The following is a 64,790-nucleotide window of genomic DNA, read 5'->3' as shown; positions in this document are numbered from 1 at the left end:
ATATTTGTTGGGATTATATATGTGTTTCAGATTAGTTGATGAATATACAATAATTTGGTGACTGCAAACACTGTCAGAACAATGCAATGACTGAAAAGTAAAATACACCAATACTGTAAGGTAGGTATCCCCAACCTTTTATATCTATGAGCCACATTGAAATGTAAAAAGAGTAGGGGAGCAACACAAGCCTGGAAATAATTCCAGGGGGTGCTAAAAAGGGCTGTTATTGGCTATTTGCTAGCCTCTACGTGGACTGGCAGTCTACAGAAAGGCCTGTTTGGCAGCTCGCATAGTTTTTATGCTATAAAAACTTGCCTCCAAGTCAATAATTCAAAAATAAGCACCTGCTTTCAGGCCAAGAACAGCCAAGGGGTTGGTGAGCAACATCAGCTAATAATTGGAGAACACTGCTGAAAACGATTTCTAGTACACTGGATTTTTTGTGATCATTGGTGTTATTTTATTCAAAGCAATTAGGCTGTTTCCAGCAAATATGGCACATCCTTGATTTCCTGGGTATTAACAGTTACTCTTACTTGTGGGTAATGCTGAAGTCCTAAGATTTGAGCCATCAAAATAGCCCGGGTGGAGGCAGAATCTCCAATAATACCAGCTAGATGTGACTCTCTGTTGCAGTGATAATTTGGGGTGAGCTCCTGTCTCCCTGATAACATCCAGAACATTCCTTGTGTTGTGCGTCTCATGGCCGTGCAGGTGTCAAATATCTGCCAACCCAAAGTTATATTGGGGAGAAGCTCAGGGTTTTTGTTGATCTCTTGCACAGCGAACATCAGGGCATGCATACCTTGGTAATACTCACTTCCAAATCTGAGGCAAGGAGAAAAAGATTATATGAAATTTCTCATGTACAGTAATAAAAAGTAGCAATAGTATTTGGACAAAGCTGTAGTGGGCACGTCGCTAGATGTTGATGCTGAGAGACCACATTCCTGATTATTTAAGTAGTTTGTACACAATTTGCCACTGGTCCACACCACGTACAGACTGATTTGACTTTGTTTGTTTTGTAGAAAAAAATACATATTTCCTCCCGCATTTAGGACGCTATTCCAGAGATCGATATACGGACACAATCCTTGTATTTTAATGATGGATTTATTGAAGCACACACTTTTCAATAACACATCAAGATGGATTACATGCCCTACAATATTGTCTTAAAGAGATGAGCTTATAATCTTCAGGACAGAATCAATGTATATATTGGATTCGGTGGACTACTTATTAAGACACAACCACTTTCTGTTTGATGGACGATACTACCTGCAAAGATGTGGGACGGCAATGGGAGCCAAATTTGCACCATCATATGCCAACCTCTTTATGGGGTAGTTTGAAAAAAAACGCATCTTTGCAGATAGTGCCCCCCATAAAAATGTGTATTGGAAGTCCATAAGTAGGAACACACTTTTACACAGAAACAGCAGCCATCCTGAGCCATTGTTGAGAAGTGTACCGATAGGGCAGTTTGTGAGATTAAGAAGAAATTGTTCAACTTGGGATACATTCCAAGAAAAAACTATGGAACTGTGGGATAGATTATTAGTCAGAGGCTATGGGTCTGAGAATATTAAACAAGCATACGATAAAGCAGTCCTAACAGATAGAACAGAATTACTTACTACATCACAGAAATAGAGAAAATAATTTATAAACATTGGTCTATACTATATATGGATTCAATTCTATCTACTATGGATACAGCCAAACCTAGAGGCTTGAATAGAGAGTGGGATATTGAACATTATATTAGATAATAAAGCTGATAAATCTTTATGTAATGGGAATATATGAGATAATAACATAAACAGTTCATTAGAGTGAAAAATAATTATAGAAAAGAATAAGTAATAAATACTAAAGAATGAATGCAAACACAATGAGCAATATTAACATAGTTTATTTATCAAAAGTTTACCTTTAAGAATGAATTCATACAAATTTATACAGAATATAATAGAGTGATGCTAAGGACAAAAAAAGAAAAAGTACATAAATAAAAGGAGAAAAAAATCTAAGTATTTCCTTACTTGATTACAATATAAGATAAAATAAAATTCATGAATAGAGAATAATGATCTCGTTATAGTTGAGATGAACCACAGAGAAGTTCCTTTAATTGATTCAAGTTAAAACAATACATTTAAAAGAATACAAAAAAGAATATGGAATATAAATAATATAGACAGAATAAAACTCCTCATAGTGAATTAACACATTGCTTTTAAAAAGCTAATGTTATTTTAATTCATGAGAATAAATTCATGTTTTTAATGAGAGAATGCAATTTATATAATTTCTGTACATCACATTGTAACATTGTAACACTGCTATTGGGACTCTTTTAAATGTAACACCTATATTTAACCCTTTCCCTGCCAGCCGTTTTGTCCTAGATGCCAAGCAGTTTTTAGACATTTTGTACTCTTTCACTTTTAGGGTCTTTCCTGGGGCGGTCTTTTAGTTTACCCAGTAAAACAATATATTGTTTCAAAATATGCAAGAATTTTAGTGTAAAAAAATATAGGCTTCTAAGGGGCTGATTCACTATGGGTCGAATATCGAGGGTTAATTAACCCTCAATATTCGACTAGGAATTGAAATCCTTCGACTTCGAATATCGAAGTAGAAGGATTTAGCGCAAATTCTGCGGTCGTACGATCGAAGGATTATTCCTTCGATCGAACGATTTGAAGGATTTTAATCCAACGATCGAAGGAATATCCTTCGATCAAAAAAAGTTAGGCAAGCATTGGGGACCTTCCCCATAGGCTAACATTGACTTCGGTAGCTTTTATCTGCCGAACTAGGGGGTCAAAGTTTTTTTTAAAGAGACAGTACTTAGACTAATGAATGGTCGAATAGTCGAACGATTTTTACTACGAATCTTTCTACTCTTTCTACTCCAAAGCACCAAGCTGCAAAACTTTCCTAAGTTTGGAAATTTTAGGGACATTTTCAAAAATCACCTCAAAACTTCCACTCTGCCGCATCGTATGTCCCACATACTATTGAGTATCAAGATAAATCTCCCCAAATATGAAAGCCTAGGGTCCTCTGAACAGTTTTATACACAATATGTATAGGTGTACCCAAGCACGTGGCATTTAGGGGCCCCAAAATGATGACCCCCATATGGTCTGTTATTTCAGGTACTGCAAAATCAACACATTTACATCGTTTTGGGGGGCAAAGGTAGAAAAAAGTGAGTTCACCCCAGAAAACCATATATTTTCGGAAAGTACACATTCCCCCAAATCCAAATTGGGTATGCATGTCTTTCTACTCCAAAGCACAAAGCCGCAAACCATTCCTAAATTTGGTGATTTTGGTGACATTTTCAAAAATCACCTCAAATTTTCCACCCTCTAGCATCGTATTACCCACATACTTTTAGGTATCAAGAGAAATCACCTCAAATATGAAAGCCTAGGGTCCTCTGAACAGTTTGATGCTCAATATGTATAGGTGTACCCAAGCACGTGGCATATAGGGGCCCCAAAACAAAGACCCACAAATGGTCTGTCATTTCAGGTACTGCAAAATCAACACATTTACATCGTTTTGGGGGGGAGCAAAGGTAGAAAAAAGTCAGTTCACCCCATAAAACCATATATTTTCGGAAAGTGCACATTCCCGCAAATCCAAATTGGTTATGCATGTCTTTGTACTCCAAAGTACCAAGTCGCAAGCCTTTCCTAAATTTGGGGATAAAAGCAACGGTTTTTACATTTCTGAAAATCGCCTAAAAATATTGCAATTGGCCGCATTTATCTCACCCAATTTCTTACATACAAATGTAAAACACCATAAATACTGATGCCAAGGGTCTACTGAACAGTTTGATGCCTGATATGCATTGATATACCAAGGCAGCTGGCATGAGCGGACCCCAAATAAAAATAGTGCCGATTCGCCTTCTGTGAACATAGACCCTTGACTTCATATTATGTGCCTCAAGACCCTCCTAACAGCAAAGACCCCCCAAAACCATATATTTTTGGAAAGTACACATTCTGCCGATTCCAACAAAGATAAAGAAGTCTTTCTACATGAAACTAGCAAACTGCAAAGCTTTTCTAAACGTAGAGTTTTTTACAACATTTCTGATAATGCCGCATTTATCACACACAATGTTTTACATACAAAAAAGAATCACTCTAATAGGGGTAAATTTATCAAAGAGTGAAGTTCTGCCACTAGAGTGAAATTCTGCAGCTCACAATTAATTTCTATGGGATTTTGAAAGGCGTATTTATCAATGGGTGAAAGTGAAAGTTCACCCTTTGATAAATACGCCTTTAAAAATCCCATAGAAATGAATAGAAAGTGGTGGAATTTCACTCTAGTGGCGGAACTTCACTATTAACTTCATTCTTTGATAAAAATACCCATAAATATGGACGTCACAGGTCTAATGAATAGTTTGATGCCCAATATGCATAGATTTAACAAAGTATGTGGTATGTACGGACCCCAAATGAAAAATGTGCCTATGAATTTTCACCCTAGCCAACTAAGCTGCAGAAAAGAGAACCCTAACTGTGCGTTATGTGCCGTAAGACCCCCAAACTGTAAAAAGACCCCCAGAAAACCATATATTTTTGGAAAGCACATATTGTGGAGGATCAAACTAAGTAAAATCTATCTTACTATACCAAAGCAACAAACAGCAAATCTATACTAAAGGTACAAGGAACAATAATGCAGGGATAAAATTGCACCACAAAAATAGCGTAAATCAATGCAATAACAAAATAATTGTTCCGACAGCGTAATTAGTGGACAAAATCGATTATCCAATAGTCGTGCTGACAAAATAACACGTTTTTAGGCAAAAACCCCAAAAAGATAACAGTACAATGAATAATTAAAAAAAAAAACCAAACACCTGTTTGTGTATACATACAAAAGGGACCAAGTGTGCTAAAATGAAAAATACCAATCTTTACTAAAATGTGTGTGTAAGGGGCCGATTCACTAAGGGTCGAATATCGAGGGTTAATTAACCCTCGATATTCGACTAGGAATTGAAATCCTTCGACTTCGAATATCGAAGTCGAAGGATTTAGCGTAGATAGTTAGATCGAACGATCGAAGGATTATTCCTTCGCTCGAACGATTAAATCCTTTGAATCGAATGATCCGAAGGATTTAAATCCTTCGATCAAAAAAAGTTAGCCAAGCCTATGGGGACCTTCCCCATAGGCTAACATTGACTTCGGTAGCTTTTAGATGCAGAACTAGGGGGTCGAAGTATTTTTTAAAGAGACAGTACTTCGACTATCGAATGGTCGAATAGTCAAACGATTTTTACTTCGAATCCTTCAATTCGAAGTCGAAGGTCGAAGTAGCCCATTCGATGGTTGAAGTAGCTAAAAAAAATATTAAATTCTAAGTTTTTCAACTTCGAATCCTTCACTCGAAGTTAGTGAATCGGCCCCTAAGTGTATAAATGATGTACTGTAAGTATGTGTAAGTGCAGGTAAGTGTGTAAAAAAAAGTGCATTTACCATTTTTGGAGCAGGAGGATCGCTGTCATCGCTGGAGGAGTCCTGGCAGTGTGTCTGCAGAGTTGTTGCGCAGCAGGAAGTGCGTGGGCGGCTCTGCAGGCAGGAAGCAGGTGTAGTAGCAGACGCTCCATGCGATGCGTCTGCTACTTTGAAGTCAGATCTGCAACAATCGAGTTGCAGATCTGACTTGACAGCCCCCACTCTCTGCGGAGGCGGCAAAAGCAGCCGAAGCAGAGAGAAAGCTCAGCTGCTAAAGAACGTACCATGTATGTTCTTGGCAGCTTGAGCATTCGCCTGCCAGCACGTACGTCATACGTGCTTGGCAGGCAACGGGTTAAATAACGGTCTTTTAATGGATTCACAACATAAATATTTTTGCTCATAAAGCCACTGTACACAGAGTATATTATATAAGAAATGTGTTTAAGACACTGCACCAAATTCTGTAACACATTTTTGATATAATTTGTAACACCTGTAGAGGTAACAATAATGAGCACTTTCTACGTTACTTAAACTTTGAATCATGTGACAGGAAGCAGAGGAAGTGCCGGTTACACGGCAAGAAACACGTAAGTCAGCTATAGTACAGCCTACACACACTTCACTTTCCACAGTGTGAGCTTCAATAAAGCCGTCATTAAAATACAAGGATTGTGTCCGTATATGGATCTCTGGACTAGCGCCCTATACACGGGAGGAAATCTGTGCATAAAGATTGTACCGACATGAAGTAGCCGGCGTCTCGCAGGGGCAGCAGCGGAGAAGACACAACCAGTCGGGTGAGCTCTGATGTGGTCTGCATCATCTTTTGTATTTATTCTATGTAGAAAAAGAGCAAATACAATGCACTGAAAAGAGGTAACAAGGCAAAAACATGACTTACGTGTGACACTGCAGGTCGGAGGGATTGGTGGTGAATAGGGGTTGGATATAATTCCTGTTCACGTGAATGAGAAAGGTTCCCCCAATAATAATATCTCCTGGTTGACTCAGAAAACCACTCATGTTGCCACTGGATAGACTGCAGCCTTTCCCAGATTCCCAGCAAGAACCCACAACAATGGCTACAGAATAAAGGAGAACAGTCACAGGGTGGAGGCCACGAATAGTTGTGTGACACCTTTGTCTTTTGGTGTTCATCTCTAACAAGTCTGACTATGGCACATGCACAGGATAGAGATCTTCTCAAGGAACCTACAGTGAATGTAACACACTCATGGACACAAAATTACAAGACCCTTGTCTATAAGTGCACCACACGCTCAATGTGCACACCCTTAATTTCTATCCATGCTGTACACTACACTACTTTTATACTGTATATGTACCATAGGATTGATACATGGACTTCTGGGAACACAGACATTAATTATGTTGTGTATGTTAATTATACTTTGATATGTTTCCAGGAATGGCAGCTAAATTACATTTTCCAATCTTTCCCCCTCACTTTGCTTGAATCTCACAAGGGGCCCCTCCTCTGTACAGCAGTGATGTGATTAGTTCCTTACAAACCATCTGAACTCAGAACCTCCACAAGAGATTATTTATAAAAAGATTCATTATTATTGTCCTTTATTTATATAGTGACACTATATGGTGCAATGATTTACAGAGAGTGGTCATCATTCATAAATAATTACTGGCTGTATGTTTGTAATCATCTGCTAATTAAACATACTGAAATCATATAAATATAGTGAAAAAGGTAATGGATAGTCCTATGTTCCTGGCCTTTGCTGAAGAGGAGGGAGGCTATATCCAAAGTAATGCTCAAACACTTCTCGGTGCACAACCAGTGCCTCAATATGTCTTCAGAATCCAGGGTACAGAAGCCAACATTGGGGTGCACTCGCCGGTTCCACCAAGTGTTCATTGCTGTTCACTGTGTGGATTGAAGCTGTCATAGTGCTCCATGTGGTTCCTCAAGGGAAGGACCATAGGGAAAATGCCTAAACACATGTACCCTGTAATAATATGTCTTTTAACCATAATCATTTTTTATATGTTGTGTACAAATGTTGTGTATATATTAAAACAGTCTTAACCTGATTTGGCCATCGACAGGCGGGTCAAAATTCAGATGATCTGATGGTTTGGCCCCAAGGCTAGAAAAATGGGGGCCTGGAAAGAGCTGTCTGGGTTTTTAAACCTACCCATTAGACAGCTGATTTTCATCCAGACAGTCAATCAGGATGTTCCCATAGACTACCAAATATACTGTTATCTAAGTCAGAAGGGTCTAAGTTAGCACGTTTTATCAGGCCTTGTATGACCAACTTTAGAATGAAGATCTCATAAAAAAGAACTCTTGAAAGAGAATGAAAAATGAAATCACTGGGGAGGTGGCAAATGTTAGGCACCCACCAGAGATTATAATCATTTATCTGATAACTTTGGCCAGTGCTCCTATTAGCAGAAACTGCTATGCCTCAGGGTACTACTGAGCAAACACAACAGAGAGACCATCTTTTTGCTTCTTCCTTCTTCACACCCGATGTGCCTGTACTGAGATTTAAACAAACAGATGCCTTCACTCTACTGAGCATGCTGTAACGATCTGTTACCTGGGATCCCGGAGGAGGACTGCTGGTCCTAGGCGGACAGATGGCAACTGGAACTCCTCTATGGCTCCGGTCTTCACTGCGGCGGAGTCAGCAAAGGAGCCAAGCGTGTTAGCTAAAAGCGAAGTATCCAGGGATCAGGCAAGGCGTAGTCAATTACAGGCAGTGGTCAGTTTCAGGAAGCAGAGAAGCGAAGTACCAAGGGATAAGGCAAAAGCGTCGTCAAGTTCAAGCAGTGGTCGGTCCGGGCAGCGAAGGTACAAGGTCGAATTAACAGGCCAAGGGTCCAATAAACAGGAAAGCAGGCAAACGGGACTTGAGCAGGAACTGTGGAAACAGAAGCCAGCTTTGGCAATGTGAGAAGGAAGAGGAAGGTATTTAAGGGGACAGGAACCAATCAGGAGCAGGCTGAGGAAGACAGACAGATCAGGGACCAATAGGAAGCCAGGCACCCAAATTAGAGGTCATAGCTCCTAAGTGTTTTGGTGGGAGCGTCCATTTTGGCATGCACCGGTGTTTATGCGCCGGCGCCTAAGTTGACGCGCTCCATCGTTTATGCACTGGCGCGCTGCCAGTGTTACAGTACCCCCCCCTTCAGGAGACCCCTCCGGGGGCTCCCAGGGCTTGTCGGGAAACCTCCTATGGAAGGTCCTCAATAATCGGGGGGCATGGGTATTGGCAGCACTCACCCACGATCTCTCCTCAGGACCAAAGCCTCTCCAGTGGACCAGGTACTGGACTCCTCTTCTGGACCTACGAGAGTCAATAATATCTTGTACCTCAAATTCCTGATGGCCATTCAGGAAAACAGGAGGAGGAGGTGATTCCAGAGAAGAAAATGCGTTCTGGACAACAGGTTTGAGCAATGAAACGGGGAAAGAGCTGGAAATGTTCATGTTGGGAGGAAGGTCCAACCTCACAGACACCGGATTAATGATTTCCTTGACTTTAAAAGGACCGATGAAGTGAGGACCCAGCTTAGGACAGGACTGCTTGAGCTTGATATTCCTAGAAGAGAGCCAGACAGAGTCCCCTACCTTGAACCCGGGAGCAGGGCGACGATGTTTATTGGCAGCCACCTTCTGGCGTGAAGAAGCCTTGGCAAGGGCGGAATGAGCATCTGTCCAGATCTTCTGAAAGTTCCAAAACAAGGAGTCAGCTGCAGGAACGTCCACTTTGACAGCAGTTGGAGGAAGAGCTGAGGGAGAGAGACCATAGACACAGAAAAAGGGAGAGCAGTTTAAAGAGCTATGTTTGAGATTATTATGTGCAAACTCAGCCCAAGGAAGAAGATCAGACCAGTTATCCTGATTTTGTGAGATGAAACATCGGAGAAACTGCTCCAAAGATTGGTTTGTCCTTTCAGTCTGCCCATTACTCTGAGGATGGTAAGCCGTGGAAAAGTTCAGATGAATGTTCAGAAGTTGACAAAAAGCCCTCCAGAATCTTGAAACAAACTGAACGCCACGATCAGAGACAATGGAGGAAGGAATGCCATGCAGACGAAAAACCTCTTTGACAAAAAGCTGAGCGAGAGTGGAGGCTGTGGGCAACTTCTTGAGGGGAACAAAGTGCGCCATCTTCGAGAATCTATCCACGACGACCCAAATGGTAGTCATCCCCGAAGACTTGGGTAAATCCACCACAAAGTCCATTGCAATGTCCACCCAGGGTTGGGAGGGAGTGGGTAAAGGTTGAAGAAGGCCACAAGGAAGGGAACGAGGAGTCTTCTGTTGAGCACAGGTGACACAGGAAGACACAAACAAAGAGACATCTCGTTTCAAGGAGGGCCACCAAAAGTACCTGGATAACAAATCGAAGGTCTTGTTGACACCAGGATGCCTAGCCAACTTGGATGAATGAGCCCAGGACAGGACTTGAGGGACAGAGGAGGCAGGCACAAAGGTCTTCCCAGGAGGACATTCTGGAGGAGAGACAGAAACAGGAGCCACAATGAATTCAGGAGGAATAATTGGAGTAGGAGAGAGAACAGGGGCTTCATCTGATGAAAATGATCTGGACAGGGCATCAGCCTTGGAGTTTTTTGAACCAGGGCGAAAAGAAATGATGAAATTAAATCTGGAGAAAAAGAGAGCCCAACGCGCTTGGCGGGGATTCAGTCTCTTGGCAGAAGAGATGTATTCAAGATTTTTATGATCCGTAAGAATGGTGATAGGTTCAGCCGAACCCTCCAGTAGATGACGCCATTCCTCTAGGGCCAATTTAACTGCCAAAAGTTCTCTGTTGCCCACGTCATAGTTTCTCTCAGCAGAGGAAAATTTCCGTGAAAAGAAGGCACAGGGATGTAACGGGCCATGAAAGTCAGACCGTTGTGAGAGGGTGGCCCCAACTCCGGAATCAGAAGCATCCACCTCCAAAACAAAAGGACGAGATACATCTGGATGAATCAAAACAGGAGCAGAAGAAAAGGCTTGTTTCAGATCATCAAAAGCTCTCTGTGCTTCAGGGGTCCAGACAAACCTTGTACCCTTCCTAGTAAGGGCGGTGATGGGAAGGACAATGCCGGAAAAATTTCTAATGAACTTCCTATAGAAGTTGGCGAAGCCCAGGAACCGTTGGACCACTTTCAGATTAGAAGGAGGGACCCATTTCTGGACCGCAGAGACTTTTTCTGGATCCATCTCAAAACCAGAGGCAGAAATGATGTAACCAAGAAAGGAAATCTTAGGCTGATGAAATTCGCATTTGTCAATCTTGGCAAACAAATTATTCTCTCTGAGGCGCTGAAGAACCTGTCTCAGATGAGAAACATGAAGGGATTCACAAGGGGAGAAAATCAAAATGTCATCCGATAGATTACAACAAAGGAGTAGAGGAGGTCTCGGAAAATATTGTTCATGGAGTCTTGAAAGACAGCGGGGGCGTTGCAGAGGCCGAAAGGCATGACCAGGTACTCATAATGGCCGTCACGTGTGTTGAAGGCTGTCTTCCACTCATCTCCTTGCCTTATACGGATAAGATTGTAGGCTCCCCTGAGGTCTAACTTAGGAAATATTTTGGCGCCCTTGAGCTTATCAAAAAGTTCAGGAATGAGAGGGAGAGGATATCTGTTTTTGATAGTTATCTTGTTGAGACCACGATAATCAATGCATGGCCGAAGAACCCCATCCTTCTTCTGAACGAAGAAAAATCCGGCACCAGCAGGTGAATTAGACTTCCTGATGAACCCCCTAGATAAATTGTCCTGGATGTAGTCCTTCATAGCCTGAGTTTCAGGTATGGATAAAGGGTAAGTTCTTCCCCTAGGAGGGACGGTTCCAGGGATCAGGTCAATGGGACAGTCATAGGGTCTATGGGGGGGAAGGACTTCAGCGCTTTTCTTCTCAAAGACATCAGAAAAGTCTCTATAACAGGCAGCAAGAGACTCGAGGGTGGATAAGGAACAAACGGAGACTGGAGAAGAAGAAGAAGAAGAGCAAACAACTGGAAGAACAGCAGGAATTCCAAGCAGACAATTCTCCAGCAGACCAGTCAATAGCAGGGTTATGCAGTTGCAGCCAGGGCAACCCTAGGATGACCGGAGTGGAAGGGCAGGAGATGGCCAAAAACGAAATCTTCTCTTTATGGAAAGAACCAACTTGAAAGTGCAGAGGAGAAGTGGAGTGAGTAATCAGTCCAGGAGAGACGGGATGTCCATTAATTGCTTGAGCCGCCAGAGGCACAAGGGGCAAGGAAGAGGCTCGGGCAAAAGAGAGGTCAATGAAGTTCCCGGCAGCACCGGAGTCGATGAAAGCCTGGTAAGGAATGGTTTTGGAGGAGTGCTTAATAAGACAGGGAACCAATAGGCGAGAGTAGTTTCTTGGTGGAGAAGAAGCGGCAGTGCCCAGGACGGTCTCCACCGGCCGACCTAGGCTTTGAAGTTTCCCTGCGGCCGAGGTTGAGGCTTGTTAGGACAAGTTTTGAGAAAATGACCCTTCAGGCCACAGTAAAGGCACAGACCTGCCGTATGACGACGAGACCTCTCCTCGGGGGTAAGTCCAGTAGCCCCCAGCTACATAGGTTCCTCCGGCACAGGAAGAGAATTAGCCAGAGAAGCTGGAATGTTGGAGTCGAGGAGCAGTCTGTGAGCACGTGATTTGGCCGAAAGCCTCTCCTTCAGTCGAACATCAATTCGGATGACCAAAGAAACCAGGTCTTCAAACTGCGGAGGAAGATCCCGGGCAGCCAACTCGTCTTTTAGGGACTCATTGAGACCGTTCCAAAAAGCTGCCACAAGGGCCTCGTTATTCCAGGATACCTCCTGGAAATCTATGGCGTACTCGGCTGCGGAGAGTGACCCATGGGAGATCTTTAAGAGACGAGTCAAGGCATTCTCCTTCCTACCAGGAGCATCAAAAATCTCACGGAAAGTGGATAGGAAGGCCGTGGAATTGTGAACCAGAGGATCGTCCCGTTCCCAGAGAGGAGAAGCCCAGGCCAGGGCCTTTCCATAAAGCAAAGTCAAGACATAGGCCACTTTGGACTTCTCATTAGGAAACTGTGAAAGCTTGAAGTGGATCTTACACTGATTCAAAAAACCTCGACAGGTCTCGGGGTCCCCGGAGTAACGAAGGGGTGCAGAAATCTTGGGTCTCCAGCAAAAACTCTCCCCACTGGGTAAATGAGCCGAGACCAGAACTGGAGCAGGCGGTTCCACAGAAACAGGAGGCAATGGGGTCTGGGAGGCCTGCAGGACATCTAGGCGACTGGACAGATGCTGAATACTCTGAGCGAGATGCAACTGTTGGGTCTCAGAATCTTCCAGACGCTTCATGAGAGCCTCCAAAACAGTCTCCAGAGAGGAAGGTCGACCAGCGGCTTGGGAGGGATCCATTTTAAATGGCCCAAGCTAACTGTAACGATCTGTTACCTGGGATCCCGGAGGAGGACTGCTGGTCCTAGGCGGACAGATGGCAACTGGAACTCCTCTATGGCTCCGGTCTTCACCGACGCCCTTTTGGGGCCCCGGACTTTCTGCGGCGGAGTCAGCAAAGGAGCCAAGCGTGTTAACCAAAAGCGAAGTATCCAGGGATCAGGCAAGGCGTAGTCAATTACAGGCAGTGGTCAGTTTCAGGAAGCAGAGAAGCAAAGTACCAAGGGATAAGGCAAAAGCGTCGCCAAGTTCAAGCAGTGGTCGGTCCGGGCAGCGAAGGTACAAGGTCGAATTAACAGGCCAAGGGTCCAATAAACAGGAAAGCAGGCAAACGGGACTTGAGCAGGAACTGTGGAAACAGAAGCCAGCTTGGGCAATGTGAGAAGGAAGAGGAAGGTATTTAAGGGGACAGGAACCAATCAGGAGCAGGCTGAGGAAGACAGATCAGGGACCAATAGGAAGCCAGGCGCCCAAATTAGAGGTCATAGCTCCTAAGTGTTTTGGTGGGAGCGTCCATTTTGGCATGCACCGGTGTTTATGCGCCGGCGCCTAAGTTGACAGGAGAACCGGAATCATAAATGTTAGCAAGCACTCCGAAGTACACTCGTTGGGTAAAAACTACAAGTTTATTTCAGTAGATTACAAACATCTTAATCCTGACGCGTCGTTTTACCCAACGAGTGCACGCGTCAGGATTAAGATGTTTGTAATCTACTGCTTGCTAACATTTATGATTTTGATTGCACACCACCCAAAGCTACGGGTTCGGGGCGATGCACCCGGGCCACTCATCTACCTTGGTGAGTGCGGCTTTTTCTAAATGTTTACATATTGTATGATGATAGTGCGAACCCAGGAGCGTGGGACCTGGGGTATATACACCCAGGTCATCGGCTGAAAAGGGTGAGCAGGGCAGTTGAAGGCATTTAGTTGCTTCTAAAAAACATATAGAATTATTATCAGAAGAGTGGGACTGTGTTACCCCTAAAAAAACTTTAAATATACTAAATAACTTATAAAAACCAGAGGTTGAGCTTAAACTTTTTTTCCTTTTTAACAGGAGAACTGGCCCAAATATTTAGCACCCAACAGTTACTTTACCTTCTGCTTTTCTTTTAAAGGGTAGAAATTTCTTCTCCACACAGCCCTCCTGTTGCTTAATTAGTGTCTGTGATGCAGTGTATGATGTTATTGACTGGGTAGTTTAATGCTTACATTGTGCCCCAGTAGGAGCAGAGGGATTCATACTAGGACTTTGGCACCATAAGCCTCATTTTTTTTTCCTTTCCCAGGGTAGATTTCAGAGGACACAAACAAAGTTTGTCAAAGAGTGAATACATATCACCAGAAAGGTCTACTTAATCATTGTCACACACACCTAGGGGCCGATTCACTAACTTCGAATGAAGGATTCGAAGTTAAAAAACGTTGAATTTCAAAGTTTTTTTTGGGCTACTTCTACCATCGAATGGGCTACTTCGACCTTAGACTACGGCTACGACTTCGAATCGAAGGATTCAAAGTAAAAATCTTTCGACTATTCGACCATTCGATAGTCAAAGTACTGTCTCTTTAAAAAAAACTTTGACCCCCTAGTTCGCCATCTAAAAGCTACCGAAGTCAATGTTAGCCTATGGGGAAGGTTCCCATAGGCTTGGCTAACTTTTTTTGATCGAAGGATATTCCTTCGATCGTTGGATTTAAATCCTTCGAATTGTTCGATTCGAAGGATTTAATCGTTTGATCGAAGGAATTATCCTTCGATCGTTCAATCGAACTATCTGCGCTAAATCCTTCAACTTCGATATTCGAAGTCGAAGGATTTTAATTCCTAGTCGAATATCGAGGGTTAATTAACCCTCAATATTCGACCCTTAGTGATTCGGCCCCCTAGTCAAACCCTAGCTCTCATTTAATAAGTATTGGTCATTACACCTTCCATTTGCGTACGAATATCTCAGCTTATTTGTGTTACACCTCAACAGGTTTTTATATTGGGTTTACAGATCACATTCACAGGCAAGTCTTGTCCAGAAACAGCAATTCACTTTTGGCAGAATATAGTTATTTATTATTATTTTTATAGGGTAATCAGAATATATATATATATATATATATATATATATATATATATATATATATATATATATATATATATATATATATATATATATATATATATATATATATATATATATATATATATATATATATATATATATATATATATATATATATATATATATATATATAGTCATATTATTAACCGGCACTCACCATCAATCAGTCAAGTCCCGGGTGCTCCTCGAAAGAGAGCATATAGATATAGTTAGGAGCACTCACGGGTGTTTGTACTACTCCAATAAAACCTCTATTTCACGACACCCGTGAGTGCTCCTAACTATATATATATATATCTACAAAAACAAAAAATGCAGCTCATCCATGTGTTGCAATTAAAATCAGTCTGGTGCATGGGTGTGTGGCTTTTATCATATACTGAACTAAACAAATTAACCCAGCACTATCATTATACAACTTTAAGGAACAATTGGATTAAAGAGAATTTATCTGAATTTGGCAAAAAGAGATTATATATATATATACAATTCCAACGTTTGTGATGCACTAATCCCAGTGTATATCGAAGTCAAGGGTGCTGATCCCAATAGCAGTGAGTAATTCCGCTTTTTAACTATATTGGTCCAACTGGATCGCACTCCATGTTTAAAACATAGCCTTTATTAGCTTGTTAAAATGTATCATAGCGTTATTCACAACACAGTAGCAGCGTCATTTGTATCAAGACACTTATCTGTTAAAAGTCCAACACAGACGCTAAATCCATCCACACTCACGCGACGTTTCGGGACGCATCCGTTCCCTTTCTCAAGCGTATGTATCGTGTAGTAGCGTGTAGGACTCCATTGCACACACTTTCTGCTTCCTCGTCAGACGGAGCATACGTGGTGAGTAACTGTGATGACGCGTCCTTACCTAGAGGACGGATCTGCACGTCAGTGGCCACATATCTCCACCCTCCCGTTACTATCTAGAGTCCATAGTTACCAAGGGAGTAAAATATGTTAGTAAGAGCAAATTACATGGGCGTTTTTCATTATATCAAATGATGGCAGTTGTTTAAGTAGATTGTACCGTTAATATAAGCAAGAAATTACAAAATTATATACAAAGAAATTATATGCCAAAAAATTCAAAACTACTTTTAAAGAAAAATTTAGCAAAAATTAAGAAAAAATTTAGAAAAAATTTAGAGAAATCAAAAAATGTAAACTAATAGCATCAGTTACCAGAAGTGTTTCTGCTTACCAAAAATCAATATTTTACAAAAATAAATGCAAATCAAAATCGCAGTTTAGACCCCTTGGACTGAGAGTCCCTAACCTATCAATCCATTTAACTTCTGCTCTTTTTAATGCTAAGATACGATCTCCTCCTCGCGAGGCAATTAATGAAGCCCATGATGACATTAAATTTACGATGACAGCTGATCTCCAGGCAGTCACTTTTTTAGATGTCCTGGTTACACGAACCCTGACAGGGTTTGACACTCGGATCTATACAAAACCTACAGATCGAAATCAACTTCTCTCATATGATAGCTTCCATCCTCCCTCAGTTAAGAGATCGATCCCTATTAGTCAATTTACCAGAGTGAGTAGAATTACAAATAATCCAGTGGTCTTGGAACAAGACTTGGAATCAATGTCTAGGAAACTTATAGATAGGGGATACCCGAATCAGTTAATACAGAAAAATCAACAGGCAGCTCAGGAAGGGACTCTTGGATGTACATCAAGGGACCGGAGTACTATAGGTAACAGATTGGCTTATGTATCTCAATATAATTCGGCCAGTTCAAAATTTAAATGTATACTTGATAAACATTGGCACTTACTAAGAGAGGCATATCCCTCAATTTCAGAATTCCAACAAGGTCCTATGATGTCCTATCGCAGAGGAGTAACCATAGGGAGCAGATTAGTGAATGCAGATATACGGAAACCATTAAAGAAGGCAATGTTCTGGGGTCCTAAGAGAGATGTAAGGGTTGTGCCCAGTGTCGATTCGTACTGGTGGGTCCCGATTTTGATCATCCACATAGGGATCAGAAGTATCAAATTAGGGGTTATAATATGTGCGACACCAATTTTGTTGTATATATGCTGGTGTGCCCATGTGGGTTGGTCTATGTTGGAGAAACCACCCAGAAGGTGAAGGATAGGTTTTCCCAGCATAGATCAACTATACATGTAGGCAATAGGTCATTGCCAGTCTCTAGACATTGTTTAGAACAAGGACATACATCTGATGAGCTGAAATTCAGAGTTATCCAACACGTCCCACCCCTGAAGAGAGGAGGAGATCGTGTCTTAGCATTAAAAAGAGCAGAAGTTAAATGGATTGATAGGTTAGGGACTCTCAGTCCAAGGGGTCTAAACCGCGATTTTGATTTGCATTTATTTTTGTAAAATATTGATTTTTGGTAAGCAGAAACACTTCTGGTAACTGATGCTTATCAACATTATTTAGTTTACATTTTTTGATTTCTCTAAATTTTTTCTAAATTTTTTCTTAATTTTTGCTAAATTTTTCTTTAAAAGTAGTTTTGAATTTTTTGGCATATAATTTCTTTGTATATAATTTTGTAATTTCTTGCTTATATTAACGGTACAATCTACTTAAACAACTGCCATCATTTGATATAGTGAAAAACGCCCATGTAATTTGCTCTTACTAACATATTTTTCTCCCTTGGTAACTATGGACTCTAGATAGTAACGGGAGGGTGGAGATATGTGGCCACTGACGTGCAGATCCGTCCTCTAGGTAAGGACGCGTCATCACAGTTACTCACCACGTATGCTCCGTCTGACGAGGAAGCAGAAAGTGTGTGCAATGGAGTCCTATACGCTACTACACGATACATACACTTGAGAAAGGGAACGGATGCGTCCCGAAACGTCGCGTGAGTGTGGATGGATTTAGCGTCTGTGTTGGACTTTTAACAGATAAGTGTCTTGATACAAATGACGCTGCTACTGTGTTGTGAATAACGCTATGATACATTTTAACAAGCTAATAAAGGCTATGTTTTAAACATGGAGTGCGATCCAGTTGGACCAATATATATATATATATATATATATATATATATATATATATATATATATATATATATATATATATATATATATATATATATATATATATATATATATATATATATGCAAATATTGGTTGCACTGCACGCAGTAATTATGTATTGTTTTCTTCATTATTTCTTGATCAAGGATATCTGTATAAAAACCCATAGAAAAACAATTCACATACATATATATAAAATTAAATGTATTTATTTAATCTATAGTTTCTAAAAAGCCATCTTTAGGCTTTATATACTGGCTTCTTTTGAACTCAAGTATTATGAATATTGTGATTTCCACCATCCATCCTGCCTTGGCCACCTTAGATAGTGATCTTGTAGTCATTTGTTCTACAAAACTCCATCAGTTACTTTTGGTTAAAGTGCAATACCCTACTGAAGAAAAGCTCTCTTAGAGATTATTGTCACGTGAGAAACATTGTAGCTTGGACAGAAAATGTCCCCAATCAGATTGAAGGAACTATAAGGCACTCTCTTTCTCCTCCTGGTCAGGGTTTTCACACAGACATGTCGCCACAACTTTTCGTGCCAGTCACCTTTATATAGTCTTTATATAGACTTTTTCCAGTCTTAATTACTGTTCTACCAATTTGTTTGCTTTTTATAAACCTTGACCATACTTTTTGTGGTGATAAGATCAGCCACATCACACACAGAAATGATTGAATAAATACACAAAACTCAATGACCCAGTAGGACATCCTTACTCCTGTCCACTTTCTTAACCTACTGCCAGGTTTGGTTGATTTAAAGGCAATGACAACAATGATGGTTTTGGCCAGAACACAGAGAGCAAAAACTATACCAAATGCCACCTGGCGCAGAAGACAGGTTGTGGGTAACGAATGAACCCTAAAGATCAAAGGAAACAGAAGAACAGGGAAAGCAGTAGAAGACAACTAATGGCATAATTGTTGCTCGGACAACTGGTGTTCTTTTATATTGAATAAAAAGTCCCAGAATAACAGGTGGAAGAAGATAATTTTCTTCATAGGAAAGGAACTCTAACTAATTCTTAGTAAGCATCTGTCCTGCTGGAAATTTGGCCATGCGTCCCAGGAACATGGATGACATTCCACAGCATCTAAAAAGTGAACTAATTTAGTTTAAGGAATGTGATAGAGGTTTTCTAGGTTTTCTCCATGGGGACATCGGGCACAATCGTAGCAGCAAGAAGGTTTTCCTGAAACAATAGCCTTCCCAAATCCTGAAGGACAACTTGGATAGAGGAACCTAATAATAACTTATATTAAATAATAACGCTTTTCATTTTAACTTTCAACAATGGACTATTGAGAGCATCCTGAGCAGCTGTATCACTGTCTGGGCTGGGAACTGAACGGTCATGGAGTGCAAGACCCTACAGAGGACAGTGAAGACAGCAGAGAAGATCATAGGTGTCTCTCTTTCTTCCATCACGGACATTTACACCACTCACTGCATCCATAAAGCCACCAGCATTGTGGCTGATCCAACACACCCCTCACACTCACTGTTCACACTCCTGCCATCTGGAAAAATGTACCAAAGCATTAGGGCAATTCCAGGTGGGCACTGATGTTGAGGATCAGCCCTGGTTCACCTTTGGGATTCCAAGCCATCCATTAGGTGTTGAGTTGAGATGACTGCTCTTTTCTGCCCTACGTGCACCTTAGGCATGAAACACTTATGGATCCCAATTTTGAGGCCAGGAAGGGGTTGTAATGTGAGGGCTCCAATCATGCAGTGTCCTATTTGCCCAAAACAGACAACTCCAGTCCTTGCAGCCAAATTTCCTACTCACCAGATTTTTCAGATGCGTATCAAAGAGGGAACTTGCTTCCCACATGGATTCTTAGCAGCAATCTATCAATGTTTTAAAACTGAGGTGAATGGGGACCTGCCCTGAAAATTTTTGGGTCCTGACGCAAAAGGTCCTACCATATCATAAGGTTGCTTTAAAGGACTGTGTGCTAACTGAGCATAACTGAACTGTACAAAAAGAACTGCATCAATAGTTTATGAGTTATATAAAAAAACATTCTTGAATGTCCATGGGGTAAATTCAGTAGAGGGTGAATTTTCACCAGCGAAGGCTCCGACACACTTTGCTCCACTTCGCCAGGTGCAAATTCAATACCACTACACCAATTCACTAAAATGTGAAGTTTCGTCTCTTCTCTCTGATGAAGGTTCACTAATGTTAATTGGTCAGTATGAGCAATTCATAGTGAACTTTTGCTAATGTTTATTTCTGCGAAACTTCGTTTGTGCTCTTACGTGTAGGTCAATTTGAATAGGGCGGGTACATATGGGTCATATATATGTCTCTATCAGAGATGTTGGTGCAAATGCTTGAAGTGGCCACTTATTATTACACATGCTAAAAGTAAAGGTTGTGGGAGCACTCTAAATAAAAATGTACTAAAATACAATGGAAGTGCTACTGATCTGGCCAAATTAACTACAAACATAGAAAAAAAGAACAAAAATGTATCAATGCACATTCCCTGGTCCCCTGCTGGAACCAATGCTGGACTCTAGGTTATCTCTCCCCTTTGAAAGCTAATGGTGGGGGAGGACTAAGCCCTATGATTGAAACCAATGCCCAGGTGAGGAGACCTTTTATTTCAGGTAATGCTCTTATGCCGGGAGGCTTCAGCATTTGATATTATGACCATAGGTAAATAGTTGGGGACCGCCATATGGGTTTTACCTTGACGTGGTATGGTGGCTTATCAATCTTATGATCATAATTTTGTAACTAAAAAAACCCCTGTCTTTGTAAATACATGTATCTGCATAGATTACTGATATGACAGGGGACCAGGGAATGTGCATTGATCAATTGTTCTTCTTCTTATTACACATGTCCAAGGAAGCAAAATTAAGACAAAAGAGATCCTCTAATTCCCTAGACATGAGCCCACCCTAAAACAAATGTGGCATGCCCCTCAAATGGTAAAAAAAAATGTTAAAAAAATCTTAAATAGTTAGGACTTTTGAAGGCAATCTCGCTTTAAAATATGAAAAAAACCCTGAATTTTTTAGAACTTTTATGACTTTCCAGCATACAGGAAATGATGTCACTGACATAAGATTGAGGAGGATGTAGTTTCATCTTATCAGTTCGCCAGGTCTAAGCTGGTGAAGGAAACCCTGGCGAAAGAGGTAACATTCTGTAAAATTCGCACTTTACTGAATTTAATGAAAATTCGCCTGGCAATAGGGAGCGAAACTGTGCTAGCAATTGTCTCTTTCTATAGTGAATTGTCCTTTACAGCTGTTAGTAATTTGTCGGTGTCCCTGCAGATTGGATTTCTGGTGAATTCTATCTAGCGATGGACACTTTGCCCTTTAATAAATCTGCTCAAATGTCTTTCGCACATCCAAAGATAAAACAAGTGAATGTATACAGCTGTGCAACCCTCATTATTGAGATGGAGGGCTGGTTGCTTTTTTTTCTTCTCAATCCACTTGCAGCTTGTTTTGCAATGGTTGAACTTGTAGTTTTTGAATTATTTGCAATTTTTAATTTCCTATAATTTAGAGAATAAGTAGCTATAGTCTGAGAATATGCTGCATTAGAGCTGGAATTTAAGGCAAAATTTCAATGGAGGAAACAAAATACAGAAACAACTTCACTCTAAGATTTAATTGTTTGAATTTTTTAATCTTAATTTTTAAAACAGAAATCTTAAAATTCTAAAAGTGCTAGAACCCTTACATTACAATAAATAACTATAAAAAATAAATTTGATCTAAACTATTAGGGGCCGATTCACTAAATTCGAGTGAAGGATTCGAAGTAAAAAAACTTCGAATTTCGAAGTATTTTTTGGGCTACTTCGACCATCGAATGGGCTAGTTCGACCTTCGACTACGACTTCGAATCGAAGGATTCGAAGTAAAAATCGTTCGACTATTCGACCAACGATAGTCGAAGTACTGTCTCTTTAAAAAAAAATTTGACCCCCTAGTTCGGCAGATAAAAGCTACCGAAGTCAATGTTAGCCTATGGGGAAGGTCCCCATAGGCTTGCCTAAGTTTTTTTGATCGAAGGATATTCCTTCGATCGTTGGATTTAAATCCTTCAAATCGTTCGATTAGAAGGATTTAATCGTTCGATCAAAGGAATAATCCTTCGAACGTACGATCGCAGAATTTGCGCTAAATCCTTCGACTTCGATATTCAAAGTTGAAGGATTTCAGTTCCTAGTCGAATATCGAGGGTTAATTAACCCTCGATATTCGACCCATAGTGAATCAGCCCCTTAAAGTTGCTCTTTGGAATATAAATTTTTCTATCAAAATAAAAATAATTTTATGACATTATCTAAAAAATAGGGATCTGCCCCCACAAATTCCCTTTCCTTGATCCCTTCAGGTATATATCTAATTTCCAGGAAGTTTTGAACTATCACTGGGCTCTGCCTCTTCTCATGAGAAGTTCTCTGGAATTCATATCAGGTCTTAACAATATAATGTAACACTTTGGCATAAAAATACAGGCCACCATAGCCCAGGTAGAAGACAAGATGGCAAAGATCTCCATGGCTACAGTGTATTTTCCCCGTGCGCTGAAGTATGCTGGGATAAAGGATATCCAGACAGTGAGAAAGGCCAGCATGCTAAATGTAATGAATTTGGCTTCATTGAAGCTGTCAGGGAGTCTCCTAGCCAGGAAAGCAACAATGAAACTGATAGAAGCCAATATGCCCAGAAATCCCAGCATGCACCAGAAAGCAGTGGGTGACCCTTCATTGCAGTTTATTATGATGACTCCAGGTTGGGTTTTGATATCATACTCTGGAAATGGAGGGGAGAAGGAAAGCCACACTATGCACACAGATAACTGAATACACATGCAAAACACAACAACACAGTAGGACACCTTAACGCTTGTCCACCTTTTTAACCTGCTGCCAGGCTGAATTGCAGTGAAAGCTATAACAACAGTAATGGTTTTAGCCAGAACACTAGAGATACACAGAGAGAAAACCATCCCAAATGCCACCTGGCGCAGAAGACACATTTCAGATTGTGGGTAACCAATGAACCCTAAAGAGCAAAGGAAACAGAGGAACAAGGAGAGCAGGAGAAGGCAACTAAGGGAATAGTTGTTGGCTCTAACAACTGGTGTGGTTTTATGACACATAAAAATGCTCGCAATACAAAGTGGAACAACTGAGGAAGAAATAGAAATTGCTGCTAGACTTAAACCCAAGAGTTCTTCATAGGAGAGAAAATCTATTGCCTTTGGGATGCATTTGTCTTGTTGAAAACTGGACCATGTATCCCATGAACATTGCTGACACATTACAGCATCTAGAAAGGTAAGAAATGTTCATTCAGTAAAACAAACATGCCAATAATTAAATACATTCCATTTCTTACCTGTTTGGTTTGATATTTGTCCTTGAGGACACCGAACACATTGGAAACAGCAGATTGGTTTTCCTGGTAATGTCAACTTTATAAACCCTACTGGACAGCTTTCACTGCATCTGGAAAGAGGAATCTATGGCATAAAGAATTCAGTGTTAGAATCTAATGTTGGATAGATAATGATATCAATACTCAAATAGAAGATCTGAGGATGAACTCTCTTCCTTTTGCAATTTTTATTGTGAGAGTAGGTAAAGTTGCTGTACTGTGTTAGCAAGTAAAAATGTTACAGGGCAACACTTTTGAAATAAAAAAAATAACAAAAGTGGTATAAAGGTGATACCTTTATTGGCTAACTAATATAAGCATAACAAGCTTTCAGAACATTTTAGTTCCTTTTTCAAGCCGATTACACTGAAGCTGTGGGGTTCTCTGGTATACTGTATATACAATATTCAGCTCATAGGTCAAATGACCAACAAAAAGGAACATCAATCTATGGGGCAAATTCACTATGCGCCGAAGCACCTAACGCTAGCGTCAATTCGCTAGCGTTGGGCATTTTCGTTACTTCGCAAATTCACTAACGGTAACTTCGCACCCTTACGCCTGGCGAATTTGCGCAACGGATGTAACTACGCAAATTCACTAACGCGCAAATTGTTCTGAACGCTACCTTTTACGCTAGACTTCCTTCGCCACCTCAGACCAGGCGAAGCGCAATAGAGTAGCGATTTCTTCAAAAAAAGTTAAAAATTTTTCTAAGTCCCAAAAAACGCTGGTGTTTTTTCTATTATGGGTGATATGCATTTAGTGTATTAAATACACCACATTTAATACAATACACTAAATGGATAACAGGGGGACTATATATAGGAGAGACTGGGCAAAGCCTGAGAAAGAGAAATACACAACACCAATTCACTATAACCAATAAAAAACTGGACACGCCAACAGGAAATCATTTCAATAGCCCTCATCACTCCATAAAGGATTTAAGAATGTTGGTTCTTAAGGGCAATTTTAAAACAGATAATGAAAGAAAAGTGTGGGAATACAAATTCATGGAAACTTTCAATTCTCTGAAGAATGAACTAAACCTGGGCCTTGGATTTCTGGCTAATTATGTAGACTAAGAAAGGACTGCGCCAGGTCAGAAATACCAACATGTCTGGATATGGAGTAAGAGATCATATGGAATTCCTTTGATTCTACACTCCAATAATTCAGCCCTAATTTATACTCAGCCTCTTTGACTCACATTATCTTGAGCCTTATCTGCTTATCTCTTGCAGATCCCCTTGTAAATGACTTTGACACCTCACACATAGAGTGATATTCCTTTTTGTTGGTCATTTGACCTATGAGCTGAATGTTGTATATACCAGAGAACCCCACAGCTTCAGTGTAATCCGCTTGAAAAAGGAACTAAAATGTTCTGAAAGCTTGTTATGATTATAATAGTTAGCCAATAAAGGTATCACCTTTATACCACTTTTGTTATTTTTTTTATTTCAAAAGTGTTGCCCTGTAACATTGTGAGAGTGAAATAGCCCCCAACAGACTAGAAATTTTTTGGTTGAAGATAAAGTTTAGGTAACTTTTGAGTTTTGGCATTAATTCAAAATTGTATATTGAAATAGTCTATTTACTTTAGCTTGGGATTTCTCTAGGTTAACTTGATTTTAGTGGGATGAGACACTGATCTTTACCATTCCTAAGGATGACCAGAAACCCACAGGCTCATCACATTAGCACTTATCTGGATTGTCCATGAAGATTTTCATTCATGCAGGTCATAATATACAGTATCTAGTATTATAAAGTAAGTCTACAGCAGTTGACATTTCACCACTTATGCTCGTTGAAAAAATAACATTGAATAGGCTGAGGTGATGAGAGGAGAAGAGAGGTGAAGGTCAGAAGCAGAGCAAAGGTTGAATGTAGGAGTGTATCAGAGATGAAATATAGGGAGTGGCTTCACTATTAAGGGCCTTGAATGTAAATTTGATTCTAGAGGAGATTGGGAGTCAGTGAAGGGACATGCATTTGGAAGCAGCTGATGTTGGCCTGTGAGATAAATGAATGAGTCTAGCAGCAGCATTTAGAACAGATTGGAGTTGTGAAAGATGACTTGTTGGAATACCTGCAAGGAGTAGGTTGCAGTAGTCAAGGCGGGAGATAATAAGAGACTGGATAAGTGTTTTGGTCTGAACTGAGAAAATTGTCCGCGTTTGGATGTGTGGTGAGAATGTGCACAGATGTGCACTTCCCTGTAAACTCTATTGCAAATCCAAAGGGCTAGAAACATCTTCTATGCAAAGTAAAAGTTTATCTAGTGAATTTATACCACATATTCTACCAACCCTACTTGCATGTGGGATGAGAATGTCTCTCCAAAATCCTATGCACTATACCTGTAAGACAATCTATTGAATTGGATTTCCAATAATAATTGCTACACCACACAAAATCCCTTTACCCCCTGTCTCCCCCCCAAAAATGGTGGTGAGAGAAAAATAATAATAAAGGGCCTTGTGCCCTTCACCATTAAAATAAGAAAAAAATGTTCTCAATGTTATATATTCTTAAAGCACAATTAAGTGAATTATTTTCTCATACCTGAGTTTCACCAGTGTTCCATAATATTGTAGATGTGTTCACAGGTAAGTTCTTCCCATCTGGTGCACTTGCATCATAACTCCCTACAATAATCTGCTCTGTAGAGCCCTTAGCACTCACCCGCCAGTTTATAATATCATAAATTGGTGGGGGGTTCCCTTTAGCATCAAAAAATATATGGTTCCCATCTTTGGTTTTAAAATTGACATGTTTAATGTAGTAGAAAAGCTGAAAAAACAAGAAAGGAAGGTAATGAAAGAAGAGGACACCAATATCACATGAGAAGTTTGAAGCTGAGGAGTAGGAGAATGGTCTCTTACTTGCCAAGGCTGAAAAAAGGAGATGTTGGCACAGCTCCCATGCTGAAATGGTCCTTTTCCAAGCTGACAGTCATAAAGATTTTGTAGGGCCCAAGCAAATGCATAAACTGCAGTGTAGACATTGAGAGAAAGTCGAAAGTCTGTTTTCAACATGACATTCCCCAATTTTTCTTTCCCTGTACATGGCTGGAGTGAGGCATTGATGACTAAATCATCTTGGTAGAGCCACTTACAAGAGAAAGCGTGTTCCCAAAATTCCTTTATGAATGGATCATGAAGATCTGAATATGGATTGAGGCTTTCAAAATACTCTGCAAACCCAGATATCTGATCAGCGTGGATGCTAAAGCCAACTGAGCCCACCAAAACAGCCTGAAATCTTTTTGCTGATAGTAAAGTGGAACCTGCCCAGGCTTCACTGCCTACCCAGACTTTGCCAGTCACATTCTGCCTCAAGAGTTCTTCCAGCACAATCATAAAATCAGCGTCAGAGGCCATCACAACTACAACCTTAGCTGTTGACTCTCTGAGGATCCGAGCAATCTGGGGAGCATTCCTGTCAGGCTTGCCGGTCATAATATCTACAATAAATGCAACACAAGCCCCAGCTTTGAGCACTTCTTGCTTTACCACCTGCATCCCATATTGCCCATAGTCATTGTCAGTTGCCAAAAGACCAACCCATGACCAACCAAACTTAGAGACAAGCTGGGCCAATCCTTTCATTTGAAACTCATCACTAGGTATAGTACGGAAAAAGGAAGGAAACAAGGCTCGGTTGCTGAGAAGAGGACTGGTTGCATAATAACTTATCTGTAAACAAATTAAAAAAGATAATGAATCAATTCACAAGGAAAATGGGTAGGGTGCCTAAAGCACTGATCAATCCATGATACTGCATCTGGCACACACATACGCCTCTTTCTTCATTGAACCTTTGGTCTCATGTATTCCATTAATTTCACTTTAAACAAACATAAAAGTAAGAAGACAAGATGAAACAATGAAACAAAACTTGTGTTCCCAAGTTTACAAAATATAGGTGGGGGAATATATGTATTGCAAATTAGCTGGTACAATTAATTGGTGACTGTAAACACTGTATCAGAGCAATGCAATTAATGAAACAAAAAAAAGAAATATACCAGTACTGTTATAGATTACCCTAGTATACTGACTTCTTTTGCGATCATAGGTGTTATTTTATTCAAAGAATCAGGCCATTTACAACAAATATGGCACATCTTTTACTCTTACTTGTGGGTAATGGTGGAGTCCTAAGATCTGAGCCATCAAAATAGCCTTGGTGGAGCCAGAATCTCCAATAATACCAGCCAGACTTGACTCTCTGTTGCAGTGATAATTTGGGGTGAGCTCTTGTCTCCCTGATAACATCCAGAACATTCCTTGTGCTGCGCGTCTCATGGCTATGCAGGTGTCAAATATCTGGAAACCCAAAGTTGTGTTGGGGAGAAGCTCAGGGTTTTTGTTGATCTCTTGGACAGCGAACATCAAGGCATGCATACCTTGGTAATACTCACTTCCGAATCTGAGACAAGGAGAAAAAATTATGGATTCACAGCAACCTAGCCTGGATATTTTAGATAGAAGCAAGCAGTGACAGTGTGGCATATCTCATGACCAACAAACACAAATATATGGTGTCAATGGGATCAGTATATGGTAATCTTATTTTTGGAAGGTGCCTGTGAATGAAAATATACAATGGGGCATAAAAGAAATGGAACATGTTATATAAAGGGAGTATTCCCAACCCATTACACATGTAAAAGTGGAATCAATGATTTGTGGTACTCAAGTAGAAAGTAGAGATGAGAGCTTATGGGATTTCACATGTACGGTAATAAAAAGTAGCAATAGCATTTGGACTAAGCTTTAGTGGGCACGTCGCTAGATGCTTATAGCAGAATGGAGCTCTGGCCTCATGCCTAGTTTGGACACAATTTGCCACTGACCTGCACCACTTACAGACTGGTTTGGCTTTGTGTATTATGTAGAAAAAAAGCAAATACAATGCACTGAAAAGAGGTAACAAGATAAAAACATGACTTACGTCTGACACTGCAGGTCGGTGGGATTGGTGGTGAATAGGGGTTGGATATAATTCCAGTTCATGTGAATGAGAAAGGTTCCCCCAATAATAATATCTCCTGGTTGACTCAGAAACCCACTCATGTTACCACTGGATAGACTGCAGCCTTTCCCAGATTCCCAGCAAGAACCCACAGCAATGGCTACAGAATAAAGGAGAACAGTCACAGGCTGGAGGCCACGAATAGTTGTGTGGCACCTTTGTCTTTTGGTGTTCATCTCTAACAAGTCTGACTATGGCACATGCACAGGATAGAGATCTTTCAGTTTGTCTGCGTCAAACAAGGAACCTACAGTGAAAGCAAGACACACAATAGTGCCACCCTTGGCTATGAGTGCACCACACGCTTATTATTTATATCCATAATGTACTCTACATTACTTTTATACTGCATGTGTACCATATGATTGGACTTCTGGGAAAACATACATTAATTATGTTGTGTATTTTAATTGCAGTTTGTAATGTTTCCAGGAATGACAGATTTTATTTTCCAATCTTTCCACCTCACTTTGCACGAATCTCCCAAAGAGCCCCCCTCTGCACAGCAGTGATATGACTAGTTCCTCACGTGCCAGCTGAACTGGGAACATCTGAACTAGGAACCTCCAAAAGAGATGCTTTATAAAGATATCCATATAGTCTATATTATATATAATGTGTCTTCTACCCATAATAATGTTTGCCCCTTTTTCATACATAAAAACAATCTTAACCTGATTTGGCCATGAACATATAGGGCAAAATTGGGATGATCTGATGGGTTGGCCCCCAGGATATAAAATGGGGCCCCACAATGAGCTGTCTGGGTTTTCAAACCTACCCAGTAGATGGCTCATTTTCACCCAGATATTGGTCAGACAGGCCATTAGGAGGTTCCCATACATTGCCCAATATACTGCTGTCTCAGTCTGAAGGGTCATAGTCAACAACGTTTATCAGGCCTTGTATGACCATCTTTAGAACAAATATCTCATTAGAAAGAACTCTTAAAGGATAATGGAAGGTTAAATCACTGATGAGGTGCCAACCCGAGATTATAATCACTTATCTAATACCCTTGGCTTGTGCTCCTATTAGCAGAAAACTGCAATGCCTTGGGGTACTACTGAGTGGGCACAACAGAGCGACCATCTTTTTGCTTCTTCCTTCTTCACTACAGATAGACCTGTGCTGAAATTTAAACAAACAGATGGCTTCACTCTACTGTGCATGCTTTGGCCCGGGACCATTGAAGAACGAAATAGCAGAAGAAGACAATCTGTCTGTGAACCGTCTCCTTTTCTTTTAAAGAGTAGAAATTTCTTAATTAGTGTTTGTAATGCACTTTGTATTACAGGGGTGGGGGGCTGGCAGGGGTGAGCATGGAAGATTTAACAACTTAAAGTCCAGCAAGTTAACGTACAGAAATTTTAAGTACAACAGATAGAGTAAGACTCCATGGATACCTGCTGAACCACATCTCTCCTTCTCATATTTTCCACGTATGTCTAATTCCTGCTAATTCAGCTTTACTACTCCTTGCTTTCTGCAAATCACCATTCAAGTCAACTGCAAAACTTTTTATTGCCATTGTCAATTATTCAATTGTGGGGTATGTGTTAAATGTTATATTGTTTTAGTTTATCTAGCAACTTTCCTTATTGCTTGAGTGAAGGGTTGGGATGTCAATTGTATTGCCACATTGGCTCAGTCCTATTAATTGTTTAATTACCGATGTTCTGTTAGATAACCAGACCAAGTCAAGTCAAGTTAAGTCAAGTAGTTATCTATTGCCATTTGTACCAGAAGTACATAGGAATTTCTTTTGCAGCACAGTGCAGCGAGACACAAATTGATTTTTTACAATTCTTCTTTCTTATCTGTAGGACTCGTTTGCAGTTAGTCTGACAGCTCTTGGAAATAAACTATAAAATAGTCTTTTGCTTCTGGTTTTTATGCTTTCAGGCCTCCTAGGAGATTCTTGTGTCTTTAAACTTGTCTTAACTAATCAACTGCCCACCCTCACCAATGTGAATGAGCATGGCAAGAGAACCATGGCAGATTTATCAACTTAAGTACAGACATTTTAAGTACAACATATACAGTTAGACAGAGTTGAATACAGAAATTTCGAGTACAACATATAGAGTTAGACAGAGTAACATACAGGAATTTCAAGTAGAACATATAGAGTTAGACAGCAGTTGAACAGAAGTTGGACTGAAAACTCCCAACAAACATTGGACATCTCATCAAGACATCACTGCTCAACAATACTTCTATAAAACAAGCCAGATTATACCATTTAACTGTGTAAATGTTTAATTTGATTGCCTTCTTTTTTTCTCTCTCCTCTATACTTCTGCAAATATCCTCTGCATGCCAACATCCATCAAATTATCCTGAAATTGTAATCTCCTCTTCATTGCTCCCATCACCCTCTTTCAATCTAAGCACCTTGTCTTGTATTGTTAAATCTCAACCCATCAAACGATACAATGCTCACAATGTCAAATCTAGGTATCACCTTGTCTCACTTTCCTTATTACTGTTACTTGCAGCTGGAGACATCTCCCCAAACCCTGGTCCCAATCACTCATTCCTCCCCTCACCTATTCCCACTCTCAGGCATTTTACAATGTCTTTTCCAGTCTCTACAACTTTATGCACTTCTAACCCTGCAAACTTTATTCACATAAAGCCAGCACCCTCTCTGCCTTTCTCATGTGCCTTCTGGAATGCATGGTCAATCTGCAATAAACTCACAGCAGTCCATGATCTCTTTATATCCAAATCCCTTCACCTTCTGGCTATCACTGAAACATGGCTCTCTCCCACAGACACTGCTTTACCTGCTGCCCTCTGCTATGGAGGCTTCACACCCCTAGACAGAATGGCTGTCATGGCGGTGGGGTTGGATTTCACTTTGCTGCTTGGCTTCCATACTTTCTCTCCAGCGAGGCACCTGCTCTCATTTTAGGTGACTTCAACATTGCCATTGACAACTCTGCTTCTCCTGCCACCTCTAAACTCCTCTCACTTACAACTTCATTTGGTCTCTCTCAGTGGACCGACTCACCTACTCTCCTTTCAGGTACCTCGGTACCTCAGAAGATGTAGTCGATCAGCTGAAAAACGGTGGAGAAAGTCATGAACTGATCCTGACTTCATCCACTTCAAATTCATGCTCTCCTAATAGCTAAAGAACAATACTTCTCTTCTTTAATCTCCACTCTGTCCTCTAAACCACAGCTACTGTTTGCCACATTTAACTTTTTCCTATGCCTTCACCCATTAATGTAACTGCCCAAGATCTTTCTCATTTCTTTAATGAAAAAATCAATCTCATTAGACTGAACATACCGTCAGACAACAATCTCGGACTAACGTGCAGTCCACTCATATGCACTTTGCACTCCTTCACCCCCGCACCACTAGATGAAGTTAGCAAACTTCTAGCCAGCTCAAAACCCACAACCTGCTCCCTTGACCCCATACCCTCTCGCCTCCTCTATCCAATCTCTGATACACTCTCTCCTGCACTTACCCCCTATTTGACCTTTCACTTTCTACTGGTACTTTTCCATCCTTATACAAACAAGCACTAATCATTCCTATCCTCAAAAAAACCTTCTTTTGATCCCATCTCTCCCACTAACAATTGTCCGGTTTCTCTTTTTACATTCACGTCCAAATTTCCTGGAAAGGCTTGTTTACAAATGCCTGATCCAACATTTCACTCACAACTCCCTTCTCAACCCCTGCAATCTGGCTTCCACCCATCACACTCAACTGAAACTGCACTCAACAAAGTAACCAACAATCTTCTACTGACAAAGTCTAAAGGTCACTATTCCATACTTATCCTTCTAGATCTCTCTGCAGCCTTTGACACAGTTGACCACACATTCCTCCTAGACATTCTATACTCAGCTGGCATTCGTGACACTGCTCTTTCATGGTTTACATCTTATCTGTCTGACCATTCCTTTAAAGTTTCTTTCTCTAACTCTACTTCTAACTCTCTACTTCCCTCTCTCTGATGGAGTTCCTCAAGACTTAGGCCCTCTGATGTTCTCGCTCTATACTACTTCGCTAGGTAAACATATTCATTAGTTTGGACTTCAGTATCACCTTTATGCTGATGACACCCAACTCTAGTTGTCTACTCCTGACCTCTCTCCTTCTGTCCTTTCCAAGTTACAGACTGTCTCTCTGCTGTCTCCTCCTGGATGTCACAGAGCCAACTGAAACTGAACCTTTTAAAAACAGAACTCATTATATTTCCTCCAAGAACTTCCCCTGTCCCTCAGATATCACTTACAGTACAACACCACATTTCTTTCCACCATACAGGCACGCTGCCTAGGAGTTATCCTAGACTCCCATCTGTCTTTTACGCCACACATCCAAACACTTGCAAAATCTTGTTGTATTCAGCTGTGCAACATTGCCCGAATACGACCATATCTCAGTTCAGAATCAACCAAAACACTTATTCAGTCTCTTATCATCTCCCGCCTTGATTACTGCAACCTACTCCTCCCAGGTATTCCAACAAGTCACCTTTCACAACTCCAATCTGTTCTAAATGCTGCTGCTAGACTCATTCATCTATCTCACCGCTCAACATCAGCTGCTCCCATATTACATTCTGTCCCAGGAGGAGCAGAGGGATTCATTCTAGGACTTTGGCACCATAAGCCTCATATCTTTTGCCTTTCCCTGGGTAGATTTCAGCGAATACAAACACAAAGTTTATCAAAAAGTAAATACATATCATCGGAAAGGTCTACTTAATCATTGTCACACACACAGTCAAACTCTACCTCTCATTTAATAGTTATTGATCATTCCAACTTCCATTTGTGTACAAATATCTCAGCTCATTTGTGTTACACCTCAACATGTTTTTATATTGGGTTTTTAGATCATATTCACAGGCAAGTCTTGTCCAGAAACAACAATTCACTTTTGGCAGAATAGTGTTATTTATTATTATTTTTTATAAGATAATCATAAAATATAAATATATGCAAATGTTGGTTGTAATTATTTTATTTTCTTCATTATTTCTTGATCAAGGATATCTGTATAAAAATCCATACAAAAACAATTCACATAAATATATAAAAAATGATATCTATTTATTTAATCTAAAAAGCCATCTATAGGCTTTATATACTGGCTTCTTTTTAACTCAAGTATTATGAATATTGTGATCTCCACCATACATCCTGCTTTGGCCACTTTAGATTTAGATTTTGTAGATATTTGTTTTGCAACAGTTTATCAATTACCCTACGGAAGAAACAGAAGAAAAGCCCTCTTAGAGACTATTGTCACTTGAGAAAAATTGTAGCTGTTGTTTTGACAGGGCATTTCCCCAATCAGATTGAGGGAACTATAAGGTGCACTCTTTCTTCTCCTGGTCAGTGTGCAGCATGGGTTTCACACAGACATATCACCACATCTTTTCATGCCAGTCACCTTTAAATTCTCTAACCTGGCTGCAGTTCCTGGGTACCCCCTTTCCAGTCTTAATTACTGTTGTACAATTTTGCTTTTTATTTACCTGGACCATACTTTTTTGACTCAATACTTTTTGTACCTTGCTCCTGGATTTCCTTCTCAGTCCTAATTTTCTTCACAGTCCTCATTATCTGGTTTTGAAGGCCCATTGGCCTGACCATTGAAGACCATTTTAGAATTACTTGAACTCAGAAAGATGACGCCTGACCCTAGAATCTAGGTATTGTGAACTTGAATCTAACCCATATAGAACTGCCAGCACTGTAAGTATGTCTATTCATCGATGTAACGAAATTGTGAATCAAAGGTATAGTTATGGACATGCCACCAGGAAATAAACAAATGTGTGAAAATTGTAAATCAAAGATATTGTTATAATCATGCCGATGATAAGGGGCATGCCACAAAAAAGAACCAAAAGTCAGGTGCTAGTAATCCAAGAACAAGTGTCTGGCCATGTAATGGAGACACAAATAATGTTTAGCGATGTAAGGAACTATGTGTAGAAGGTGGGACTGCTGAGACCCTAACCTACAGTACCTGGAAGCCATCTTCTCTCCATTCTTTAGATGGGGAAAATTATACATGTGCCAATGACAGTGGATATTATTTTTTGAATACAATTATTTCAGGACATTAAGTTATTGCCCCAATAAAATGTTCATGGTTATTGTAAAGATTTATCCATAGAGACACTCATCATCTTCTCCTGATCTGTATTATAGTTTATTTCTTACTTCTTACTTTTGCCATGAGATGTTCTCTGGAGTTAAGGTTGGGCCGGAATAACACAATGTAACATTTTGGCACAAAGATACAGACCACCACAGCCCAGATGGAAGACAGGATGGCAAAGACCTCCATTGCCACAGTATACATGCCCTGTGCACTGAGATAGGCTGGGATAAAGGACACCCAGACACTGAGGAAAGCCAACATACTGAATGTGATAAATTTGGTTTCATTGAAACTGTCAGGGAGTCTTCTAGCCATGAAAGCAACAATGAAACTGATGGTGGCCAAGAGACCAAGATATCCCAGCATGCACCAGAAAGAAATAGGTGACCCTTCGTTGCAGTTAAGTATAATGACTCCAGGTTTGGTGTCAGTGTTAATCTCTGGGAATGGAGGAGAGCATATCAGCCACATTAAACACAGAAATGATTGAATGAAGACACCAAACCCAATGATCCAGTAGGACACCCTTACTCCTGTCCACTTTCTTAACCTGCTGTTTGGTTTGGTTGCTTTAAAGGCAATAACAACAATGATGGTTTTGGCCAGAACACAGGAGATACAGAGAGCAAAAACCATCCCAAATGCCACCTGGCGCAGAAGACACATTTCGGGTTGTGGGTAACCAATGAAAGCTAAAGAGCAAAGGAAACAGAGGAACAGAGAAAGCAGGAGAAGACAACTAATGGCATAATTGTTTGCTCTGACAATTGGTGTTCTTTTATATTTAATAAAAAGTCCCAGAATAGTAAGTGCAATTAGAGAAGAGAAGATGGAAATGCCTGCTAAGCTGTAACCCAAAGGTTCTTCATAGGAAAGGAACTCTGTAGTTCTTGGTAAGCATCTGTCCTGCTGGAAATTTGGCCATGTGTCCCAGGAACATGGATGACATTCCACAGCATCTAAAAAAAATGAACGAATTTAGCGTCCTTTCAAGGAACATGATAGAAACTGTGCAAAAACGTTGAACTAATATTCACAGTACCTGTCTGGCTTGAAATGTGTCCATTAGGACACCGGGCACATTCATGGCAGCAAGAGGGTTTTCCTGGGACAATCACCTTCCTAAATCCTGACCGACAACTTGGACTGCACTTGGATAGAGGAACCTAATAATAACCATAGAATTATATAGTTTTACAGAAATCATTATTCAATATCATAGTTATAATGATGTTTTCAACATCATCATTTTAACATTCCCCATTGTTTGTGATTGCAATTGAAAATTTGTAATAGTAGGCATTCTGCCATAGCCCTGAGGCTGAGGACACCAATTAGCATTTACCACAATACATCTTCAGCCTGAGCTTCAATGAAAATCAAGTGAATAAAATATGCATCTTTTTTCCAAATCTCATTTAGCCTGGACCTCCTCCCTCATTACGCCACACAGTTTGGGAACTTATAACTTGCATCAACGACACACACAGTAAAAGATATATATCCTCTTACCTGAGATTCCTTATTGGCCCATGTAACAGCCTTTTTATCTACACTCATAGTCTCCTGATCTGGGGAGTTCAAATCATATCTCCCAACCACAACCTGCTCCATCCTGCCCTTGGAACCCAGACGCCAGTTCACTATGTCATAAACAGCTGGAGGGTTCCCTTTTTCATTGAAAAACATGTTACTTCCATCTTTGGTCTTAAAGTTGACATTTTGAACATAGTGGAGAAGCTGGAAATTTTGAAAGTAAAATGTCATTGTCAGAAAGCTAATACATTGCAGTTAAAAGGTAGTAAAGAAAAGGTCTCTTACCTGCCAGGGCTGAAATGATCTGATGTTGGCACACCTGTCATTAAATGGATAATTTCCAGGTGTACAATAAAGGAGACTATGAAGGGCCCAAGCAATAGCATAAAACGAGGTATAGACATTGAATGAGACTCGATGATCTTCTTTGGTCAACTGTCTATCAAACATTTCATTTCCTGAACATGCTCGCATTGTAGCATTGCTAATCCATTCTAAATTCCCTAGTTGGGGCCATTTACAAGAGAAGGCTTCCTCCCAGTATTGCCATATGAATGGATCATTAACATTTTTAGAGGGTAGGAGGTTGCTTAGGTACTCAGTAAACTCCTGCATTTGAACACCATGTATGGCAAAACCAATAGTGCCCTCCAATACTCTCTGAAATGTTTCTTCTGACAGTAGAGTTGATGTTGCCCAGCCTTCAGTTGCTACCCAGACATTACCAGTCACATTCTGCTTCAAAAGTTCTGTCACTACAATCAGAAAGTCAGAATCTGAAGCTATTACAAGGACAACTTTTGCATTTGATTCCTTTATGACCTGGGCAAGGTAGGGGGCATTCTTATCTTGCTTACCAATCAAGATATTTTCTGCAAAGGCCACACAAGCACCTGAATTTATTATCTCCTGCTTTGCCATCTGAAGCCCAAATTGACCATAGTCATCATCGTTTGCCAGGAGACCAACCCATGACCAACCAAAATATGAGATCAGTTGGGCAAGACCTCTCATTTGAATGTCATCACTAGAGATAGTGCGGAAAAAGGATGGAAACTGACTTCGGTCGCTCAGAATAGGGTTGGTGGCAAAGTAACTGATCTGTAAACGTATAATAAACAGAAGTGAGACTCAAGGTGCCAATGAAACTAGAATAAAGCATCCATAGAATTTGGAAAAGCATTTTAAAGGTGCATAGTGTTGTTGTTGGCCATCATCATCTGTTTCTAGACAAAGATTGCTGACCTGGAGCATGTGTAACGGATGCCAAGACCTGCTCCTGGCTGAGGATTCTGCCAGGATCCAGAACCAGATTTGATGTGGCCAAAGATGGTGGCTGCCAACCCTGCTGCCCAACTCTGTAGATTCAGAACCAGTATGGGGGGGCCTGGGGACCTTTCAGGGAAGGCAACTATGCTTGAGTGGGTGCAGGGGGCCTCTGTGATAGTTGCAATAAGTTTAAAAAAAAGGGACAGTTGGGGAATTCCATTACCCTTTAAGATATTAGTATATTAAATTTACCTGTGGGTATCTGTAGAGTCCCAAAATTTGGGCCATTATAATAGAAGGGGTCGAGCCACATTCTCCGATTATGCCAGCAAGTGTCTCCCCTCTGGAACAATAATAATTTGGAATAATTTCTTGCCCTCCACCCAGGATCCAGAGTGTCCCTTGCGATGCTCTCCGTAACGTGTTGCAGGTGTCAAAAATCTGGTAGCCCAAAGTAATATTGGGAAGAATGTCTGGGTCTGCATTAACTTCCTCCACAGCAAAAACCAGGGCCCTCATGCTCTTGTAATACTCACTTCCGAACCTAATGTTAAAAGGCATCAATAATAGTCATAATGGCACAGAGGTCACTTATTTGCACTTATCATATAATTGTGCATATAATTATCTCATTCTGGTTGGCTCTACAACCTCCCTGGTCCTCCCAAAAATCGAAATATCTAAATCTAAATATAAACATCACCTACACAAAAAAACTGTTGAACCCAATTACATAATGTGTTTATGACTTCTGCTAGTTTCTAATATTTTTATGACTTCTGAGAGATCTCATAGAAGCCTTATTATAGATGGGGCTGAATATGTGCTCAAATACTAATAGCATTGATAAGTTACAGTAAGTTCTTGGCTTTGGGTGTGTTTATTGGGAGCCTGGCCAGTTCCTGAGGAGTGCATCAGAAGAAAGAGATGTTGTTGAAATAGGTTCCAAGCAGTTTTGATAAGGATATGAGTTTGTTTATTGTTATTAGAGCATTTAAAATCGGAGGGTCCCATTTTTCTGGCTGAGATGTCTCAGCCCATGTGCTGCTCAGGGCCCTTGTGCACCATGTGGGGCTTCTCTGTCGCTTGGTCGATTGGTGATGTATTCTTAATTCTCTTACTAACTTAATTTGTAATAAAGTTTTGTTTAGCATACTAAATGTGGGTTGGAAATTATTTCTAAGAGATCCTAAAGAACCATTTAAATTCTAAAGATGTGTATCTGGGATCATAGGGACAATACTGCATGTCCCACAGATACAATGGAAATATCCAACCCATGGGCCTCACCCCAGGTTAGATGAATGAAGAAAAAGGCTCATGTAACAGTTCAAGAATAAATTCTGGAGAACCACAGCGAATTCAGTGTATTTATTTCTAACAACATGTTTCGGATATAAATATCCTTCATCAGGTGTGAAATAAATACACTGAATTCGCTGTGGTTCTCCAGAGTTTATTCTTAAGATGATTTGGAAGTTTCGTGGCTGGACGGGGTTACTACTCTGTTGGAGATACCCTGAAACACATGGAGTGAGGGACCACCAAAAATTGATATTGATTCATGTAACAGTTCTTAACATTCCACTTCAGTGGATTAAGGTGAGATTTTTGGTGAGTGCTTATTTGTGCCCTGTGTACCCCTGGAACTATAGCTGGGTGACACCCCAATGTTTCTATATATCTGTAACCTTGTTATGAGCTAAGGGGGCCCAGTCTGAAGGTCAGTTAGGGGGAGATTTGGGGTGAGTGCTTATTTGTGCCCTGGGTACCCCTGGAACTATAGCTGGGTGACTGTTACCCCAATGTTTCTATATATCTGTAACCTTGTTATGAGCTAAGGGGGCTTATCCTGAAGGTCAGTTAGGGGGAAATTTGGGGTGAGTGCGTATGTGTGCCCTGGGAACCCCTGGAACTATTGCAGGGTGACTGTAACCCTGATATTTTTATATATCTTTAACCTTGTTATGAGCTAAGGGCACCCAGTCTAAAGAGCAGTTAGGGTGAGATGATCCTCTGTCAACTGCAAGCATAAAGCTGTTGAGGATGGTTTATTAATTAAATGAACTGCAGACTGCATCTAACTCAACTGCAGCATATTCTTCAGCATGTGGATTTCTCTGTGACTGACTGTAGAGGGGCAAGAGGCAAATTATCAAATGAGAATTTGGCATTAATGGAATTACAAAAAAAGAGACCAAGAGGCAAATTATCTAATGAGACCTTGGGATGAATGGAATTACAAAAAAAGAGACCAATAGTGTTTCTGATTTCTTATGATGTCTTCTTACTTAGAGAATGTAATCAAATATGAAACTGTCTGGTGCAAATTATCAGCTATGCTAGTAAATCAATCCTTAGCTTGAAGTAAAGATCAACATAAACAGATAGATATCGCCATGGTACTTACGTCTGGCAAGTCAGTTCAGGGGGTTTCCGGGTGAAGTTGAGGGAAATATGGACCCTCTCCAAATTAATTGGAAAAGTTCCTCCTATAACAATATCTCCAGGGCGGCTCATGTAGCCAGTTATCTTCTCGCTGGGCAGTTTACAGCCAAATTTGGAGTCCGAGGAGGCTGAGGAGGCACACACTCCTACAACAAATGTACACAGGATCCACGTTGTGGAGATGAGAAACCAGCCAAGTCTTAGGTACATCTGCATCTCTAATTTATGAGATAGTGATCCTTTGCCTGAGAGTTCTGATTCTCAAAGCGTTTCGATATTACCATGTACCAACAGCATGACTCAGAAGCCTTTTATAAGTATAAATCTGTACCCCTGTGGGAACACAGGCATCAATTACAAATAATAACAAACTACTCATTAAGAAAGAAAGATATTGCTGGTTAACAACTGCTCGCCTCTATAGGTCTAGTTGTTCCCAGAAGAGAGCATTCCACCATGTTAAGATGTTCTGAACACACAAAGAAATGCAGATCAGGGAACCCCGAAAGTATTTGGTGGGACAGGGCAAAATCTTACATATCCACAAGGGGAACCTCCATAACAAACCTATTCTCCCCAAACAGGTACAGTATCATATCAATATCATCAGTGGTTGTGGCATATAGGGCATTATAATGAAATGCCAAACTAGATGAGGGAAGAATTCTTTTAAGAAATTGATTGTAAGAGATCCATTAAAGGCGCAGCATTTAGGGGAAAGTCCGATGGAAGGGAATTCCAGAAAAGGGGCAACTGTAGCAAAGTCTTGAATGAGTGACTGTGAGTATGTTAAGGTATAATGAGTGAAGCTTGGATAAGCTGTTCAGTAGAAGAGCATAATGGGTACTTGACTATAAGTTCAGAGATATAGGTTGTGGTACTGCTTTTTTGGGGGATGGTGGTTGCAGATAATTGCAGATCTAGGACCCAGTTATGGACCTGGAAATCGCTGCATAAAAATCTAAAGATTTGGCCAAACCAAAAATAAATATAGAGTACAAAAAATACACCATCCGCAAGGCCAGTTGCTTATTACTAGTTGCCAATAATGCTGAAAGAGATACTTTCCAAACTGTTAGGTGTAGCTATTCCTTACCTTTTGATATAAGAGATATGCCATGTCACATTTCAATTTACTGTGGTGTCCACAGATTAATCTGGAAGCCCTCAAACAATTCAAATTTGCCATACTTTAGTCATGGTTGCTAAAAGTGGAACCTTGCAGGTAAATGCTAAATGGAAAACTACAATATAGAAATTACTCCTGGCATTTGAATTTATCACAGATGATGCTCTTCAAGATGCCCTAGCTGGAAATATTATTATATTTATATATAATACAGTATATATGTGTATTTATAATAATAATATATATGTAAATACTATTATAGCTGCTAGATATTATATATACACACATACCACAAAGACGTCAAGTCTTTATCCCTGGAAAGAGTGGAAGACCAGCAATACTCTGGGAAGAAGTCTTCCTAGAACCCATCTGTAACGAAAAAACAGATCTCATTATTATCTCTCAGTTGTATGTCCACTTGTAACTTCAGAACGTCAGATTATGAAATCCAGAACCTTGTTGGCCTGCAGATTCCCCAGAAGGTTCATTAGCCTGGCCGCTTCTCTGAGCTGTTGATTATAGCTCCAGTTTCCAGTGCCCATTAGGCCTGAACTTTCATGTGACTGACCTCAAAGAAGGGGTTGAAAATATTTGATATGTTTAACCAGTGGTAAAGTGATTAAAATTAACTACTGATTGGTTTCTATGGACTCTACTGCTGTACTCCAAATCAGAATCTTAGTAAATGAAACCTAAATTCACCTGAATTCCAAGACTAGAAGTGAACGATCAGCAGGACGAGGCCTCTCTTCTCAAAACTCATGGGAAAAAAAATCAGTCACAGGGAAAATCACATTGTTTAATTTAAAAAAAATAAATAATTTCCAAATCAATTAGCTTGAATTAGTTTTAGCGATTTTTTTCAAGATATTTTGTTTTCTTGCTGGGAGTAGTAGGAAAAAACTTGATCTCCCATCATACCAAACCTTTACATGGAAGAAGTGGCAAATAAAGCCCTGAATACCTTCAAGAGAACAACACCAAGTCATTGGTTCCGATATGTGGATCACACCTGGGTCAAAATAAAAGCACATGAGGTTCCAGTTTTCACTTAACACTGAGGGGCACATTTAGCAAAGAGGGGGGAAACCTGTATATTGAAGCACACAGTATACAAGTACACTGTACACAGAGCAGTATTTGTTTTTTGATTCCCATCACCCTCTGGAACATAAACTGGGGGTTATAAGAAGTTTGCACCTTTTGGGCTGAAACTGTTGCAGAAGCAAACAAGAAAGAATACCAACATGTTTTGGGAGCTCTGAAACTTGTGGATACCTGGACTAGGCCTTTATCAAAACAAAATCTAAGCCAAGTAAAAAGACCAAACCAAGAAATAGAGGGGACGAGTATAGCAGGGGAAGTAACATAGTCATAACAAACAAGGTAAAGTTGTGCTCACCAATAATTTTAAAAACCATTAGACGGGGGTGCAATGAAGCTGTGACCACAAAATACATATAGACAAATACAAGAGTCCTCTGCACTCAACCCATTATCAATATATTTAAGACAGAGACATTTTGTGCTACTGCTACTGAAAAATGCCTTACCCTTTAACCCTTTAAGTGCCACAGAACGTAGAATCTACGTTCTGTGGATCAAAGGACCAAAGTGCCACAGATCGTAGATTCTACGTTCTGCAGCACTTCCGGGTTTGCGAGCGGAGGAGCGGCTGTTAGAGCCGCTCGCTCCGCTCCTTCACGATCCCCTGCCCCTAGACAACGAGCAGAGCAGGGGATCGTGTGGCCCCTGGGGCGCGATCGCCCAGGGGCCCCAAAGCAGCAGCAGGGACGCGTTTCCTATGCGTCCTGCTGCTGCCTGCGCCGCACTTCCGCCCAGCTCCGCCCCCACATGGCTGATGATCGTTGGAGCTGGAGATCTGCTGCGTGGGACCCTTTCTGATCGATCTGCAGCATCTACCCCAGGTAAGTGTAACATTTACACACACAAAAACACACAAACACACCAACACACACTTATTACAGTAATATACACTTACATTCACACTTACACACACTCACACATAGATTTTTGGGGATTGGGGGGGTCACACACACTCACAGCACCCATGTACACTTGCACACGCGCACATGCGCAAATAACATGCAATTTACCCGTTGTGCACACGCATATGTACATATATGGCTTTGTGGCTTTTTTTTTTTTTTTTCTTATCGCATCGTCTCTTTTTGGGCTAAAAAAAATGTTTTATTGCCGTTCCGAATAGCGTATTCGCTAACCGTACTGTGCAATAGCTTTTGTATGTTATTTTGGTGGTTATATTGCAATTTTGGGTATTTTGGTGCATTTTTAGCCATTTTATTGAATTTTTAGCCATTTTATTGCATTTTCAGCTCTGCATTTGTGTTGTTCACTTGTTTCTGCCCGTATAATCGATTTGGCCCAGCTAAAATATTCAAACGGTAATTCTGGTGGCCGATTACACTAGTGTGAAAAAAAAAAAGCATTGATTTTTGTGGTTTTATTAGTTTTTGGTGATTTATTTGCATTTCACACTGTTCTGTGTTATTTTGTTTTGCCTATGTAAATTTTATCTACTATATATCCATTTGGGGGTCTCTGTGCGCCACATAGTTTGGTATATCTATGCATATTGGGCATCAAAGTGTTCAGTAGACCCCTGTCATTCATATTTAGGATGTTTTATGCTGATACGTTACGAAATGTGGGGCACATAATGGGGTAAAATTCAAGCTTTGTGACGATTTTCAGAAATTTGATAAAAACCGTTATGTTCAGCATTGCTTTGCAGTTTGGCAGTTTGCTGTAGAAACACTTATTTACCCATTTTGGATTCGTCAGAATGTGTACTTTCTGAAAATATATGGTTTTCTGGGGTCTCTGTACTGTTAGGGGGGTCTAATGTCGCATAATACACACACCAGGTGCTTATATTGCAGCAGCCAGCGCGTCAGCTGTGAAAATGTCTATACATATTGTCATTTGGGGGTCTCTGTGCGCAACATAGTTTGGTATATCTATGCATATTGGGCATCAAAGTGTTCAGTAGACCCCTGGCGCTCATATTTAGGATGTTTTATGCTGATAAGCTACGAAATGTGGGGCATATAATGGGGTAGAATTCAAGCTTTGTGACGATTTTCAGAAATTTGATAAAAACCATTATGTTCAGCATTGCTTTGCAGTTTGGCAGTTTGCAGTAGAAACACTTATTTACCCATATTGGATTCGTCAAAATGTGTACTTTCTGAAAATATATGGTTTTCTGGGGTCTCTGTGCTGTTAGGTGGTCTAATGTCGCATAATACACACACTGGGTGGTTATATTGCAGCAGCCAGCGCGTCAGCCGTGAAAATGTCTATACATATTGTCATTTGGGGGTCTCTGTGCGCCACATAGTTTGGTATATCTATGCATATTGGGCATCAAAGTGTTCAGTAGACCCCATGCGCTCATATTTAGGATGTTTTATGCTGATAAGTTACGAAATGTGGGGCATATAATGGGGTAAAATTCAAGCTTTGTGACGATGTTCAGAAATTTGATAAAAACCGTTACGTTCAGCATTGCTTTGCAGTTTGACAGTTTGCAGTAGGAACACATATTTACCCATATTGGATTCGTCAAAATGTGTACTTTCTGAAAATATATGGTTTTCTGGGGTCTCTGTACTGTTAGGGGGGTCTAATGTCGCATATTACACACACCAGGTGCTTGTATTGCAGCAGCCAGCGCGCATCAGCCGTGAAAATGTATACACTATTGTCATTTGGGGGTCTCTGTGCGCCACATAGTTTGGTATATCTATGCATATTGGGCATCAAAGTGTTTAGTAGACCCCTGGCGTTCATATTCAGGATGTTTTATGCTGATAAGTTACGAAATGTGGGGCATATAATGGGGTAAAATTCAAGCTTTGTGACGATTTTCAGAAATTTGATAAAACCGTTACGTTCAGCATTGCTTTGCAGTTTGACAGTATGCAGTAGGAACACATATTTACCCATATTGGATTCGTCAGAATGTGTACTTTCCGAAAATATATGGTTTTCTGGGGTCTCTGTACTGTTAGGGGGGTCTAATGTCGCATATTAGACACACCGGGTGCTTATATTGCAGCAGCCAGCGCGCGTCAGCCGTGAAAATGTATACACTATTGTCATTTGGGGGTCTCTGTGCGCCACATAGTTTGGTATATCTATGCATATTGGGCATCAAAGTGTTCAGTAGACCCCTGGCGTTCATATTCAGGATGTTTTATGCTGATAAGTTACGAAATGTGGGGCATATAATGGGGTAAAATTCAAGCTTTGTGACGATTTTCAGAAATTTGATAAAAACCGTTATGTTCAGCATTGCTTTGCAGTTTGGCAGTTTGCAGTAGAAACACTTATTTACCCATATTGGATTCGTCAGAATGTGTACTTTCTGAAAATATATGGTTTTCTGGGGTCTCTGTACTGTTAGGTGGTCTAATGTCGCATAATACACACACACCGGGTGGTTATATTGCTGCAGCCAGCGTGTCAGCCGTGAAAATGTCTATACATATTGTCATTTGTGGGTCTCTGTGCGCCACATAGTTTGGTATATCTATGCATTTTGGGCATCAAAGTGTTCAGTAGACCCCTGGCGCTCATATTTAGGATGTTTTATGCTGATAAGTTACGAAATGTGGGGCATATAATGGGATAAATTTCAAGCTTTGTGACGATTTTCAGAAATTTGATAAAAACTGTTACGTTCAGCATTGCTTTGCAGTTTGACAGTTTGCAGTAGGAACACATATTTACCCATTTTGGATTCGTCAGAATGTGTACTTTCTGAAAATATATGGTTTTCTGGGGTCTCTGTACTGTTAGGGGGGTCTAATGTCGCATATTACACACACCGGGTGCTTATATTGCAGCAGCCAGCGTGCGTCAGCCGTGAAATGTATATACACTATTGTCATTTGGGGGTCTCTGTGCGCCACATAGTTTGGTATATCTATGCATATTGGGCATCAAAGTGTTCAGTAGACCCCTGGCGTTCATATTCAGGATGTTTTATGCTGATAAGTTACGAAATGTGGGGCATATAATGGGGTAAAATTCAAGCTTTGTGACGATTTTCAGAAATTTGATAAAAACCGTTACGTTCAGCATTGCTTTGCAGTTTGACAGTTTGCAGTAGGAACACATATTTACCCATATTGGATTCGTCAGAATGTGTACTTTCTGAAAATATATGGTTTTCTGGGGTCTCTGTACTGTTAGGTGGTCTAATGTCGCATAATACACACACCGGGTGGTTATATTGCAGCAGCCAGCGCGTCAGCCGTGAAAATGTCTATACATATTGTCATTTGGGGGTCTCTGTGCCCCACATAGTTTGGTATATCTATGCACATTGGGCATCAAACTGTTTAGTAGACCCCTATGTTTATATTTAGGATGCTTTATGCTGGTAATGATACATGGACAATACGATGCTGGAAAGTTGAAGCTTTGAGGCAATTTTCAGAATATTTTACCAAAACCGCCAAATTTGGCAAAGCCTTGCGACTCAGTAGTTTGGGGCAGAAAGGCATGGGTACCCATTTTAGATTCTGTATAATGTGTACTTTCCAAAAATATATGGGTTTGGGGGGTAAACATATATTTCTGTGTTTTTACCCCACAAAAATGCAGTCAATGTGTTGATTTTTCATTAGCTGAAGTTACCCACAGGACTATTTGTATGCGCTAACTTCATTTTGGGGCCTCTAACTGCCATATACTTTGGTAAACCTATGCACAGTGGGCACCAAACTGTTTGGAAGACCCCTGGCAATCATATTTAGGGTGTTTTTTTTTGGTGCGTAACGATACGTGGGTGATATGGTGCTGAGAAGTTGAAGCTTTGAGGCAATTTTCAGATATTTCACCAAAACCGACAATTGTGGGAAAGCCTTGCGACTCAGTAGTTTGGAGCAGAAAGGCATGGGTACCCATTTTAGATTCGGTAGAATGTGTACTTTCCAAAAATATATGGGTTTGGGGGGTAAACATATATTTCTGTGTTTTTACCCCACAAAAATGCAGTCAATGTGTTGATTTTTCATTAGCTGAAGTTACCCACAGGACTATTTGTATGCGCTAACTTCATTTTGGGGCCTCTAACTGCCATATACTTTGGTAAACCTATGCACAGTGGGCACCAAACTGTTTGGAGGACCCCTGGCAATCATATTTAGGGTGTTTTTTTTTGGTGCGTAACGATACATGGGTGATATGGTGCTGAGAAGTTGAAGCTTTGAGGCAATTTTCAGATATTTCACCAAAACCGACAATTGTGGGAAAGCCTTGCGACTCAGTAGTTTGGAGCAGAAAGGCATGGGTACCCATTTTAGATTCGGTAGAATGTGTACTTTCCAAAAATATATGGGTTTGGGGGGTAAACATATATTTCTGTGTTTTTACCCCACAAAAATGCAGTCAATGTGTTGATTTCTCATTAGATGAAGTTACTCACGGGACTGTTTGTATGCGCTAACTTCATTTTGGGGCCTCTAAATGCCAGATACTTTGGTAAACTTATGAACAATGGCCACCAAAATGTTCAGAGGAACCCTGGCAATCATATTTAGGGTGCTTTTTCTTAGTACGTAATGATACATGGGTGATATGGTGCTGGGAAGTTGAAGTTTTGAGGCAATTTTCAGATATTTCACCAAAACCGACAATTTTGGGAAAGCCTTGCGACTCAGTAGTTTGGAGCAGAAAGGCATGGGTACCCATTTTAGATTCTGTAGAATGTGTTCTTTCCAAAAATATATGGGTTTGGGGGGTAAACATATATTTCTGTGTTTTTACCCCACAAAAAAATGCAGTCAATGTGTTGATTTCTCAGTAGCTGAAGTAAAGTCCTGAACAATTTGGATGCGCTAACTTCATATTTGTGTCTCTAAATGCCAGATACTTTGGTAAACCTATGCATAATGGATATCAAACTGTTCAGTGGACCCCTGGCAATCATATTTCAGGTGCTTTTTCTTGGTACGTAATATAGTTTGGGATATGCGGAGCAGCAAAATAAAACCTTTGAAATGATTTTTCAAAATTTTGAATTTTATTTTGAAAAACCGCTATGTTCAGACAAGCTTTTCTGTTTGGTAGTTGGGAGTAGAGAGACATAGTTACCCATTTTGTAATCGGCAGAATGTGTACTTTTCAAAAATGTATGGTTTTCTGGGGTAAACCTATGGTTTCAGGATTTTTTGCCTTGGAATCTAAAGCATGCCGTTTTCTGCCTTAGTGCTTTCAAAATTCAGTAATATACTGCCGGGAGTTTTTGCTGTACAGAAATCCTAAATCTCCCTAAAACTATACATATCTGGTATTGGCACGTTCGAGAGACATAAGGCTTTCCAAATCAGTTGGATTTTCATCTGTAAAATGAAATATTTTTCTGGTATAAATTGATATACAATGAAAAATGGTAATTTTTCATTTTTTTTTGTTATTTAGCACTATAAATTTTTTTGCACAGGTGGAAATACATGAAAACTCAGGCAGATTTAGAAAGCTCAGTTTCTACCGAAAAAAACAATGTATAGTTTTCCTAGGTAAACTATAGGTTTCCCCTCAGAAAATGCCCCTAAAGTGAGAGAGCACAAAATGCTTAAAAACGGCTGGCATTTCGCGTAACCAAAATGTGAAATTCTGCTGGCACTTAAAGGGTTAAACAAAACAGGGATTGTTTGTCCATATATTGCAATATATTTAAGCTGAACAACTACGTCACACTCATCCCATATCTGGCCAGTCCTACGCTTAATTTTCATCTGATTCATTAAGAGTTCTATTGCTTCATTATACATTTTACAAAGGGAATAAGTTTTACCTGCAACTTACTCGCTGCTTTCAAAGTAAAACTCCCAAACATAGCTGCCCTTTTATTAGACACCAGTGGGATCACCTGACTATAGCTGGGAAGGTGGGAGCTACAACATGGAGCTGGTCACTGCTCCTGTATAACTATAACAAACAAGGGAAAGTTGTGCTCACCACTATTTTTTAAAACCATTAGGCAGGGGTGCAATGAGGCTGTGACCACAAAATACATATAGACAAATACAAGAGTCCTCTGCACTCAACCCATTATCAATATATTTAAGACATTGAGACATTTTGTGCATACAGCTACTAAAATTTTTTTAATTCCAAGATATTAAGGGATACACGTACTGTTAATATGAATGAATTGTGTTACAACAGCGCCACCTGCTGGTCATTTCCCCACCAGTCTGACCAGCAAGTAGTCAAGGAAGTTGTCAGGAGAAAGAAAGAGGCTGCTCTGATGTTCTTCTGCTCAGAGCAGCCTCTTTCTTTCTCCTGACAACTTCTTCCTTGACTACTTGCTGGTCAGACAGGTTCGAAAATGACCAGCAGGTGGCGCTGTTGTAACAAAATTCATTCATATTAACAGTACGTGCATCCTTTAATATCTCGGAATTAAAAATAAATAAATAATGAATGTAAATTGCAAAAGTCCTTAGAATAACCCCCTCTTCAATTTTACATTCACTTATTTTAAAGGTTTACTTATCCTTTAAATATATTGCAATATATGGGCAAACAATCCCTGTTTTGTTTAAAGGGTAAGGCATTTTTTAGTAGCTGTATGCACAAAATGTCTCTGTCTTAAATATATTGACAATGGGTTGAGTGCAGTGGACCTCTTGTATTTGTCGAGAAGTAACATAGTCATCCCTTATGTGGCCAGGACATCGGAGAAACTTAGGAGAAAAGAAGAGAAAGGCATTTAAAAACTACAAGTCTTTTGGGACAGAGGCTGCATTTAATGAATATACTGTAAACACTATAATAAATGTTGTAAAACAACAATCCGAAAGGCAAAGAGAGGAAATGAAGATCATATTGTGGCTGGGGCTAAGTCTATCCCCAAAAAGGTTTTCAAGTATATTAATAGTAAAACGATGCAGGTTTAGATTGTTGCTCCTTTAAATAATGGTAACAGATACAGAAAAGGCAAATGTGCTAAATCAGTTATTTTCTTCAGTGTATACAATAGAGGAGTCAGTGTTCCCAGGCTCACTTCATAGCTGCACAGTTGGCTCTGCTCAGTCTAGTCAGTGGCTGATTCAGGATATGATTCATAAAACTTTAATAAAAATTAATGTAAACAAGGTGCCAGGGCCAGATGACATACACCCCCAGGTTCTATGAGAGCTTAGTTCAGTTTTAGATCCTCCCCTATTTCTGATTTTCTCAGATTCACTTTGATCTTGAATGGTGATGATGTTATTCCAATATTTATTAAGGGATTACGATCTCAGCCTGGCAATTATAGGCCAGTAAATTTAACATATGTGGTGGGCAAATTATTTTAAGGCTTGTTATGGGATCACATTCAAAATTTTGTCCTAGTAAGAAGGTTCCGCCTAAATATTCAGAAGTGAAGTGAGAGCTGCAAAGATGTGGAATTCTTTCCCTGAATCAGTGGTACAAGCTGATACATTAGATACTGTAGGTATACGAAGGGGTTGGATGGTGTTTAGCAAGTGAGGGAATCCAGGGTTATGGAAGATAGCTCAAACCCAACAACACCCTAAAACAGAAGTTGGTGCACCCTAAAGACCCAAAACCAAAGAACATGAAGAGCAATGTGGTCTATCCTGTCCAGTGTAGTGAAGAGTACTCCAATCTATACATTGGGGAGTCAAAACAAATGATTTGTAAGAGAATGGCCCAATATAGAAGGGATAACTCATCAGGACTAGATAGAAGTCTATCTACATCTCAAGGCAAAGGAGCATTCCTTTGAGGACAAGAATGTGGACATTTTTTATAGAGAGGAAAGAAAGTTTGAAAGAGGTGAGAAAAGGGTCATTTAAGTCACAGTGGAAAAACCATCCCTGAACAGGGCCTGCGACACCGCTTGTCATCAGCCTACAATGCCACTTTGACATTCTTACTCTGGCGGCTTCGTAACAATTCACACTTAGTGATGTGATGTGAACTGAAGAAGCCACTTGGATGAGTGGTGAAACCTTTTCTAGAAAAAAAAAACTGTAAAGGGCAGATTTATCAAGGGTCAATTTTCGAGTTCATGGGAGTTAAAACTCCCATGAACTCAAAATTCGACCCTTAATAAATCTGCCCCCTATTTTTTTCTTAAAAATGTTTCGCCACTCATCCAAGTGAAGTTCAACTGAAGTGGTAGGAAATGTATTAAAAAAATCAAATTTTTCAAAGTCGGGGGAATTTTTCGGTCGGGTGAATAGTATGGAACTGAAAACTCGATTCAAATTCTTTCTGTGCAAAAAAACTCGAATGTCAGGAACAACTCCAAATTGATCCCAGGACGTCTTCCATAGGCTAAAACAGCAATTCGGCAGGTTTTATGTGGCAATTAGTTGAATTTGAGTTCTTAATGGGCCAGTGTATGTTAAATCTGAAAAATCTAATTTTTTTAAAAACTCGAATCAAATTTTAACAATTCCCTAGTTGAATTTGACAGTTTTGGGCATAAAAAAACTTGAAAATGCAAATTCGAAAATTCAAATTTTCACTTCGACCCTTGATAAATCTGCCCCTAAATGTCCAGTTGCCTTTGTCTTTCACTTAATTCTTTCACTTAATTCTACTAGATACTGGCCCAGTATCAATGGGAGCACTATCCTTACTGCATAGAGCATCAGACCTCAGAGCGCAAGTTCTCCTTAGATGAACAGTAAGGAGCCTGAGCTTGAACCTCATAGTCCTCGAGCAATTGTGCCCCTGAATGTTGTAAAGGACCCATTTTGTGTCTTTTAAGAAATAATAAATCCTTACTATGAAGTATAAGGATATTACAAGACACATTGGAGTCCCTTGATGAGTAAGACTCCTGATATCCTTATAATATACAAAAATAGTTCATTATTCCTCATGTAAGGGGGGGGGGGTTGTTGCCCTGCTCTAAGGCATTGTTCCCATAATGATCTTTGGTCTTTTTTCAACCCAACTTAACTACATAACTATATACTGAAGAGGTCCATTGCTGGCCCAGTTTATCTTTTGCCAAAGATTGGTACTTATGGGAAGGTAGTGCTACCTGGGTTAATGGGAGCTGTTGGGATGGACTTTGTGGCAGGTACTGAACTGTGTATTCACTTTTCCCACCCAGAGATGGGTTAGTGGATCAGCCTGTATTTTGCTAAGTAACTAAACAAACCAAGGTTTCCCTGTATCAGCCAAGGAGGGTTCCCAGGTTTGTCTGATCACTAGGAGGTAGGCACTCTATGCATGCTGGAGTGTGAATGCTTTCTTTTGGAGTTAGTAGGGTGTTATGAGGGACAACCACTCCTTCAGGAAACCCTCACCCCAAATGCTGTTTCTAGAGAGGAAGAAAAATAAATAGTATATAAATATATATAATAAATATATCAGGGCTGTCTAACCTGCAGTCTTCAGCTGTCTAACCTGCCAGTATTTAGGAGGATGCTCGGAATTGTAGTTAAAAAAACAGCTGGAGAACCGCTTGTCATTTGTATTGGACTTTGTTTGTGCCCCACCATCACCAATAAGAACAATCCAGTCTATATTTGCCTTCCCAAACATTTAATTCACTTCCTCTAGAGAGAATCCCATCTAGCTCTTATTTACAGCACTATGTTTCCCCTTGAGCACTTAATATAATCAGAAATAATTACATTCTGCAGTCCCATTTGGCCTCCAACACAGTGTATAAATCTTACCCAAGGAGCCAGATATGCATGAACCAGCATCTGTGTTTGCCATTGATACGCTCAGCGAGAGGCTGTTTGGTGCCCTAGTGATGCTCCTCTGTATAATGGAGATGTTCCACAGATTCAGCTATTTTGTCCTCTCCAATGCATGGATCTTATTCTCAATAACCATACAAGTTTGCTCTTCTTTGGATTGCAGTATGGGCTGCAGCCTGCCCGGCGAGAGCATCACCGGCTATCTGAGCCACCCAGGAGATATTGTTATAGGAGGAACCTTCCCCATTCATTTAGACCGAATGTACGATACCATTGATTTCTCAACCAAGCCCCCAGAGCTACAATGTCAGACGTAAGTATCATGGTGTCCCTGATGTATCACAGTGGTGTATTAGGTAGCATTGCTGTCTTTTATACTGGGGTCTTGTCAGTGCACTATGTGCTAAGTAGAATTTGTTTGAATGTGATAGGGGCTTTCAGGGGCGGTTGATGAATATGTATTATCTAAAGTTCACCACAACAGACCATCAGGGGCCTTGTTTAGACAACAGAACTGAGCAGCTCTGATAACAAACTTATACCATTAGGAAAAATGTGGATCCCTTCAAAAATGATTTTTTCCACCTACAGAATAAACTAAATAGTATGTTAGGTGTCGTGCCCAAGGGTGAACTAGGGAATAGGTTATAGGTTGCAATTATCCCAGGGTCTTGGGCTATAAGGAACCTACAAGTTGAACATCCTCAGTTTGTTGTTTCTTGCCTTATTTGGGGCCTCCTCACCTCCTAATTTGAGTTAAACATTTGTTTAGCATTGCATTTCAGTCTTTGAATAAATGTGCTGTTAAGGAACCACAATGTTGGATTAAGTGGGGGCCCAAACTGATAATTCCCCCTTACTGCTCAAAAAGTCTTGTTACCTATGTCCTGTAGAAGGAAAGTTTCAACAATTGGCCCAGGGTGGACCACTCTTTTGCCTTCACATAGTACCTGGGGGTGGATTTGCTGGGAACCTGGTATCTTTGACCCCAGCATCAAGCTTGGGACCCTTAGGAGATCAGTATCCTCAGAAAAGTTGGGGAATACGTAACATATAAATGAGGTAAAGACACTGCATAGCAATTTCTATCTTAGTAGCATGGGGTTAATTTTCCAAGGAAACACCTGCCCAAGTGTAGGGACAATAGATTTAAAAAGGACCTAGGCTAGTGTTATCATTGTGGAGTTTCCCCTGAGGGTGACCATTACAGGTAGGTGTCTCTGAGGGGTGAGACTAATCATTCCCATGTTCTAACTCCTAAGTGTGTGGGCGTTTGAGCCACTGAATTTCTTCATTGAATTTTTGCCTTCATACCAGGTTTGGCGTGGAGTATTACCAGAGTATGCAGGCCTTTATATTTGCTGTAGACGAAATTAATGCAGATCCAGAACTTCTTCCCAACATTACTTTGGGCTTTCAAGCTTTTGATACATGTACTACATTGCGGGGAGCAGCAAAAGGGGCTTTATGGATGCTCTCTCAAAGCCAAGAAATTACCCCTAATTATCAGTGCCACCAAGGGCCACCAATTGCTGGTATTATTGGAGACTGTGGGTCAACTCGTTCCATTCTCATCTCCCAAATACTTGGATTGTACCAATACCCACAGGTATGTAAGAGCAGGATCCTCTTAAACAGATATAATGCCAACCTGTATCTATAGATAGGTTATGTTCCTCACATGCATTCACATGCATAAGTAGTGATGAGACAAATTTTGCCACAAAAATGATGCCCATAGACTCCAATGGGTGAAAAAAATTGTTGAGCCTCAAAATGCGTAAAGCGAAAAATGTCAGATTCTCCCCTCTCTAGTCATGAGTTCATAACAGCCATAAATGCTATTTTTTTTTTCACTGAGGTTCTGGTGTACCCATATAGCTTTCTTTTCTTCTCTTTGTTCATTCTATTCTCATAGATCAGTTATTTGGCAACCAGTCCTATTCTAAGTGAACGGGACCTGTTTCCTTCCTTTTTTCGGACCATTCCTAGTGATGAATATCAAATGAGAGGTCTAGCCCAGTTGGTCTCCTATTTTGGTTGGTCTTGGGTTGGCCTCTTGGCCAATGATGATGACTATGGTCAGTTTGGACTTCAGATTGTAAAGCAGGAGCTAATGAATTCTGGAGCTTGTGTGGCCTTCTCTGAGAATATATTGACGGGTCAGCCGGATCGGAATGCTCCTCACCTTGCCCAAGTGATTAGAGAATCAACCACAAAAGTTGTGGTAGTAATAGCTTCTGATTCTGATTTTGTTATTGTGGTTGAAGAACTGTTTAGACAGAATGTGACTGGAAATATCTGGGTGGCCAGTGAAGCTTGGGCAGCTTCTACACTACTCTCTGAAGAACGCTTTCAAACTGTTTTAGTGGGCACCATTGGTTTTGCCATACATAGTAGACAAATGACAACATTTACCAAGTATCTTCACAGCCTCCACCCATCCAAATATCCTAATGATTCATTCATCTGGGAATTTTGGGAGCAAACGTTCTCATGCAAATGGATCAGTAAGGAGGAACTGATTGAGGAAGCTACAACACTGTGTACAGGAAATGAAAAGCTGGAGAGTGTACTTACTGCAGAAGACCAAAGAGTATCTCTCAATGTATATACAGCTGTTTATGCCATTGCATGGGCCCTTCATAGTTTGCTCCATTGTACAGGAACAGGACCACTGTATCATACCATCTGCGCTAACATCACAACATTTCTTCCTTGGCATGTAAGCAGATATTTCTTTTTTTTAATCAATGAAAGGGCTCACCATTGCCTTTTATTATTATTTATAGTATTTAGAGTTTATTCTATTCATTCAAAATATATTTGTGGGCCAACGTATAACTATGAAACATTGATTTTAACATATGATCCAAGAATAAGATATGCCATTGTATAGTTTTTACAATTTTTGGTTCAAGGCAGAATTAAACAGCTGGGATCTATTGTTATATATATTTTTACTATACAGCTTCTCCACCATATGAAAAATGTAAACTTCAAGTCCAAAGATGGTAGAGAAATATTTTTTGATGCAAAAGGAAACCCCCCAGCAGTCTACGACATTGTGAATTGGCGTCTGGGTTCTAAGGGTAAACTGGAGCAGTTTAATGTTGGGAGTTATGACCTGAATGCCCCCGATGGGAAGACGCTGAAAGCTGACAGTGCTGCTATCACATGGACCAACAGTGATACTCAGGTATGGTAATGAATTAGTGGAGCTGGTATATATATATGGGTAACAGTAACTCTGCTATAGTTCAAAGGGTACCCAACACTCACCCCAAATCTCCCCCTAAATGGCCTTCAGACTGGGCCCCCTTAGCTCATTACAAGGCTACAGAAATATATAAACATTGGGGTAACAGTCACAATGCTATTGTTCCAGTGGTACCCAGGACACAAATAAACACCCACCCCAAATCTGGCCTTCAGGCTGGGCCCCCTTAGCTCATAACAAGGTTACAGATATATAGAAACATTGGGGTAACAGTCACCTTGTTATAGTTCCAGGGGTACCCAGGGTACAAATAATCATTCACCCTAAATCTCCCACTAACTGACCTTCAGACTGGACCTCCTTAGCTCATAACAAGGTTACAGATATATAGAAACATTGGGGTAACAGTCACCCTGCTATAGTTCCAGGGGTACCCAGGGCACAAATAAGCACTCACCCCAAATCTCCCACTAACTGGCCTTCAGACTGGGCCCACTTAGCTCATAACAAGGTTACAGATATATAGAAACATTGGGGTAACAGTCACCCTGCTATAGTTCCAGGGGTACCCAGGGCACAAATAAGCACTCACCCCAAATCTCCCACTAACTGACCTTCAGACTGGACCCACTTAGCTCATAACAAGGTTACAGATATATAGAAACATTGGGGTAACAGTCACCCTGCTATAGTTCCAGGGGTACCCAGGGCACAAATAAGCACTCACCCCAAATCTCCCACTAACTGGCCTTCAGACTGGGCCCACTTAGCTCATAACAAGGTTACAGATATATAGAAACATTGGGGTAACAGTCACCCTGCTATAGTTCCAGGGGTACCCAGGGTACAAATAAGCACTCACCCCAAATCTCCCCCTAACTGACCTTCAGGCTGGGCCCCCTTAGCTCATAACAAGGTTACAGATATATAGAAACATAGGGGTAACAGTCACTCTGCTATAGTTCCAGGGGTACCCAGGGCACAAATAAACACTCACCCCAAATCTCCCCCTAACTGACCTTCAGACTGGGCCCACTTAGCTCATAACAAGGTTACAGTTATATAAACATTGGGGTTACAGTTATGCTGCTGTATTACCAGGGCTGCAAATAAGCAATCGCCCCAAATCTCACCCTAACTGACCTTCAAGCTTGGCCCTCAACTAATAACAAGGATAAATTTATATATTGGGGTAACAGTCATCCTTCTATAGTCTCATGGATACTGGGGGTCAGCAAATAAGCATTAACCTCAAATCTCACATTAAATGGCCTGTAAGCTTGGCTACCTTAGCCTGTTACAAATTACAGATATAAACAAAGGCCCTCAAAGGTCATTGCAGTGGGGAACCTCTGTGTAGACATTGGAAGTTAAGGAGGCCAAAAGCGGCAATAGGAAAAGTAAAATCCCTGAATATACTTTATGTACATGCAAGACACATAACATCACTTGCATAAGACACTTTAAACCCTAATTATACCAATGGGAGGTATTTCCATGTTTTTTTCATGACCTATGGAATGCAATCAATTGAATTGTATTATATTTAAAATATATAAAGTGATCTCAAGCATTTATAGACCAACCTCATTTATTTGGTACAGTATGTATATATCCAGAATGGATTGCTAATGAAGATAATGAGAATACAGTAATATCGACACTATTTCAGTATATGGTCCTCTTACACTTTCTATAGGTCCCTCTTTCCAAATGCAGCCCAAGTTGTCCCCCTGGTTTTCATAAGGTTATAGTGCCAGAAAAGCCTCCATGCTGCTATGAGTGTGTGCGGTGTCCACTAGGACAGATTTCAAGCCAAACAGGTAAGTTAAAGTCAGTTTAACATCATGGAAAACACATTATTTACATAAAGAATTTAGTGTGAACTTTTCCTGCAGACGCTGTGGAATGTCTACTATGTTCCTGGGACAAGTGGCCTAATCTACAACAGGACACGTGTACACCAAGAATTACAGAGTTTCTCTCCTATGAAGAACCTCTGGGGTACAGTCTAACAGCTATTGCCACCATCTCTTCTCTCATGACAATTATAATTTTGGGAATTTTTATTCATTATAAACAGACACCCATTGTTCGAGCCAACAACTATTCCCTTAGTTGCCTTCTCCTGCTCTCCCTGTCCCTCTGTTTCCTTTGCTCTTTAGGGTTCATTGGTTACCCACAACCTACACAGTGTCTTCTGCGCCAGGTGGCATTTGGGATGGTTTTTGCTCTTTGTATCTCCTGTGTTCTGGCCAAAACCACCACTGTTGTCATTGCCTTTAATGCAACCAAACCAGGCAGCAGGTTAAGAAAGTGGACAGGGGTTAAAGTGTCCTACAGCCTCCTTGTTTTTTGTGCTTTTATTCAGTTATGTGTGTGCACAGTGTGGCTGATCTTCTCTCCTCCCTTCCATGAACTTGACACTGACACACAACCTGGAATCATCATCGTTAATTGCAATGAAGGGTCACCCACAGCTTTCTGGTGCATGCTGGGATACCTTGGCCTCTTGGCCACCATCAGTTTCATTGTTGCCTTCATGGCCAGACGACTCCCTGACAGTTTCAATGAAGCCAAATTTATCACATTCAGTATGTTGGCTTTCCTCAGTGTCTGGGTGTCCTTTATCCCAGCCTATCTCAGTGCACGGGGCATGTATACTGTGGCAATGGAGGTCTTTGCCATTCTGTCTTCCACTTGGGCTGTGGTGGGCTGTATCTTTGTGCCAAAATGTTTTATTATAATTTTCAGACCCAACAAGAACTCCAGAGAACATCTCATGGGCAGAGTTAAAGTAAAAAAATTATCAATTTGAAAATGATTGTGGAAAAAAATTGTCTGGTTTTAATAAAAGTAATTGTAGTAAAAACACTAAATCTTTTTTTTTTTTAACTTTTCCCCAGTAGTGTAAGAGGGAAGATTTAATAAACTTAAAATTTGTTTTGCCATGAATTAAACGGCGGTAAAAAAACCTGCACATTTGAATAATTTCAAATTTGGATTTTCCAAGGTCAGGTGAGAGAAAAAAACACTGGATAGAGTTTATTTGAGTTATTTTTGTGATTGATTCTTGATAATTTGTAGATGGTCTTCGTAGATTTTTGAAAACTTAAATTGGCAAACCCTTACGAATTCCCAGAATTCCAAATTTTATCAAAGTTAATTAATGAACTCATTCCTGACAAACAAGATGTGTTTTAATCAATTACCTTCAAGTTATTAAAAAAACACATTTGGCCAGGGCCCCTACAAGTTATTAAAAAAAACATTTGGCCAGGGCCCCTTCTTTACCCATCAGTATGAAGTCCACACAAGACACAAGCGTTAAAACATTAAATGCCCACCTACAAGTTAAAAAAAAAGAACTTTGGTGACCAGGGGCCCCCCATCAGTTTTGATGGTCAGGGCCTCCTACAAATTAAAGAAAGAAATTGGTGGCCAAGGACCCCCTACAAGTTTTAGAAAAAAAATGTTATGGCCAGGGCCCCTACAATTTATTAAAAAAACACACTTGGCCAGGGCCTCTACAAGTTATTAAAAAAACATTTGCCCAGGGCCCCTACAAGTTATTAAAAAAAACATTTGCCCAGGGCCCCTACAAGTTTTTAAAAAACACATTTGGCCAAGGCCATTTCAAGTTATTAAAAAAAACATTTGGCCAGGGCCCCTACAAGTTATTAAAAAAACCATTTGGCCAGGGCCCCTACAAGTTTTTAAAAAACACATTTGGCCAGGGCCCCTTCAAGTTATTAAAAAAAACACATTAGGCCATAGCCCCTACAAGTTTTAAAAAAAAAAAAACATTTGGCCAGGGCCCCTACAAGTTATTAAAAAAACATTTGGCAAGGGCCTCTACAAGTTATTAAAAAACACATTTGGCCAGGGCCCCTACAAGTTATTAAAAACACATTTGGCCAAGGCCCCTTCAAGTTATTAAAAAAAACATTTGGCCAGGGCCCCTTCAAATTATTAAAAAACACATTTGGCCAGGGCCCCTTCAGGTTATTAAAAAACCTATTTGGCCAGGGCCCTTCCAGTTATTATAAAAAACACATTTGGCCAGGGCCCCTACAAGTTTTTAAAAAACACATTTGGCCAAGGCCCTTCAATTTATTAAAAAGAAAACTTTTGGCCATTGCCTCTACAAGTTTTTTTATTTTTAAGTGCCTTTTTGTGATATGTACTAGCTGGAGCCACGACAATAAAGTTTACTTTGACTTTGAAGTTATTAAAAAAAAACATTTGGCCAGGGCCTCTACAAGTTAAAAAAAAAAAAGAGAACTGCACTTACCTTAGCCAGGGAGCTCAGGAGCCGGTATCTTCAGTTTCCTGTGCTCTGATTCGCCAGTGAAATGTAAGTCCCGGTAAAGCTGAATGGCGATTGGATAAAGTAGAGGGGAGGTTCAAACTTCACCCATCCAATCCTCATGCGGCTTAACCGGGACTTGTATGTTATTGGTGAATCAGAGTACAGGAAGCAAGATGCAGTCATCGGAACTCCAGCCCGCCCTCCCTTCCGAAATCTGCAGCTCACTGATGGCAGGGAGCTCACTCTGCAAGTAAGTGCAGCATGGCCGGGCCCCCTTAACTCCCCAAATCACCTGGGCCCGGAACAGTAGTCTCCCCTGTCCCCCCCTGATGGCAGCCCTGATGTGAACTGTATAATGTGAGTGGCTCCCTAAGCTCAGTAAGTGACAGCAGCACAGAGCATGTGCAGTGAATCAGCAGAAAAGAAGTTGGGGAGCTACTGGGGCATCTTTGGAGACACAGATCTTTACTGCTAAAGGGCTGTGGTTACCTTGGGCTGGTACAGAAGCACAAAATGTACAAGATTTCTACCTACTTCTTTAGTTGAACTTTCCTTGTCCTTTAAATAAATTTGTTTCAAAAGCATTTATGACCATAAATATCCTGCAGGGTTATACCCTACTCGACTTGCTTACACCAAAAAAACCAAAAAAACACAGAATGGTTTTATCGATAATTTATTTCTAGAAATACAAATGTAAATGTTGAATTATGAATACGTGAATAAAATATATTGTTTTGCACTTGTTTTGCTTTATTTGCAAATCAGTTTCCACCAGCACAGATGTATTATCTACCACTTGATTACATTTTTGGTGGGACAAGAAGAACAACAACAAGAGGTGCAGAAGAAGAAGCAATGTAAGGAAACCTTGCAGACTGGAAGGGAATCTATAGAGAATTGTCCCCTTTTTGTCTAATGTTGTCTTCTCTCTTGTTTGCCCTTCTCCTTTATCTCACCACCTGCCATATCTTTCCTCACCTGTCCTACATGTTCTTTTTCCTTACCTACTAACTGTTTTGTCTTCTGCCTGACATCCTACAACACCACCTACTATGAAATTCTTCTACAGCCTGATATTATCTACTATTGGTGTAGTTGGATTGTCAAGTTGGTCCTGTATGGAAGAGAAACATGTGAGTCCAGCTGAGCCCCAGTCAATATGTTGGAAAAAAGGGTGAAGCATCAGAAATGTTACTCTTTGTACTGTGCAAGTAACAACATTTCAATAAATTGGGTATCAGCGGTTCTTTAATAGTAGTAGTACACTGGAAGGTTTCAATATATGTCACAAGCATATCACACAAGCAGGTTCTTCTCTATCATCAAATACACAACAGGCGGAATATGACAGTTGCCTTCCTTAGGTTAATCTCACATCTGAGATCTCAGCCCCAGCATGCAAGGTATACATTGAGGTTTTCTGTTGGAATCTACTCTACCCTGAGCTCTATCACACTGAAGACACTACACATTGTTCCATGGGGAGTTAACATGGCTGCTCCTCCTTGGTGTAGTACATAATTGCTTATACTATCTACCCAAATGATCTCACATTCCTAGAGCATGCTAGAATAGATGCTATCCTATCACTAGCAGTAATTAGGAACCCTATGGGGCAGATATATCAAAGGTTGAAGTGAAAATTCGAATTAAAAAAAATATAATTTTGAGCTCATTTTTGTGTACTTCGACTAGGGAATAGTCCAAATTTGAGTCGAATTTGAAAAAAATTTGAAAATTTGTCTTTCAAAATGTATAATGTTCTGTCTCTTTAAAAATTTGACTTCCATTTGCCATCTAAAACCTGCCAAATTGCTGTTTTAGCCTATGGGGGACCTCCTAGAATCTACTTGAAAAATGTAATTTTCTTTTGGGAAAAACTTTGAATCGTTCAATTCGAATGTGCGTTACTTCGATTCATATGATTCAAATTGGATCAAAAATGGGCCTATTCAATCAAAAACTGACCTATTTGGCTTTTTTTTTGTCTTTTTGAATTTGAATTTCAAATTTTTCAAATTTGAAATTTGACCCTTGATAAATGTGCCCCTTAGGCATGGGGTTCATTTCCAAAAATTCCCATTAGAGGGGTTATTTATCAAAGGTCAAATTTTAGAGATCTGTAAGATTTTTTTATACCTCAAATGAACTCACAACTCAAATGGTTTCTAATTTATGAAAAAACTCATATTGAAAAAACTCGAATCAGTGAATTCAGGGTTAACAACCCGAAAACTCAAATTAATCAAGTTTTCCACGGGAAAAACCTTGAATTGCTAGGATTAATCGAGTTTTCGAGCAAAACCCAACGAGAAAATCCCAAACATCATGAAGGCTATTAACATTTTCAAATTGTTCAAGGGACCTCTGCCAATGACCTCAACAGGTTTTAGATGGGTCATTTTCAGGTTTAAGGTATTTCCAGGTTCAGGGTATGATAAATCTAAAATAATTTAAGTTTTTTTAAAAAAAAACAAATATTGAAGTTTTTTTTTAAACCCGAAAATGTGAGTTTTGACTAAAAAATACCCTAGATTTTTGGGGTAAATAAAATTCAGCCTTTAATAAATTTGTCTCTAGGTGTTCTCTATACCTGGTCCTGGCTCCTCCTTCCCTGAGACATCATGCCTTAGACTTCTGTTGAGGCCTCCTAATTCAGACTCTACAGCCACAATGGAATACTTCCTTCCCACAGGGTACAGGTCTTACTCCAAGTAAGGTAGTAGAATTTGAATGCCTTACATCCTCTACAAGTAGTGTTCCTTCTGAAAGTGCACATAAACGATCATTTTTTCACCCAGCTAAAATTAAAATAGAGAGAACATCTATATACTGTGGTTTGAAATAAGGTACAGTCATATTAAAATACATTTACAAATATTTGCCTTGAGCAAATGATAAACCCCCAAACAGTCTTTTAGCATTAAGGTTATTAATGAATTTACTTTTGTATTGTATTTAGTATTTTTACTATTTTCGACCTCTGCCTTTGCTCATGAGATGTTCTCTGGAGTTCTTGTTGGGTTTGAAAATCACAAGGAAACATTTCGGCACAAAGATACAGATCACCACAGCCCAACTTGAAGTCAGAATGGCAAAGACCTCCATTGCCACAGTATACATGCCCCGTGCACTGAGATAGGCTGGGATAAAGGACACCCAGACACTGAGGAAAGCCAACATACTGAATGTGATAAATTTGGCTTCATTGAAACTATCAGGAAGTCTTCTGACCAGGAAAGCTACAATGAAACTGATAGAGGCCAAGAGGCCGAGATAGCCCAACATGCACCAAAAGGCTGTGGTAGATCCTTCATTACAGTTGATAATAATGACTCCAGGTTGAGTGTCACTGTCAATTTCTGGAAAGGGAGGAGAAAAGAGCAGCCATACTGTACAAATGCCTAGCTGAATAATTACACAAAATATAATCACACAAAAGGAAACCTTAATCCCAGTCCACTTTCTTAACCTGCTGTTTGGTTTTGTAGCATTAAAGGCAATGACAACAGTGATGGTTTTAGCCAGAACACAGGAGATACAGAGGGCAAAAACCACCCCGAATGCCACCTGACGCAGAAGACACTTTTCAGGTTGAGGGTAACCAATGAACCCTAAAGAGCAAAGAAAACAGAAGAATAGGGAGAGCAGGAGCACGCAACTAAGGGAATAGTTGTTGGCTCGGACTATTGGTGTCTGTTTAAAGAAATAAAAAACTCCCAAAATAACAAGCGGGATAAAAGATGAGAAGATGGCTGTGGCTGTTAAATTGTAACCCAAAGGATTTCTGTAGGAGAGGAACTCAGTAGTTCTTGGTAAGCATCTGTCCTGTTGCAGATTGGGCCATGTATCCCTGGAACATGGAAGACATTCCACAGCATCTGGAGAACAACATTCACACCAAATATTTAATATGTCACATTTCCTCTCACCCAAAGCTTATTTTTTTTCATTACCTGTTTGGTTCGAAATCTGTCCCTGTGGGCATGGGGCACACTCGTAGCAGCAAGATGGTTTTCCTGGTACTACTACCATCCTATAGCCTGAGCGACAACTTGGGCTGCACTTGGAAAAAGGAACCTGTAAATAGTAGAACTGGATCATTAGGTTTCATTGCAAAGGTTCATTATTCTCATTATCATCCTTTTCTGTGACTTTACTCCTTATAGCTGCAAATGGTTCTAGAACATAGTAAGCTAATTTAAAACCATTGTTGAATTCTCATATAGTAGAAGCTGGGGATATTCCTATGAAATGCCCTGTTTGGAATGACATTTCCAAAGATACAACTCACTTGTGAAACACCTCCAACATGTAAAATATTTTCTTTGAAACCCTTTCTTCTGTAATCTCCAG

The 64,790-nt window shown here is 40.2% G+C and overlaps 4 protein-coding genes across 4 annotated transcripts; 1 reads left to right on the top strand and 3 right to left on the bottom strand.

Moving 5' to 3' along the window:
- Positions 1-22,564: 22,564 nt before the first annotated feature.
- Positions 22,565-24,888, bottom strand: LOC121401302 (vomeronasal type-2 receptor 26-like). Its single transcript, XM_041585683.1, has 3 exons — positions 24,794-24,888; positions 23,542-23,651; positions 22,565-23,472 (listed from the first exon to the last, which is right to left on the bottom strand). Exons 1-3 carry the CDS (start codon positions 24,886-24,888, stop codon positions 22,565-22,567), a joined length of 1,113 nt encoding a protein of 370 aa, XP_041441617.1.
- A 1,260-nt stretch (positions 24,889-26,148) lies between these two features.
- LOC108710446 (extracellular calcium-sensing receptor) lies at positions 26,149-28,670 on the bottom strand. Its single transcript, XM_041585682.1, has 4 exons — positions 28,549-28,670; positions 27,732-28,023; positions 26,475-27,287; positions 26,149-26,382 (listed from the first exon to the last, which is right to left on the bottom strand). Exons 1-4 carry the CDS (start codon positions 28,668-28,670, stop codon positions 26,149-26,151), a joined length of 1,461 nt encoding a protein of 486 aa, XP_041441616.1.
- A 6,157-nt stretch (positions 28,671-34,827) lies between these two features.
- On the bottom strand, positions 34,828-40,248 carry LOC108710445 (vomeronasal type-2 receptor 1). Its single transcript, XM_041585681.1, has 5 exons — positions 39,995-40,248; positions 37,837-38,128; positions 36,292-36,519; positions 35,822-35,945; positions 34,828-35,738 (listed from the first exon to the last, which is right to left on the bottom strand). Exons 1-5 carry the CDS (start codon positions 40,246-40,248, stop codon positions 34,828-34,830), a joined length of 1,809 nt encoding a protein of 602 aa, XP_041441615.1.
- Positions 40,249-50,965: 10,717 nt separating this feature from the next.
- On the top strand, positions 50,966-63,846 carry LOC108710444. The gene is made up of 9 exons (XM_041585680.1): positions 50,966-51,007; positions 51,784-51,866; positions 53,063-53,212; positions 54,217-54,508; positions 54,818-55,471; positions 55,991-56,098; positions 57,819-57,942; positions 58,018-58,905; positions 63,812-63,846. Exons 1-9 carry the CDS (start codon positions 50,966-50,968, stop codon positions 63,844-63,846), a joined length of 2,376 nt encoding a protein of 791 aa, XP_041441614.1.
- Positions 63,847-64,790: the final 944 nt, after the last annotated feature.

Source organism: Xenopus laevis, chromosome 3L (genome assembly GCF_017654675.1).
Source record: "Xenopus laevis strain J_2021 chromosome 3L, Xenopus_laevis_v10.1, whole genome shotgun sequence".
Taxonomy (NCBI): Eukaryota; Metazoa; Chordata; class Amphibia; order Anura; family Pipidae; genus Xenopus; species Xenopus laevis.
This window is presented reverse-complemented; position numbering and strand designations above follow the sequence as displayed.

Excerpts from the sequence above, each read along its gene's own strand:
- LOC121401302 (XM_041585683.1), bottom strand. The coding sequence starts at position 24,888 with ATGACCAACAAAAAGGAATATCACTCTATGTGTGAGGTGTCAAAGTCA. Across the intron at positions 23,652-24,793 it reads CAGATAAGGCTCAAGATAAT|ATGCAGTGAAAGCTGTCCAG; the intron begins GTGAGTCAAAGA and ends TCCTCTTTCCAG. Across the intron at positions 23,473-23,541 it reads ACAAATATCAAACCAAACAG|ATGCTGTAATGTGTCAGCAA; the intron begins GTAAGAAATGGA and ends TTACCTTTCTAG.
- LOC108710446 (XM_041585682.1), bottom strand. The coding sequence starts at position 28,670 with ATGAGTGGGTTTCTGAGTCAACCAGGAGATATTATTATTGGGGGAACC. Across the intron at positions 27,288-27,731 it reads GACTCCACCATTACCCACAA|ATAAGTTATTATGCAACCAG; the intron begins GTAAGAGTAAAA and ends ATTTGTTTACAG. Across the intron at positions 26,383-26,474 it reads CCTTTTTTCAGCCTTGGCAA|CTTTTCTACTACATTAAACA; the intron begins GTAAGAGACCAT and ends TTGTTTTTTCAG.
- LOC108710445 (XM_041585681.1), bottom strand. The coding sequence starts at position 40,248 with ATGCAGATGTACCTAAGACTTGGCTGGTTTCTCATCTCCACAACGTGG. Across the intron at positions 36,520-37,836 it reads GACTCTACAGATACCCACAG|CTTCTCCACTATGTTCAAAA; the intron begins GTAAATTTAATA and ends CAAAATTTCCAG. Across the intron at positions 35,946-36,291 it reads GGGCCAATAAGGAATCTCAG|GTTCCTCTATCCAAGTGCAG; the intron begins GTAAGAGGATAT and ends GGTTATTATTAG.
- LOC108710444 (XM_041585680.1), top strand. The coding sequence starts at position 50,966 with ATGTGGACATTTTTTATAGAGAGGAAAGAAAGTTTGAAAGAG. Across the intron at positions 54,509-54,817 it reads GATTGTACCAATACCCACAG|ATCAGTTATTTGGCAACCAG; the intron begins GTATGTAAGAGC and ends CTATTCTCATAG. Across the intron at positions 55,472-55,990 it reads GAAATGAAAAGCTGGAGAGT|GGTAAACTGGAGCAGTTTAA; the intron begins GTACTTACTGCA and ends CTGGGTTCTAAG.